The following is a 72,089-nucleotide window of genomic DNA, read 5'->3' as shown; positions in this document are numbered from 1 at the left end:
TTACCATATGACTTAGACTCAATTCACTATTTACATCTGAGGGTCACATAACCCCTCCATTCATAACACACACTCCTCGCAAGCTAATATCTTAATCTCTCGCATACATCATGTCAAGCCTACTAAATAAAATCTTAAAACTAGAACTATCACAATCATTTATTACACCTCATTACTCACCCTATAGATACTCCACTCTAGTTGTAGGCCTCGATCAACCACCATTCTTACTACTTCAGTTCTACTCCTCTAATTCCCTCTTTCTAACTCTACAATCATCCTATCAACCATAGCTCTCCATGCCTCGAATTACACTCCATCGGATGGTGACATTTATCACTTAGATACACAACTTCCCCCTCGAAAGTGACATTCGAATCAAGATGTAGGGATAAGATTATAGGATACATCTCTCTCTGACTCAATGCACGATCCATACGAATGAGAGTACATCCTTCCAAATCAATAGAGTTAAGCACAGTAATCGGCTCGTCTCAAGCCTTGTGCCGTCTCTTCCCTTCCTCAAGACTTTATCTTAACTCATCAACAAGAATCTCATATCTACCATTTCAACTACCTTGAGTATGAGGGTTACTCAAATGGATTCGAGCAACCCACAAATTAGAAGGGAACATTCATAGAGTTAAACTCTATCGCACGAACTCAGAATATGAAAGAAGGGAAACAAATTCTTAATATTCTATAGCCTCCTGATTATAAGTATGGTGCACAACACACCCATAAGCAAGACTCTACTAGACACGGCTTCATAGACTCCCTAGGACACTTGAACTATGTGCTCTGATTCCATGTTTGTCACGCTCCGGGAGAGTACCCTAGACGTAACCAGCACTCAAAAACTATTTCTGGCTCCCAAGCGAACCACATAGCCTGATCACACATCCGTTCATTCATTCAATCAGCGGAAGACAAAAAAAATAAAGATAATATTTGGTGGGCAACTCAAAACATCAATCTAACTCAAAGAATAAAGGCCATGGGCCAACAAATCAACTCTAGTATTTGTCATTAAAAATAGTTTGACAAGAATAATGTAAGGAAAGAAATACTCAATTGACCCTTCACTATCTAGTCTATGAAGCCTCTATCACTACTATCTAATTGGTGCCAATGACATGTTCATGGCTACCTTAATTCAAAATGAAAAGAACTAACTCGATGCAAGAATGATATAAGCGGTGTCCTCCGGATGTAGGGAATGACTTACCAATACGCTAAGTGTGTATAGATCCTCAATGGTGCTTCTATTAACGATCTCTTAAACCTTTCTCTGCATCATGAAACGATGCAGGTCCAATTGGACGTCAGTACATGGAATGTATGAGTATGTAATATGGCAAAATGAAACATACCTCAAGGAAGAATAACGTTGGTTCAAATATCCCCGAATCAGAAAGATAAGAAAGACTCAAATAAGGCGTCATAAGTCTAAAGTAAGAATACATTTTTTTAGGCAAAGGCCAATTACACATCATACAATCCAATACAATCATACACAATACAGTTCAATCAAATCGTATACCATCTGATTCAATCCAATCATATATAATCGGTTCAATCCGGTCATATACGATCCGATCCAATCTAATTATATACCTTTCCATCGTACACTATCCAATCACATATCATATAATCCAATCCATCACACATCACCTAATCCAATCATATAAAATCAAATCAAAATCAACTCAACAATCAACTCAAAGGACTCAACTCAATAACTATGCAAATTAAATTATGCAATGTTTTACAATTCAACTCAAAGGACTCAACTCAATAAATATGTAACAACTCACTCAAGTGTCCCCAGTTCTAATAAGAAATGGTTTAGACAGGACCAATCACATACCATTCAACTCAATCTGACTCAGAGTACTATCAAGACCTATTTGGGAGTTTCTCTTAACCGACAACCATCACTTATGAGCCAGTGAAAGAACAACAAACCGACGTTGTTGCCTCATCCGTTCATACTTTGCCAGGGTATGAATGAATCAACCAATCATGGATCTAATCCAACCAAGTCCTATAATGTCAGGACAAACATCTCGGGGAAATATCCGACTTTAACGGTTCAATCCTCCCTACGTTTGGCGACTTAGTTATTGGGTTTGAGTGTGGACTTGCCCAATTTGGTGCTCGATACTCCTCCCAAGACTCAATGCTCATAAAACTCCATCCAATTAACTCAATCAAATCACATCGACAAGTCTCATTACAACCTTGTCAACTCATCAACTATATCATGATCAACTCTCTCTCAATCATACTATCCAGTCAATCTCAATCATATCTTTCAAAAAAAATTTAAATGCACATTTATAGCAACATATGGACATAACAAATCATTCCTCCATCCATTTGAGAAATCTTTGAGACTCATCATAACTTCGAGACTTTAAATTGACACTTAATAATAGGCAACATTTTAAAGAAAATAACATCCTTTATCAAACCTATATAATTAAGAAGATCAATAAAACATATTTAACAACTCATCTTCATCAACTCATATAGAATCAAATAAATAGGGGACAAAGCTCATACAAACATAATCACATGGTTAAAGAGATCAATAAGACATATTAACAAGTAAAATGCTCAATTCATTTATAATCAAAATACTCGTGTTCAAAATAATTAAAAGACTCCTCAACTCAACTTATGCTTAAACTCTTTTCAAATCATAGACGAATATAATTACTCTTTAAACTCAAAATACTGTATAAATAGTTGATGCAAAAATGGTTTCAAAATCATTTATTTCCAAAATGCTCATAAGACTCCAATCAACTCAGATTATGCAAATCACATATCACATAATTACATTAGACTCCAATCCGCTCCATCACATAACATCCTCATCAATATACCTCTTCATCAATCATTCTACACATTTTAAATAAGCACCATTCACGTCATCACTCACATTGTCATCAAAACATCATCATCACATCACCATCATATATTATCATTTACGTCATCATCAAACATTATCATCACATCATTGTCGAGTATCATCATCACATCAATCATCAAACATCTACTCCAAAATCCTTTTTTGGTCTTATATTCATTTTATAGAAGCAAAGGGACATTCTTAACTAACCAATTAATTCTTTTCATTCCAATCAATACATATAGACACACAACTATCCATCTCAACCTCAAGACATTTATGACAAGAAATCTCATCTTGGGTTCATGTGAATGAAACATGAACCCATACTCTCAACAAAACTCAACTCATTTATATCGTCAATACCTATAAATCTATATACAAAGATACATTTGTAGTTAATAATATGAAAAATAAATATTTAGTAAATCAAGTCATTAAAATCATCAACCAACCAATAGTATTTAAAAACATTCCATAGTTTAGGGAAAACTTTTAAGAAAACCTTTTTAGAAGGTGTAACTCTTTCACAACTCCTAACCAACACATCTATGGGCATATAGAAGAACTCAATCCATATTTTAGGTTAGCCTTACATACCTTATTTAAAGACTTTGAAGGAACTTGATGTTAGGTCTTCAATGGAAGGCTTGAATTCTTGAATCTCTTGAAGGCACCCTTTGTTGGAGATGGATTTGTGGAAGAAGAAGAAGAATAGAAGGAAAATTTCTAGGGCTTTTTAGAGAGAGAGAGAGAAGATGAAAATAATGGTCCAAAATGATCAAGGATGGTGTATATATAATTTGGAAAAAGTCCAAGTTGCTCCTCTTCCAAATATCTGAAAATTTGGGCAAAAGTCTTGCTGGCGCTATAGTGGCGCGTTGCGCCACTACAGCGCCAAGCCAAAATAGGCTTAAAACCCTGCACATCTAATAGTGGCGCGTCGCGCCAAGCCCCAAACTACTGAGGCTATTTTATGGCGCTATAGTGGCGTGGGGCGCCACTGGAGCGCCAAGCCTAAATTTCGCCCAGGCCAGAATATTCCTGCAGTACTAGGCCATAGTACAATGGCCATAACTTTTGACTCCGAACTCCACAAATTGCAATCTTGGTGGATTTGGAAAGAAGAGTCAAATACCTTTAATTTGGTAGGTCGTGGTCCACCCAGTTCTTTATATCCTAGGAGATATGGTCGTTTGAAGTTGGCCCTTATACTAACTCATCCGAAAACTTAGTCGATTGGAGTTCTTTGGACTCGACTTGGTGTTAGAGATCCCTTATGACCCCTAAACACATCTAACACACTTAAAATACTTAGGAATTAATCCTAACTCATGTGTAGAATTACAAGTCCTCCGGTCCGAGTCTACCCACACGTGAAGAAATATTCGAGTCTTTGCGAAAAATTTCTGGGGTGTCACACAAATGACATGAGATTATGCTTTACCCATAGGAATTTTTCAATTATTTCTGGTCTCAAGTGTGAAGAGGATGTGTCTAGTTTTGTTTTCAACATTGCTATATCAAACAGAATTCTTAGCCAGTACTTTAAAGGTAGAAATTTTATTAGTAAACAAGATTTTATTAATAGTTTTACTAACAAGGTATGGGGTAATAACAATGATGATGCATTGAAGTTTGCATTATTGTACTACATTCATACTTTCATTATATCTACGGAGCCTACTTGTTCAACAAGAGACAAGATGGATTTTGATTTAGTCGAGTCTGGTAGATATATGGACTACCTATGGGGTGATAGAGCATTTGATGAACTAGCCAAAAACTTGTATAAGAAGATGACATCAGAAGGGAAGTATTACAAAATACATGGTTTCTCACTTGCCATGCAAATATGATTTTATGACTATTGTTCTAAGGTTGACCCAGTGATTGTTGTCAAGGTGTCTGATTACATTCCAAAAATTCTTAACTGGAAGACGAGATAAGACAAGCCTCGCCTAGATTACTTCTTGAAATGAATGTCATGTGATGAACATAATCACGTAAGTCTTTTTACATTTTTAAATTAAATCAAATATTTAAATTGTGTATGTACTATTTAAACATCTTATATAGATTTGACTCATTTATTATAATTATACAATTAAATAGATTTTTGTATGCACAATAATGTTATAGTTGTATACTATTAGGGTTATATAATTTGGAGCAACACTGTATAATGAGTTTAATTTATTTTTGCAGATCACTTTTCACAATATAAGTCCTTCTCATATGGAAATTCAAATCCTCCAATTGCCACCTGAGTACATTGTGTTAGAGTCTCATGTTGATATAGGTGTGCCCAGTAACTCCGTTGATCCCGTTGATGATTTTGAAGATTCTCCAAGTTTAAGGAAGATAAAAGTCAAAGAAAAAGTTGGTTGTGGTGCAATACCTGCGCTGAAGAAGTCGAAGCATTTTGTTGTTGCACCTGTCCCTCCCGAATGTAAGAATAACACAAGTGTCCAAACATCAAACAGTCCCACCTACTGTTAATCCTTCACCTTCAAAGAAGTGGGGTAAACATCCTCATCAATCCATTGATAAACCAGAAATAAAACAACATGTGCAGCGGAGAAAGATAGATAACCCTACTTAAAAACCATCAGCTAGTAGGTCGCCTGATTTAAGAATATCTCGCGATGAGTTTGAGTCATTCAAACAAATCGGTAAGCTCATTTTTTTTAATATATATATATATATTTCTTATATATCATAGTTAATTCTTATTTTTATTCTATCATCTTAATATAGGTAAAGAAGGAGTTCAAAGGCTTGCAAAAGTTGATACAAGAAAACTTTACGGTCGTGTTGGAGACCATAAATAAGAAGAACACAGATCCTAATAAACAAAATGAGGTAGCTGAGCAAGAAGTTACAACATATTCACCATCCAATAGCTATCACCAGTCTTCTCTTTTTGATCTACCATCCGATCCCGGAATAAAGCACCCAGGACAATCAAGTAACATAAATCTCCACAGGTAAAGTCTTTTTTACTTATTATATATACTATTTATACAAAATATATGTATATAGTGTTATACATACATGGCTCATGCCCAATATTTTATGACTCGAATGAAACCAAAGTTTCATGTTCGGTTTTGAATTAGAGACGTTAAAAATAATGAATCGACGTCGAATATAACCCCTAGCCTACCAAGCTAACGATGCGGGTTTGATTCCCGCAACCCGCTCTATATCTATTTATTCTAAATATTTGAATCTATTTATTAAATCAAATTTAGATTATTAGTATTAGTATAATCCACATATGTCTCTCTCCCATCAATCGGTACTAGTTGAAGTAATAAAAAAATCCCCTTTCCTTACAGTCAAGTGGCTTTCAGCTCCTTTGATGAGAAATGCGAAAGAAAAAAGAAAAAAAAAGATCCCCCATTGGGAATTTCTCTCATTCAAACCCGTGCATGAGACTTTCATCTCACACGGCTCCTAAGTGATAAAAAAAAGAACCCATTTTCTTTCCTTTTTGATTACCTTCCTCGCGTATGTATAAGACCGAATCCATTCACTGTATAATCCACAACTCATTTATACATTTCAGCATTTGTATAAATAATTGTAGATATATATATTGACTTGTCATCTTGATTTTATTTATTTGCTTCTATATGTAAGAATTCCAATAATGAGGATTTGTTGCTTGATCAGATCATTTCAGAGGTTTGAATAGTCATATATTATTTATACATTATCTATAAGTTATATTTGTATACATGTTATTTTAACCTTTTTTTAAGGTTGTTTGTCCAAATTTCCAAAATGAAACAAATGAGGAGCTACAGTTCATGGTTGAACAATCAGACGCCAGTAAAACTCCAACTATATGTATATATTTATATGTTGGTAATTTAGATCATAGTTTTATACATATATATTTTATTGTATTAACCTTCATCTTTCTTAGTTATATAGTTATATATGTAGTTTATATAATTTCACATTTTATACAAATTTCAATGTTAATTAATATTATACAAAACTCTCAAATTCACATTTATACATGATTAAATTGTACATATACACATACATTTGTTATTTCAATTTTGTTCACTATTATTCATTAAAGGCTTCCGACTTGGATGATCTTTTGCTTGATAAAATTATTTCAAAGGTATGATTATATATTAGTACTACAATTTCAATTATCTTTAAAATCTGTATAAATTAAATTTGTATACACATTACCTACTATTTTGTTATTATAAGGTTGTTTCTCAAAATTTGAATAAGGATTCTCATGAGCAACTAGAACTCGTCGATGATCAAATAGATGTGAACAAGCCTCCACTAGTATGTATTTAAAAGTTTATTAGTTATTAGTTTTTATTTGATTTCTCAAGATGTTCATGTGTACCTTCATTAGAACGTGTCGACTAATATTGATATTGAACACCCAAAATCATTGTCACATCTATATGATGGTGACAAAGACCCATCTCCGGCTGTTTGTCCCAAAAAAACAATACCGTCAGCCTCAACTGAGCCTCAGACGACTGATATGGAAGAAAGCCCAAATCTGGATGATTGTCTTAAAGAAACAACTATGCCATCTTCATCGACAAAGGAGTCTATTGTATATCCTATACCACTTTCACTTTCAATGCCCAATGCAGACATACCCAAATCTTAATTTTTATTGGCTGATCAATTTCTCTCAAGCCTTAATCCAGAAAGAAGCATTGTAATTCATGAACAGTTCATAGTGGACGACTATATACCTTTACAGATTCAAATATTTAGGCACCTGGGTCCATATAACACATCACCGTACAATATATCATTTGGATCAGATACAGGTATAAACCATTTTTTTCAACAATAATTTTATATATTGTGTTAAAACTGAAATGGACCATGTGTACATTTCAGGGTGTTCTTCAAAGTCTCCTTCAATTTTTTTTGAAACATCCATTCATTGTTTTGCCAGAAGATGAGGACAAATCTACCATTGTCAAGTTTTGAAAATGGTTAAGGGGAGGTTTATTGGCCAGACATCATACCAAGTAAGAATTAGATACAAAAGGTATGAATAATTTATGTACACACCAAAAAATGTATAATTTACACCTCTGAGTTAAATTTTTGATTTACTTGTCATATCCCATATTTTTTGTACGTTGGATTATTCGTAAGCTGAGGTGGGGTCTACATGTCAAGATTTTTTTAGGACATATGACAAGTTATATAGATAATATATGTGAAGTTAAACACAACTCAAGAAGGACCCTTGAGCCAAATCAAGGTGGAAGCCATCTAAAAAATATTTTTTAAGTTACGTTTTTGGGTGATCTGACTTCGAGAAGCCATAACCCCTTCAGAATTTGGGAATTTGGGAAAACTCTCAAAATTAAAGTTATAGATAATTGAAATAGATTTCCAAATATAGGTCGTATAACTATATGTGACATAGGGCTAAGGAGATATGAAAGTTTTAAAGCAGAAAGATTGAGTTGAATAGTGGATTCGGCCCAACCCAATTTCAAGTCGAGTCAGGCCCAATACCCAAGCCATATAAGAAAATTTTTCAGCTTTCTCCTTCATTTTTCAGATCAAAATATCTAGAAATTTCCATAGAGAGAGAAAGAAGAGGATCTTAAAAAGAAACACCAATTTTAACCAAAATCTGAGCCCCGAATCCCGAAGCTCATAAACAGAAAAGTGTTATATGTTGCGTTGCCTTCAATTTGAGCTAAAAATCAGCAAAATATGGTTCTTGCATACTTAAGGTAATATTAAAGTCCCTTTTTTCATTGTTAACAAGTTTATTTAGAGTTTTAACGAATTAGAACGGAGAAAATGACGTTATAAACTCGTTTGTTGTTTTGTTGAGATTTATGGATTAAGGGATTATTTTAGGTGGATTAAATGGATGAAAAGATGAGTTATGATGTATAATAATTGTTGATATTTTTTTTGATGTTTTTGATAAGTTGTTGTTCTTGAATTTGGAAGAATAAATTATATGAAGATATTGTATACAAAGCATATACCAGACTATTTTGTGACAATATTTAGGCTGTTTTACATGATTTTCATGACTGCATTGTGACGATATTTTGGAACTGTTTGATATGATATTTGTGGCTTTTTTGCGATGATATTTTGGGAATGTTTTTGTGGTTGTTGATATTTTAATTGGTTTTTGGCTAAATTGGAATTTCAAGGATTATTAAGTTTGTAGGGGAAATGCTGCCCAAATTTTGTTAAGTTTCATTCGTACTTGGATTAGTTAGTAAGTGATGTGATATATAATTGTGGCCTATGTCATCTTAATTTTAGACCCACGAGCTCGAGAATTATACATTGGACATTTAGATAGAGTTCAAGGTATGTAAAGCTAAACTTTCTTTCTTTTGGCATGATCCATATGAAACAAACGGAAGATGAATGTATAAATTCCAAAGAAGATCCTTTTCTTAGAGACACTAGGATGGCTAATATTCTTGATTCCCAGAACTTATATCATTATGTCTTGATACATGTATATGATTTCATCCGTCATATTTTGCCATAATTTATATTTTGATATAATTTATATTTTGGTATAATTCATATTTGGTATAATTCATAATGACATTCGAAGGGTACTTGAGATGACTACGGGTCTTGATTTTCAAATGATGGTTCATTTTGATTATTCTATTGAATCTCAGATGATAATCTAATTATATATGGTTTGCTAATGATATTCCACTCGTGCATACTATTATTGTACAATTCATTGAGTCTCGAGCCGGGTATGTTATTGTGCACAGTGTCAATGCATTATTTATCTAGTCCCCTGATGGGCAGGGTACGGTATACGTGTACACGACTTTATTTATCGAGTCCCTTGCTAGAGGGTCAGGTATGGTATATGATGATATGATTATGGCACAGAGCCATGTTGTTATATCTACTAGCTATGCTTAGCTAAATCATCTTTGCCTAGATTATACTTATGATTGATAAGTTGATAGTAATACATAGTTTTTAGTATTGTTATGTTCCAATTATAACATATATGTCTCTTAGTCTTATCTTCATAAGTATGGAAATCATTTCTGGTAGTTAAGGTGAGGTGTTGAGATCTTGTCAGATAGTTCCGATGCCGACAGACAGTCTTCTAGCCAAAAAATAGGCGTTTTCAGACTGTAAGGTAGTTTATTTGACAAACTCTTATAAAATCCAAAACCCTTAGCTTAATATCTGAAGGAACTTAAACTCCTTCTGGTATCTATTGATATCAGCAGCAATTAACAACTTGATAGTTTCAAGGCAATTATTGATAGCAATAGTAGACTCACATGTCTTGATATTATATTTTTTAAAAAGTGAAAAATTACCTAACTGGTAAATCTTTTCAAAAGGTTTAAATATCCCTATTTGTCTACTGCTTAGAGATGATAGACTTCTAAACTTTGATGACTCTCTGTTAGGAGTTTTAGAAAGTAACCTAGCTAATGGCCCGGTATACTTTAACTGTTACCCCAACTTCTCGGTCGATATCCATGATCCAAACATTATGGATACATTGACACTTAATGTCAAAACCAAGAATATGAACAGTAAGGCTGATACTAGAGAAATAACTGTAATATATCGGGTATATTACAAGCTAATGAAAACCACTATAGCCCCCAAAGCTATATCTACTAGCGTCAAAGGAGTTACTATGCTCATGGAAGCAAACCAAGAGCACAGTACTACCTTTTGTCCCAAGGCTTCTTAAATGGGACGATATCTTGACTGACGAAGAATGGAAATTCAATTCCATTACCCATCCCTTACCTATACAACCCGACCGATCTCAAATCGACAGAGTTATCCAATTCCTAGATGGATCTATTAACCTTAAGTTTCTACGATCCAACTCCTACAGTCAAGCTTCTTCAAGTAGAAGAATGTCTTCGGCTAGACCTTCTTCTTTTTTCCCCCGGGAGGAAGACGATTCTTCCAATGAACCTACTGATCAGGGAAAAATCCATGGAGTAGACTTCTCAGGAACTATCCCAAAAGTCTATTACGAAACTGCTACCCCTGCTAGTCCCACTCTTAGCGATATGAAACCAGAGCATAAGAAAAAAGACTTTATAGGTGCCCTAACCTCCGATGATATCTTTGTTCCTGACAAAAGAAAGCTTAACAAATGGTGGAAACTTCTTGAACACCAAAAGAAAGTCGACTGGTACAAAGCCATTTATTCCTTAGAACAAAGAACCTCTTTTAGAGATAAATGGTTTAGAGACATGGAAAGATTCAAAACTGAAATTGAATTCTTCAAATGGTTCGAACACTCAGGACAAATAGATGACACCAAATCATCCCTTCAAGTCCTTGTCAACAAAAGGTACACTAGGGAACAAGTGATTGAAAGTGTTACTCCCCCTCTAGAAGGACTTAGTATTCACTATAGGAAAGCAATCCTTAAAGCTTCCCCTTTCAAAAAACCTCTTGAAAAAGAATCTTCTCTTCCTACAGTTGCTGATATTAACAGCATTTTTGAACAAAATAACTACACCAATCAGGTTCTTCATGTAGTTTCAAAACAGATAGAAGAATCCAAAAGCAGCAGTTACAAAGGAATTACCCAGATTAGAGACAAACCCAAAGGAAGGTTCAAGAAAAGATCCTCAAAAGGATCCTCTGAAGATACTTGTTGGACATGTGGAAAGAAGCGACACAGATCTAATGAATGTCCCAGAAAAAAAAAGAAGAAATAAGGTAAATCTACTAGAAGTAGATGAAGAAACTAAGAAAAAACTCTTCTCCATCATTAAGGAAGAAGAGTCTGAAACCAACTCAGACTGCTCCTCAGAAGACGAAAGTGATGATAAATTCTTAAAAGTAGCTCACAACATTCAGTCTGAAGAAGAATCAGAATGCAATTGCAATGGAGCCTTTTGCATATGTGATAGCAAATCTATCAATGTTATATCTAAAACCTCGATAAAAACTTTATTCTCTATTATCGAGCATATTCAAGACGAAGATGCTAGGAGAAAGTATCTCATTGAATTACAAAAACTAGTTACCAGGCAAAAGGAAGAAAGGCCTGAAGTAACTCCTTTTAGCATGAAGAAGATCATGGGAAGATTTGACTCCAAGAAAGAAGAACCTTTTATTGAGTTACTAAGAGGAGAAGTTAAAACTCTCAAAAATGACATCAGAGAAGTCAAAGCATGACTTCACAAGATTGAGATAGAAAACCTCACTAACCAACTTCAAAAGGAAAACACCGATCTTGAGAAAAATCCTTCAAAGGCCATTCTCACCGAAGAAACTGAAGAAGAAGATACTGACACAGAATCTTCTCATAGGTTTGAAACTGACGCAGGTATAAAAACCATTACAAAAATAAGACCTCAGAGTTCTCATATTTTAATAAAGCTTGTCATTAACAATGATTTTGTCCTTAACAAAATTGCTTTACTAGACAGTGGTGCAGATAAAAATTATATTATTCAAGGACTAATTCCTACAAAATACCTTACTAAGGGAACTACAAAGTTATACAGCGCCACAGGTGAGCGTATTTTGATAAATTATAAACTTTCATATGCCCATATTTGCAATAATGGTATTTGTCTTTCTAATAATTTTGTTATTACAAAAAACATTAATGAAGAAATTATTTTAGGTATACCCTTTATTACTCAAATCAAACCTTATCTTTCAGATTTTGATACTATACGCACAAATATTTTAGGAAAAGAAATTGCATTTCCTTTTATTAAAACTCTTTCTCAAGAAGAAAGTAAACTTCTTCATAAACAGACTGCTTTTAAATTAAATCTTATTTCTCAGCAGATTTGTTTTCTTAAAGACGACATAAAAACTAAGCAAATTGAGCAAATTTTAAAAATCCCGGGAATGGTAACTAAGATTGCCAATCTCCAAAAAACTTTTGAAAAAGAAATTTGCTCTGATTTTCCTAATACCTTTTGGGATAGAAAATCCCACATGATTGAACTTCCATATATTGACGGATTCAATGAAAAAGCCATTTCTACGAAAGCTAGGCCAATTCAAATGAACCATGAATTAATGGAAATTTCTAAAAAAGAAATTAATACTCTGTTGGCTAGTAAAATTATTAGACCTTCAAAATCTCCTTGGAGCTGTTCAGCCTTTTATGTTAATAATGAAGCAGAAAAGGAAAGAGGGTCTCCTAGACTTGTTATCAACTACAAACCCCTTAATACGGCTTTGAAGTGGATTAGGTACCCGATTCCTAAAAAAAGAGATCTTTTAAAGAGAACTTACAAAGCAAAAATTTATAGCAAATTTGATATGAAATCTGGATTTTGGCAGATACAAATTTCTGAAAAGGATAAATACAAAACTGCTTTCAATGTCCCGTTTGGACAATATGAATGGAATGTTATGCCTTTTGGATTAAAAAATGCCCCATCAGAATTTCAAAATATCATGAATTCTATTTTTAACCATATCAGCCATATATCTATTGTTTATATAGATGATGTGTTAATATTCTCTGAGGACATCGATTCTTATTTTAAACATCTTAACACTTTTTATAACATTGTCAAAAAAAATGGTCTTGTAGTCAGTGCTAGAAAAATTAAATTATTTCAAACAAAAATTAGATTTCTTGGTCATGATTTATACCAAGGCACGTGTAAACTAATTTGTAGAGCCATCGAGTTCTCTGACAAGTTCCCTGATATTATCACAGATAAAACTCAGTTACAAAGATTCCTTGGAAGTCTTAATTATATTGTTGACTTTATTCCTAAAGTTAGGCAAATTTGTAAGCCTTTGTATGACAGGTTGAAAAAGGATCCAGTTCCTTGGAGCAAAGATCAGACTACTACTGTTGTTAAAATCAAAGGAATTGTAAAAACCCTTCCATGCCTAGGAATCCCCAACCCTAGTTATTTTATGATTGTTGAAACTGATGCTTCTGATCATGGTTATGGAGGAATTCTTAAACAAAGAAAATCCCCAGAATCATCAGAACAATTAGTACGATACACATCTGGAATTCTGCACAGAAAAATTATAGTACTGTTAAAAAGGAAGTCCTAGCCATAGTTCTATGTATTACTAAATTTCAAGATGATCTTATTAATAAAGAATTCCTTCTTACAGTAGATTGTAAATCTGCTAAAGATATTATGCCAAAAGAATGTTAAAAATCTTGTTTCAAAACAAATATTTGCTAGATGACAAGCCTTACTCTCTAGCTTTGATTTTCAAATTGAGTATCTCAAGGGAGAAGATAATTCTCTCCCAGATTTTTTAACCAGAGAATTTTTGCAGGGAAAACTATGAGGCCTGGAGCACCAGTAACAAAAGGACCCTTCAAAGGGAAAGAGATAGCTGCTAAAACTACTTTGGTTAAACCCTCTATCATTAGGCCAGAATTCACAGGGTCTTCCAACTGTTACTCAGCTTTAGCCCAACTACCACCCATAAATCCTTCGGTATTTCCTCCATTACCACCAAGCACATCTTCAAACATGCTTGTCATGAAAAAACCTTTTGCTCAAACCCCAGAGCCAAGTTCCCTCTCTCCTTCAGGAAAACAAAGATTTTTCCAGACTCAGACAAAAGACAGTTACACCATGAAAGCTCCTGAAAGCTTTGCCGAAGTAGTAACTCCAACCGCTTCTCCTTCTAAACCCAAAGAAAAGGAAAAATTTGATCTAATTTCTTTGTAGGTTATCCCAATCTTAGCTCTGGACAAGGAGTATGAAAATTACGAGATTAAACATCTCCTTAAACCTCTGTATACAAACAGGAATTACGTGGATACAGAAAATCCCTTAAAACCAGATTATTTTATGAGTTCATTTTAGTAGTTACAGGATCTATTGACATAGAACATGAACTTGCTGATAAAAACAATCCGGATAGCATTGCCTATTCTAAATTTACTATCAAAAAGATTCTAACCCCTTTTGAATGGCAGGTTGACCATTTACATACCCCCATCAATTTCTCTAGAGAACATAGACCCCAAACATACAACTGGTGGGACTATAAGTAAGCCTGGTTTAATTTCATGTACTTACGACCTTCGTCTTATACCTGGTTCGTAAAGTATAGTCCTGAGTTAGCAAGATCCATCATTCCTAGATGGTTTTATGAATGATGGCAATGTTTTGGGGAAAATCACCAAACCATGCCAAAATTATTTTTAGAAAAATTTAGTCAATTTCAAATTGACCAAGGCATCTCTGCTTTACCAGAGCACATTCAATTGTGTAAATATTTTATTTAAAAAAGAATTTCTTATATCTTAAGCTGGACTTTTAAAATTGGTGAATTTGAAAGAATCAAGTATTTTTCCAAAGAAATCCTTATCAAAGGTTGGTCCCCTGCCCCTAAAGAAACTCAGCCAACTTCCTTGAAAAGTTCTCCTGCTATTCATAAGTCACCAAAGAGTGATCTAAAGAAAAGACTCGAAAAGGCCTTGTCAGATTTGGAAAACAATAATAATGAAGAAGAAGTCCTTCAGCTTCTAGAAGAAGCCTCCTCTCAAAGCGATGACAATGGAGACATGCTAAATCCTAAAGAAATGGCCAGAGCTTACCTAAATCCATTTGACTAAAATCCTAATTGAGTGTTTTAAAACACGGAATAATTAGTCTTCCAAATAGAGATACAAAGTATTGGAATTATTATGGAAGAAAAAGATGAGTCTCTAAAAGAGATGAAATATCTTTTGATTTAATTAAAATGGACCCCACTCCACCAAAAGTTCTTTAATTTATTCGGAAAAGAAGACAAGTTCCCGATAGGCTTCTCTTGTACTCAAAAGAAGTGGACCTCTAAAAGCAGACGTCCATCAACTAATGGACCCCTCCAAGATAAGGTAATCCTCAACAGCCAATCAGAAGAAGGGCTCTTGGATTCTCATTATCTTTTTCAGTCTATATAGAGACTTGTATAACTTCATTAGAAGGCATCAGAAAATGTACCACAATTTCTCTTAGTCTTACTCATCTGTAATCATGTTTGTAATGCTTCCGCTTTATCAATAAATCATTCAGCTTTGTTATTCCTGTAAGTTTACTCTGTTTTTACTTAATATTCATTTGCAGTATTTACAATCCGATGAGGCTGCCATAACACGATAACATTTATAACACGACATACAGGCATAACTGAAACAAACTCATCAATAACCCACATACATGTGTCTATAGACCTCTAAGAGTATTACCTTTATCATATGGCAGGACAGAGCCCCCACCGTACCCCTGAATAAATAAATATATACATAAGAGGTTTGGTACCAAACTTGGCTCCAAATCAATAGAGCTTCTTCTAAACTTGTTGAGTGGAATCCTAAGCTGGCGGACTCCCAAAACCTGTGTCTGTACCTGCAGGCATGAAACGCAGTCCCCCGGAGAACAAGGGGTCAGTACGATATATGTACTGAGTATATAAGCATAATATAACTGAGATAACAACTGAAATAGGGATGTAGGAAACCAAGTATAACATTTAATAGGGTACTTTACCTGTACCTCACAAAATAAAGTCATGTATACCATTATCACGTACCCTATACAGCCCGCTCGAGGACTCAGTCTTACAAATACATTATCTATCATGATAGGCATATGCATATTATTAGTGCTGTGGAAAGTACAGCCCGATCCATATATAGCAAGCACATGCCGAGGAACGATGGCCCAATCCACATATCGTGTAATAATACCGAGGAATAATGGCCCGATCTGTATATTGCATGATAATGTTGAGGTACGATGGCCCAATACGTATATCATATCATAATGTCGAGGTACGATGTCCCGATCCATATCTCATATATTAGTGCCGAGAAACGATGGCCCAATCCATATACATGCATATCATATAATAATGTCGAGGAACGACGAACCAATCCGCATATCACATAACAAAGCATATACATGCATGTAAGACTTGGTAACATGTCAAACATCTCTCAGGTATCACCATAAAGTATGTTCAAGAACCCCTATGTATAGGAGCTTACACATTCCATCACTATTCAGCCTATAGAAGGCTCGAGGGTCGTAATTAAACTACTTTAAGACCCTTATCATTCAAAAGTGAGTACAAGTCATGTTCGGGGTTCTAATAATAGAACTACCTCCATATTACACATACCAACCACTTATGGCTAAGACATGCCACCGAAAAAGAAGAGTTAAGCTTTACATACATTCCTTTTCAGCATATAGAAGATTTGAGGAATAGGAGCTTAGCTACTTTAAGAGTCTTATCATTCAGAAGTGAACATGAATTTTGAATCATGAATCATGTTTAGAGCTCTTAAATAGATTTACCCCAAGCTTCATACACATATCATTTGTCACTTAAATCTAAGACATGCCCCAAACGAAAGAAATGATAGGCTTTACATACTTATGCCAAAAACATGCCAAAAGAAGGAAACATCAGCTTTATATACCTCTTACGGCTTACTCTTTATCACGTTTGCCTCGTCGTCCTCGCTTGCCTTCTCGACTAGCTCTTTAGTTAGTTAAGGCGTTACCGGAAATTGGGCAGCACCTTCTTTATAGCATGCCCTATCCGAATTTCCAATAACATCCTTAATCACTACACCCAATAAACAAAAATAACCTGCAGCATATATATAAGCAATTCACATCAACATTGCACAATACAAACTCCAAATGACTCACTCAAAGTTACGATATCCAAAATAGAGTTTCTAGTTTCTATTTTGTAAAACCTTTAACCATACGAAGCGGAGGGTCATGTGGCTGCAACCAGAAGCTACCAAAACTATTTTAAAATACTTTTAGTCTCTGCAACACACAACCATACACCTGCAGCAGCACCCCACACACACAACGCCTCATTTCGGCTACAATTTAACTATAACGACTTCAATTTTAGATAGTTACCAACATCAAGTATTTCTATGATATTTTCATATTTCCAGCCACTTACACAACATATAATACACTTCATAACAACACCATAACCTCCAAATTGAAAGTAAAGACCTTACCTTACTCAAAATTGGCCAAAACTCGCCAAAACTATTAAAACGTGAATTCTGGACAGCTGAGTGTCTTGTATTATCGCTTAGTTTCGAAGGGATAATTGAGGGAAAAAGTACTTGTGGCCTAATGAAATTATAGAAATGTATCTTAGGGTCACATAAAATTTTGAATCATCCCTATAACAATTTTGTACAAAAAGATATGCCCAAAATACCAACAGCAGTCCATGTAGGATTTCCAAAACAAAATCTGGGCATCACCTCCCCTATACTTTATCACCTTTTTTCGAGTAGATAAAAGCAAAACTGGATTTTAGAGTCTAAATAAAAGTTATATAACTATGAAATAGATTTCCAAACCATCTTGAATCACTCAAAATAAAGCTTTAACACAAGTAGTTATACTAGTATTACTAACAACAGTCCCATTTAAAAATGGGTTTGTTAACAAGAACAAAAACCTCCTCGTTGCCCCAATGATAAATTTTATGTTGTTAAACACCGTTGCTTATCTGAAGAATACCTTAGACACTTAACTTACGGAATGAAATCGGAGGACTTACCTCTTCTTGTCAAAATTCGTGGCTGCCTCTAGCCTTCTCTCTAGTTTCTCTAAGTTTTCCAAAGTGAAAGGATGAAGAAATGAAACATTTTTAGCATATTACACATGTATATATCCCTCCTTTAGAAGGTGACATATGGCATCCCCCTAGGGGTGACACATAGCAACCCCTAAGGTGCCAACTCATCCATGCCTCAAACTCAAAGCTGCCATGTGGCAGCGTGGGGTCCACCCCAAGTAGGTGAGTCACCTACTTGCTTCAAGTAGGTGTGTTGTCTCCTTATTTCTCTTTCGTAGTTTCGTAATCTCATCTCACTTTAAGAGACTATGTATTCCTTGCTACTTAAGTTCGACGTGTACTCAAGTAGCTTAGTTATATAAGATGTCTAAGCTGGTAGCTTATGCAAGTAAGTCGAGTTACATGATTTGTTAGTTGGCCTCCAAATCCTTTCAACTACTTATAACTCTATTTCCAACCTTTACTATCATGGGGCATCACATCCTCCCTTCCTTAGAGTTATTTGGTAAGGTGATAGATAGTAGGGATCACATGGAGATTTTATAGAAGCTTACGAACACATCTCAAGGTACAGAAGTACGGGATATAACATCCTCTCCCCATTTAGAACATTCGTCCTCAAATGCTAACTTGTCTTATAGGGTTTCAGGGAGATTTTGGGCGTTCTCTATAACAGTCGTCATCCGCTCCATTTAGGAGTTCAAATTACCCTTGGATATAGGGAACAAGTATGAGTATCTTTTCTCGATCTCTTTTTCTACTTCTTAGGTCATCCCCTATCTTTGTTTTTGTTTTTCCACACTTCTTTAATGGAAGTCACGTCCTCAGTTTGTAACCTTCTAATTTGCCAATCCAAGATGGCGATAAGTTGCTCTTCGTAGGATAACTCTTCCATTTCATGGACATCATTTATGCGACATACTCTGGGTGGATCACCAGTATATTTGTGAAGCATCCATATCTGATGGAATGGGCGTATGGTTTCCAAATTAGGTGGTAAGTTCAATTTACAAGTAACTTTGTCTATATTATGAGCAACTTGATAAGTTCTAATGTAGTTTGGGCTAAGTTTCCTTTTCTTACCGAATTTTATTATTCCTTTCCTGGGTGACATTTTTAAGAATACCCAATCATCGACTTGAATGCTAAATATCAACATTGATTATCCACTTGTAATTTCTGCCGACTCTAGGCTATTAGTTAATAGCTTGGTCAATTAGGTCTGGGTCTGCTAGTTTAGCCTTCCCAACATTAACCCGATCAATAGGGGACTTACACGTCCTGTCATATAAAGCCTTGTACGGGGCCTTCTGGATGTTGGGATGGTAGCTATTATTGTAGGCAAACTCGATAGGTGGTAGGTGACCATCCCAACTACCTTCAAAGTTTACAACACCAACTCACGACATATCTCCCAGCGTTTAAGTAGTATGCTTAGTCTGCTCATTAGTTATGAGGGTGAAAGGCGGTACTAAGACCTACCTATGTTCCTTACTTCTTCTTGGACTTATATCCAAATGCTAGCTGTAAATTAAGCTCCTTTATTTAAGAAAATAGCGGTGGGGACCTCATGTATTACTTCTCAACTTCTTAGAGAAGACTTTAACTGGTACTCTACCCTTTGGGTTTCTTCTTGTTTTCCCAATCCTTAGGGTTGGCTACTGAGTAGTACTAAAGTTCGTTCATACAATGACCTTCATAGCCGCTTTGAGCTCTATCTATCATTAACTGGTATAATTCGGAAGGAATTTGGGATATAAGTTCATCATCTTTTAGTAACCAGTTTATTCTGCTTGTCTTGGTTAAACTATTTCACAATTTTCTTATCCAGCCTATAACCCTCTAAATATGTTATCTCGTGTCATCCCTTACCTTTACGAGAATATGAGAAGGTGCTCAACTTAACCTGAGAAATATCTTAGCATCGTCTTGCTAGGTCTCATGTGTTACCTTGCCTTTTCCTCCCTTATTCTACAATTGATATTGGGATAGCTCTTTGGTCCAACTATGGCCATGTCATACTTGCCCTTAACTCTAATCCCATTTCGGTAGTTTGGCTGAACCCATCTTAGCATCTCTCATCTCCTATCATAGGGGGTTTTCTGCTCCCCTTCCTTGGTTATTCATCTATTGTAACATCAGTCACGACTAATTCCATAGCCAACATCTTGGCTTTTAATACAATATTGTATCCTTATCCTTTATAGTATCTCCTGAGTTAATCGATACCATTCCCTAGTCGTACCTTTTCCTTTCCATGCACATTTATCTTCTAACGTTGTGTCATTCAGGGTCTTGTCAAAATCTTCTTAACACTGCCTTAGCTACTATTCTAACTTCTATCCAATCATTGGTGGCTTTCAGACCTTACTAACTTATTTCAGCAAGGGATCTTGTTGAGTTTAAGCATCCATGTCCAATATATTATAGTGTCCACTGTTTCCATCTCACCCTTGCATTCCTCTTATCCGCTTCCCCCCTTTGATGGGGTACTTATACCTTTATCCTCTTATACCTTGCTCTATGTCTCTGTGTCTAGTCTCAAAATCATCCAATTTCTTTTCCCAACTTACTTAGTACTGTATCCTGTCCCCGTATTGTTATACCACACCTTTAAATTCATACTTACATATTCAGTTCATGACATCTATCTGGGGTGCTTCTGTTAGAATTTTGTCTCATAGACTCCATCTTCAATTAGTTGGTGAAGGGCTAATAAAGTGTTATCCTGGGACATATTCCAATTACCACCAAAAGGGAACTAGAATCCAATGAGCATCACTGTGCTCCTTAATGCTTGACTCACATGGTCTTTCTATAGATTTATTCTTAAGTTATGAACAACTTATCTAGTCCTCTAATAATAGTTGAGGGTTCAGTACTTTTCAACCAAAAATAAAACTTTATCATTGGGCATCTTGCTCTTCAACATGAGCTTTTGCCAAAGGCAAACTATGACTGAAGATACCTTAGGCTGAACTTTACTGCTCAAATAGGCTTTTGCTTTCCCGAAATAAAATTCTCTAAGTAAAAAGGGTGCCTCTTATCGACGACCTGGAGGGTACCTACTTTAATTCAACATACTAGGGGTACTTGGTATCAACTTCCGAGACATATTAAGAATCTCTGTTTCATTCCTTTTTCTTGTTCAAGAAATTTCAACAGAGTTTCCTTTATATTTCTTAACTATCCCCAAAACCTGCACGCAGGAAATACCAACAATGCCTCATAGGGCCAACATATATATTCATATCACATCACAGCCACACAGGGCTTTCAATATCTTCTCATATCGCAGCCATACAGGGCTTTCAATATCAATAATAGTACAAAAATAATGGACTTACCTCGTATGTCCAACTTTGAACTGCATCTATTACACTTCTCTGTCTACTTTCCTTTCAGTTTTCAACTTTATATTTCAATCATACTTCAATACCGTACCTAACATATATCCTTTATACCTTTTCTTACCTACGTGCTTTGTTACTTCCAATATCATCAGTCACTTTTTTCCATTGATGTCGTCCTTCTATTAAGATCCAAGGTTAGTATAAGGAGTTTTCCTATAACTCGGATCAATAGAACGATCTTAGATATGAAAGAAAGTAACATTCTAAATATCCTGTAGCCTCCTGTTTATAGATGTGGCATGCAACACCCCGATAAACAAGACTCCACTAGATACGGTCTGTAGACATTCCAAAAACAAACTGCTCTGATACCACTTCTGTCATGACCCAACCCCGAGGCCGCAACTGGGGTCCGACCTGGACCCCCGTATATGTATCTATCAGCTATAGTCAAGTTGAACTATGTGTGATGTGATACTATACACAATAAACCCAATGGGTCAAAACTTTTTTTTATATACCTATAGCATCTTCCACCTGTATCATAACATGAAAGGGAACGCAAGCCAATGAGGCTACCATAACACAATAACATTTATAATACGACATATAGGTATAACTGAAAAAAACTCATCAACAATCCACATACATGTGTCTACAGACCTCTAAGAGTATTAACTATATCATATGGCGGGACATGACCCTCGCTGTACCCCTGAATAAATAAATATATACATAAGAGGTTTGGTACCAAACTCGGCTCCAAATCAATGGAGCTTCTTCCAAAATTGTTGAGTGGAATCCTAAGCTGGCGGACTCCCAAAAACCTGTGTCTGTACCTGCGGGCATGAAACGCAGTCCCCCTGAGAATAGGGGGTGAGTACGATATATGTACTGAGTATATAAGCATAATATAACTGAGATAACAACTGAAATAGAGATGTAGGAAAGCAAGTATAACATTTAATAGGGTATTGTACCTGCACCCCACAAAATAAAGTAATGTATACCATTATCACATACCCTATCTGGCCCGCTCGGGGACTCGGTCTTACAAATACATTATCTATCATGATAGGCATATGCATATTATTAGCGCTGTGGAAAGTACAACCCAATCCATATATAGCAAGCACATGTCGAGGAACGATGGCCCGATCCACATATCATGTAATAATGCCGAGGAACGATGGCCCGATCTATATATCGCATGATAATGTTGAGGTACGATGGCCCAATCTATATATTGTATCATAATGTCGAGGTATGATAGCCCGATCCGTATCACATATATTAGTGTCGAGAAACGACGGCCCAATCCGTATACATGCATATCATATAATAATGTCGAGGAACGACGAACCGATCCACATATCACATAACAATGCATATACGTAAATGTAAGACTTAGTAACATGTCAAACATCTCTCAGGTATTACCATACAGTATGTTCAAGAGCCCCTATATATAGGAGCTTACACATTCTATCACTATTCAGCCTATAGAAGGCTCGAGGGTCGTAGTTCAACTACTTTAAGACCCTTATCATTCAAAAGTGAGTACAAGTCATGTTTGGGGTTCTAAGAATAGAACTACCTCTATATTACACATACCAACCACTTATGGCTAAGACATGCCACCGGAAAATAAGAGTTAAGCTTTACATACACTACTTTTCAGCATATAGAAGACTTGAGGAATAGGAGCTTAGCTACTTTAAGAATCTTAACATTCGGAAGTGAATAGGAATTCTGAATCAAGAATCATGTTCAGAGCTCATGAATAGAGTTACCCCAAGATTCATACACATATCATTTGTCACTTAAATCTAAGACATGCCCCAAATGAAAGAAAAGATAGGCTTTACATACTTATGCCAAAAACATGCCAAAAGAAGGAAACGTTAGCTTTATATACCTCTTATAACTTACTCTTTATCACGTTCGCCTCATCGTCCCTGCCCCTATTTAACATGAAAGAAATATGAGTATCAACAACACTTGACATTTCAGCATCTTAAGTTGCACACGAGTATTTATAGAACTCATTTCCTCGCTTGCCTTCTCGACTAGCTCTTTAGTTAGTTAAGGCGTTACCGGAAATCGGGCAGCACCTCCTCTATAGCATGCCCTATCCAAATTTCCAATAACATCCTTAATCACTAAAGTCAACAAACAAAAACAACCTGCAGCATATATATAAGCAATTCACATCAACATTGCACAATACAAACTCCAAATGACTTGCTCAAAGTTATGATATCAAAAATAGAGTTTCTAGTTTCTATTTTGTAAAACCTTTAACCATACGAAGCGGAGGGTCATGTGGATGCAACCAGAAGCTCCCAAAACTATTTTAAAATACTTTTAGTCTCTGCAACACACCACCATACACCTGCAGAAGCACTCCACACGCACAACGCCTCATTTCGACTATAATTTAACTATAACGACTTCAATTTTAGATTGTTACCAACATCAAGTATTTCTATGATATTTTTATATTTCCATCCACTTACACAACATACAATACACTTCATACCAACACCATAACCTCTAAATTGAAAGTAAAGACCTTACCTTACTCAAAATTTGCCAAAACTCGCCAAAACTATCAAAACGTGAATTCTGGACAGCCTACTGTCTTGTATTGTCGCTTAGTTTCGAAGGGGTAATTGAGGGAAAAAGGACTTGTGGCCTAATGAAAGTTATATAAATGTGTCTTAGGGTCGCATAAAATTTTGAATCACCCGTACAACAATTTTGTACAAAAGGATATGCCCAAAATACCAACAGTAGTCCGTGTAGGATTTCCAAAATAAAATCTGGGCAGCACCTCCCCTATACTTCATCACCCTTTTTTGAGCAGATAAAAGCAAAACTGGGTTTTAGAGTCTAAATAAAAGTTATAGAACTATGAAATAGATTTCCAAACCATCTTGAATCACTTAAAATGAAGCTTTAACACAAGGAGTTATACTAGTATTACTAACAACAGTCCCATTAAAAATGGGTTTGTTAACAAGAACAAAAACCTCCTCGTTGCCCCAATGATAAATTTTATGTTGTTAAACACCGTTGCTTATCTGAAGAATAAATTAGACACTTAACTTATGGAATGAAATCAGAGGACTTACCTCTTCTTGGCAAAATCCGTGGCTGCCTTTAGCCTTCTCTCTAGTTTCTCTAAGTTTTCCAAAGTGAAAGGATGAAGAAATGAAACATTTTCAGCATATTACACATGTATATATCCCTCCTTTAGAAGCTGACACATGGCATCCCCCTAGGGGTGACACATGGCAGCCCCTAGGGTGCCACATCATCCATACCTCCAACCCAAAGCTGCCCATGGGGTCCACCCTAAGTAGTTGAGTCACCTACTTGCTTTAAGTAGGTGCGTCGTCTCCTTATTTCTCTTCCGTAGTTTCATAATCTCGTCTCACTTTAAGAGCCTATGTATTATTTGCTACTTAAGCTCGACATGTACTCAAGTAGCTTAGTTATATAAGACGTCCAAGCTGGTATCTTATGCAAGCAAGTCAAGTTCCATGATTTTTTAGTTGGCCTCCAACTCCTTTCAACTACTTATAACTCTATTTCCAACCTTCACTATCACAGGGCATCACATCCTCCCTTCCTTAGAGTTATTTGGTAAAATGATAGATAATAGGGATTACATGGCAATATTCAAGAAGCTTAAGAACATATCTCAAGGTACAGAAGTACAGGATATAACAGAAGTGACGATTGAAATTGATTGAGTTTTAAAAAAAGGTCCAATGAGACCAAATTGATTGAGTTTTGAAAAGAGTCCAATGAGACTAAATGAATTGATTTGAAACTAAGTACAAAGAGACTTAATGAGTATTTTGAGTATTTTACTCACCTGATAAATATGAGCATATTGAGTCTTGGGAGGAGTATTGAGCACCGAATTGGGTAAGAGTATGGTCCATACTCAAATTCCATGAACTACGTAGCCAACGTAGGAAGGGATTGGACTGTTAAAGTCGGATGTGTCCCTATTTCATTTTATTAAAATGATAGGACTTGATTGATGGATGGATCCATGATTGGTTGATTCGTTCATACCCTGGCAAACTATGGACGGACGTGGCAACAACGTCGGCTTGTTGTACATCACTGGCTCATAGGTGATGTTTGTCAGTTAGAGAAACTCCCAAATTGAGTGGATTGTTCATGATATGATTAGTTTCATTATGATTGTTGATGATTGAGTCGAATTGTAAAACATTGCTAAATTCTAATCTGCATATATATTGAGTTGATTCCTTTGACTTTATTGTTGAGTTGATTGTATATGATTGGATTGGATTGGATGGTATGTAATCAGATTGTATATGATTGGATTGGATCAAATTGTAAATGATTAGATTGAATTAGATTGTACATTATTAGATTAAATTGTATATGATTGGTCTCTGTCTACACTGTATTCTTACTTTAGACTTATGACACCTTGATTGAGTCTCTCTTATCTTTCTGAATTGAGATATTTGAACCGATATTATTCTATCTTGACGCATGTTTCATTCTGCTATTTTACATACTCATACATTTCACGTACTGGCGCCATTTGGCCTGCATCATTTCATGATGTAGAGATAGGTTTAAGAGATCATCAATAGGTACACCATTGTCACGACCCAAGCCTAGGTCCTAGACGTGACATGGCAAATGAGGAAACTGAAAGTACCTCAATCAAGCCTCTCTACATCGTCTTCCATACAAAGCCTCAAACGACGCCATCTCAATACTTGAGTGGTAACTATTATTATAGGAAAACTCGATGAGAGGTAGATGATCATCCCAATTCCCTTTAAACTCCAACACACAAGCCCTTAACATATCCTCTAGTGTTTGAATCATACTTTCGGCTTGCCCATCCGTTTGAGGATGGAATGTTGTGCTCAACTTTACCATAGTACAGAGGCCTTTTTGAAATGATCTCAAGAAGGGAGAAGTGAATTGGGTACCACGATCCGAAATAATGGATAATGGCACACCATGCAACCTCACCAACTCCCGAATATACAACTTGACATAGTCTTCAGCACTATAGGAAGTTTTAACCGGTAGGAAGTGCGCTGACTTAGTCATTCTATCAACAATTATCCAAATCGAGTCATGACACTTCCGGGTATGAGGAAAACCCACTATAAAATCCATATTCACATCTTCCCACTTCCAAGTTGGGATTTCAATGTCTTTGGCTAGGCCACCCGGCCTTTGATGTTCGGCCTTCACTTGTTGGCATTTCGTACATTCGGACACAAACCTTGCTATGTCCTTCTTCATGCCACCCCACCAATACAACTCCTTTAAGTCTCGATACATTTTCGTTGAACCGGGATGAATGGAATATGTAGAATTATGAGCCTCCATCATGATCAAACTCCTTAGGCCATCAACATTTGGAACACATATCTGACCTTGATAGTATAGTACCCCATCTCCCCCTCGGGAAAAGACCTCTATCTTCTTTTCCTTTACAAACTTTTTTAACTCGATAAACTTTGGGTCAAAATCTTGCTTGGATTTAACATTCACCACCAAAGAGGATTCATACCTATTTTGAACAACCATACCCCCATTATTAGTACCACACAACTTCACCCCTAATCTAGCCAATCGGTGAACATCTTTAACCAACTCCCTCTTACTTTCATCCACATGGGCCACACTCCCCATAGACACTCTACTAAATGCATCAGCAACCACATTAGCTTTACCCGGATGATAGTGCACACTCATGTCATAGTCCTTAAGGAGTTCTAGCCACCTCTTTTGCCTTAGATTAAGGTCCTTTTGGGTGAACACATATTGAATACTCTTATGATCAGTATACACATCCACATGCACCCCATAGAGGTAATGCCTCCAAATCTTCAGAGCAAAAACAATGGCCGCCAATTCAAGGTCATGGGTAGGGTAGTTACGCTCATGCACCTTTAATTGCCTAGAAGCATAGGATATGACCTTGCCATTTTGCATTAAGACATAACCTAAACCAATCTTTGAAGCATCACAATAAACTACAAACCCCTCTAATCCTTCTGGGAGAGTCAAAATAGGAGCATAGGTAAGTCGATCTTTTAAGGTCTGGAAACTCTTCTCACACTCATCTGTCCATATGAATTTGGATTTCTTTTGGGTCAATTTTGTCATAGGAGATGAGATGGAAGAAAAGCCTTTGACGAACCTTCTATAGTACCCGGCTAGACCTAAGAAGCTCCTAATGTCTGAAGGAGATAATGCTCTAGGCCAATTTTTAACTGCCTCTATTTTCTTAGGATCAACCTTGATCCCATCACCGGACACTACGTGACCAAGAAATGCTACCTCTTTGAACCAAAATTCACACTTACTAAATTTTGCAAATAATTGTCTATCCCTCAAAGTTTGAAGCACAACTCTTAAGTGATTTTTATGTTCTTTCTCACCCCGAGAGTAAATCAAAATATCATCAATGAAAACCACCACAAAAGTATCAAGGTAAGGTTTGAACACCTTATTCATCAAGTCCATGAACACCGTCGGTGCATTCGTTAACCCAAAACTCATCACCACAAAATCTAAGTGACCATACCTTGTTTGGAAGGCCGTTTTGGGAATGTCATATTCCCTCACCCGTAGTTGGTGATAGCCAGACCAAAGGTATATCTTTGAGAAGTGACTTTCTCCTTGCATTTGATCAAACAAGTCATCTATTCTAGGGAGTGGGTACTTGTTCTTAATGGTTATCTTATTTAATTGACGGTAGTCTATGCACATTCGAAGCGATCCATCCTCCTTTCTCACAAATTACACAGGAGCACCCCATGGTGAAATACTTAGTCTTATGAACCCCTTCTCTAACAAGTCCTTTAACTGTTCCTTCAACTTTTTTAATTCTGCCGGGGCTATATGGTAAGGAGGAATAGAGATAGGTTGGGTATCAAGGAGGAGATCGATACCAAAATCAACTTCTCTTTCAGGACGGACACCAGGAAGGTCTTCGGGAAAGACATCGGGGAATTCATTGACTATAGAAACCAACTCAAGAGAAGGACTTTTGGAGTTGACATCCCTAACCCTCACAATGTGGTAAATACATCCCTTAGAAATCATTTTGCGGGTCTTAAGATAATTAATAAACTGACCCTTCACCACCGAATCATGACCCTGCCATTCAATAATAGGCTCATTTGGAAATTGGAATTTGACTCGATGATTCCTACAATCTATGGAAGCATAAGATGTATGTAACCAATCCATCCTAAGAATGACATCGAAATCTATCATGTCAAGCTCAATGAGATCACAAGGAATAACTTTATGCAAGATAGACACAAGGCAACCCCTATAGACCTTTCTAGCAATAACTGACTCACCAATGGAGGTAGAGACCAAATAGGGCTCTAATAACATTTTAGGTAAAACATCAAATCTATTAGCAAGGAATGGAGTAACAAAAGATAAATTTGCACCCGGATCTAATAGTGCATACACATCAAAATAAAAGACCTTTAACATACCGATAATGACATTGGGTGCATCTTCAACCTCTTGTCTCCCATGTAAGGCATAAAAGTGGTTGGTGCGTTGGACACCTCCTTGGACTTGTTGACCATGAGCAATTTGCCCTTGAGTCCTACCACCACCATCTCTACAATCCTTAGCATGGTGGCCCAGCTTGCCACACTTAAAGCATGCATTGGAGCCAGCTAAGCATTCCCCTTTGTGAGTCCTTCCACACTTCTTGCAAGCGGGGAAAGTTTAAGTAGCAACATTATCTCTTGGAATCATTGGTTTACCACTCTTGTCCTTGTTGAACCTTGGAGGAGGAGTATTGGTGGAACCTTGTCCCATAAATTGTTGCTCACCTTGTCCTTTGCCATTGTTACCATAATCGGACCTTTGAGGGTTAAACCCTCCACCATCCACTCTAGCCTTTTTGAACCCACTTGATCTCTCTCTAAGCTTCTCTTCTTCAATTTGTTCTGTGTAAGTCATTAACCGAGAGATATCCATCTCCTTGACCAACATGGCCGTTTTGCACTCCTTGGACACAAAGCTTGACACACCAGAAATAAACTTGCTCATCCTAGCTCTTGGATCGGAGACCATGAAGGAAGCATAGTTGGACAACTTAGTGAATTTGAGAGCATACTCTCTCACGCTCATACTCCCTTGAAGGAGGTTGATGAACTCTTGGATTTTTTCCTCTCTTAGCTCCAATAGGAAGAAGCGGTCTAGGAAGGCACCTTTGAACTCTTCCCATCCTATCGACCCTATTTCTTCATCCCTCTCAACAACCCATTGTTCATACCACACTCGAGCCACACCTTTGAGTTGATAGGCTACTAGCTCAGCCTTCTCATTTGGTGGCACACCCATGATAGCCACAATCCGATACACCACATTAATGAACTCCATAGGGTCCTCATCTAGTTTAGAACCATCGAACTCGGGTGGATTCATCCTTTGGAAATCCCGAATCCTAGAGGCTGGATTTTTCATTTGGAGAGAAGGAACACCTAGATTCCCTTGGTTATCTACGACTTGGGCTAACAAAGTAATAACACTGTGAAACTCGGCATGGGTTACCCCATCTTCATGATGTTGGGTATTAGGAATCGGAGGAGTTTGGTCCTCATCGTCAACCCTTGCTCTTCAAGGTGGTCTTCCACGAGTCATTATCTAAAGAACACAAAATGGGTCGTTAGTTAAAGGAAAGCTTAGGACACTCTAAGGCATGACATGAATTTGAAAGAAGTGAAAATTTTCCTAAACGTCTCATAGTCTCTTATTCATAATTGTGGCGCGCTTCACAACCATGAACAAGAACCTATTCGACGCGGTATGTTGGACTTCCAATGATCATTCAAAACCTCGAGCTCTGATACCAAGTTTGTCACGACCCAAGCCTAGGGCCTATACGTGACATGGCAAATGAGGAACCCAAAAGTACCTCAATCAAGCCTCTTAGCATTTTTTTAGCCTTTCATAGGTAATGATAATAGATAAATAAGCGGAAATCGTAATAGTAAATCTTCAACTTACATATGTCCAATAATACCTCTAACTATTAGATTTAATGGGGCTAAGACAAGTCCCTAACTCACCCTCAATTATAATAGAACAAATGCCATAGTAAAATATCTTAACATATCATAAGCTAGAAAGATAAAGGAGTATTGTTCCCAGAACATGGGAACTCACCAAAAGTAGTCTTCAATGGAATATCAACTAGCCATGTGGAGGAGAACGAGGAGGAGCACTGATCCCTACATGGTGATATCATGTAGGCAAAAGAGTATGCGTTAGTACTTTGAATGTACTAAGTATGTAAGGATGCATGAACATTGAGGAAATATTAAAACATTTATGTAATATGGAACATAATTTAATGCATGCATAATAAATCATATATATATCCTTTAAAACATTCATTTTGTGGGAAATTAACTATAACCGACATTTAAGACCATGCGAGCTATTACATGGAATCCAACATAACCCCCTACGTTGGCCGGGGAGACTACTTGCCGGATAGAACTCCGTCAACTTCATTCATTTCTTTAACTTTAACTTTAAGGGCTATTTATGGATCCATTAGCCTAAGCCTACAAGGGCTCATATGTTGGCACATAGTTAATGAGACAAGGGGTTGCTACTAGGATTCCCTTACCGAATCCCACCTCAATGCCTCATTCGATGCTAAGTCAATCCCACGGAATAGTTTAATACTTCAAAATATTCATAGCATATAACTTGAGAATTCAAACATCATATTCGGTAGAATAGCTCATTAAATCATTTGATAATTCAAATATGCAAGAATTGTCCTTATTGCATAAAGAATCCATCATTCATATCATTTCATAAGACTCCCTTTTTGATTATAGATATTGCTTTCATAAATATTTATTTGGAGTCAAAGCTTTCAAGTCAAACTTTATTAAAAACATAGTAAAACTAGGTGGGTTCAAATTAATTCAACTTGCAAATATGTATGTAAATAAATATACATAAATACTTTGAAATCCATTAATTAAAAATCATGCATTAAACAACCCACCATGAATTTCAAGAAACTTTAAATAGATAAATAGAGGAATTACTTGTAAACCATCAATTCATATATATAAAATTATGTTGCATCAAAATAGACCAATAATCATTAGTTTAACCATGATTCATACTATTAAGTAAAAATAAGAATTACCATAAAAAAATATTACTTGAAATCACAAGACTTAATTGAAAGAGTTTTTGGACTACATGGGTGAAAGAACCCATGGATAAACACCCACATAACATAGAGTAGAGCTTAAAAAAAATATAATTTATCATATAATTAAAATAATTTAGACATGAGAGTGGAAGGAATACTCTCGTTGAAGCCTTACATACCTGGAATCCGAAGCTTTAGTCAGAACCGAAAGACTTAATGAACACTCTTGAGTCCTAATTTTTCTCCCCGCCGGAACATTTTATGTACTATCCGGAGTATATGAATCACCGGAATAGTATTTCTTTACTACTAAGAACTAAAACTATATTTGAGAATGTGTAAAGAAGTGTATAGAGAGAAGACTTGCTTGAGAAAGCTTGATAAATAAAATGAGGAAATAAGGTGGGTATTTATAAGTGGGAAAGATAGACCTAACAATAAATAAAATAATTATAAAGAAAAATCTGAAAATTTAATGGGATATATTGATGTCATGGATGATGTTAAATGGAGGACAATTTATGTCATGAGTTATGTCAAATGTATCTAGATCTTTCCATGGTAGGTGAAATGAGTTATCTTTGACAGAATACTCCTTTTCGGAGCTGCGTTTGAACAGGATAAATTCCTTATTAGGATTTGGTGTCTTCATAAGAATTGTAGATATAGAAGTCTAGTTTAATGTCGTTTAAGAATCAACCAATTTGGATAATCCTACAGTAAGATATGATTTTTCTTCTATAAATACTCCTTTCCATCACAACATTCTGTCTTACAACAATTAATTTATTTGACCTACTTAACCTCTGAAACTTAAAATATGGTCTTCACAAGAGTTGTAGGTAAAGATCTTATGGTTACTCAGAATTTGAATCACCCAATTTGGATATTCCTATGAAAAGTTATGCCCAAAATACAGAGGCTATATCATATTTAGGCGATAATTGAAATATCGTACACAACGTTTTTAGGGGATGTTACATTATCTCCCCCTTGGGAATATTCGTCCTCGAATGAGGAAAGACTTAGCTTGAGTAGAGTAGAGTGTAAACCAACAACCTATCATTAATATAATAGTGTAATTTAAAACATCGTTTAAAATATATTTTATAATTTTGCAAGCATATGACAAGAAACGTTGAGATGCAAAGATTTCAAGTAATTGAGCAAGGACAACTTAATACCTTAGGTTTGGCTAGAGGGGAAAAGATGAGGGTATCTTTTAATCATATCCGCTTCCGCTTCCCATGTTGCACTTTCTATTTGTTGATTCCTCCAAAGGACTTTAACAGATGCAACTTCTTCGTTCCTCAATCTCTTAACTTGCCGATCCAAAATTTCCACAGGAACTTCTTCATAGGTCAAGTTTTCTTCAATATTCACTACTTCCATAGGTACAATGGAACTAGGATCACCCACACTTTTTTTCAACATAGACACGTGAAACACCGGATGAACCATGGCCATTTCCAATGGTAATTCCAACTCATATGCAACCTTACCAACACGTCTCACGATTCTATAAGGCCCTACATACCTAGGGATTAATTTCCCTTCCTTACCAAATTGAACCACACCTTTCATGGGTGAAACCTTCAGATACACCCAATCATCCACATTAAACTTAAGATCCCTTCTTCTAGTGTCAGAATAGGACTTTTGACGACTTTGAGCCGTCTTCAACCTTTCTCTAATGATCTTCACCTTCTCTAAAGCATCAAGTACCAAATTGGGGCCCAACAAGGTCATCTCACCTACTTCGAACCAACCAACCGGTGATCTACATCATCTCCCATACAAAGCCTCAAACGGCGCCATCTCAATACTTGAGTGGTAACTATTATTATAGGCAAACTTGATGAGAGGTAGATGATCATCCCAATTCCCTTTAAACTCCAACACACAATCCCTTAACATATCCTCTAGTGTTTGAATCGTCCTTTCGGCTTGCCCATCCATTTGAGGATGGAATGCTGTGCTCAACTTTACCTTAGTACCGAGGCCTTTTTGAAATAATCTCCAGAAGTGAGAAGTGAATTGGGTATCACGATCCAAAATAATAGATAATGGCACACCATGCAACCTCACCAACTCCCGAATATACAACTTGACATAGTCTTCGGCACTATAGGAAGTTTTAACCGGTAAGAAGTGAGCTGACTTAGTCATTCTATCAACAATTATCCAAATTGAGTAATGACGCTTCCAGGTATGAGGCAAACCCACTACAAAATCCATATTCACATCTTCCTACTTCCAAGTTGGGATTTTAATGTCTTGGGCTAGGCCACCCGGCCTTTGATGTTCGGCTTTCACTTATTGGCAATTCGTACATTCGGACATAAACCTTGCTATGTACTTCTTCATGCCACCCCACCAATACAACTCCTTTAAGTCTCGATACATTTTCATTGAACCAGGATGAATGGAGTATGTAGAATTATGAGCCTCCATCATGATCAAACTCCTTAGGCCATCAACATTTGGAACACATATCCGACCTTGATAGTATAGTACCCCATCTCCCCCTTGAGAAAAGACCTCTATCTTCTTTTCCTTTACCAACTTCTTTAACTTGATAAACTTTGGGTCAAGATCTTGCTTGGATTTAATATCCACCACCAAAGAGGATTCAGACCTATTTTGAACAACCATACCCCCATCATTAGTACCACACAACTTCACCCCTAATCTAGCTAATCGGTAAACATCTTTCACCAACTCCCTCTTACTTTCATCCACATGGACCATACTCCCCATAGATACTCTACTAAGTGCATCAGCAACCACATTAGCCTTACCCGGATAATAGTGCACACTCATATCATAGTCCTTAAGGAGTTCTAGCCACCTCCTTTGCCTTAGATTAAGGTCCTTTTTGGTGAACACATATTGAATACTCTTATGATCAGTATACACATCCACATGCACCCCATAGAGGTAATGCCTCCAAATCTTCAGAGCAAAAACAACGGCCGCCAATTCAAGGTCATGGGTAGGATAGTTACGCTCATGCACCTTTAATTGCCTAGAAGCATAGGATATGACCTTGCCATTTTGCATTAAGAAACAACCTAAACCAATCTTTGAAGCATCACAATAAACTACAAACCCCTCTAATCCTTTTGGGAGAGTCAAAATAGGAGCATAGGTAAGTCCATCTTTTAAGGTCTGGAAACTCTTCTCACACTCATCTGTCCATATGAATTTGAATTTCTTTTGGGTCAATTTTGTCATAGGAGATGAGATGGAAGAAAAGCCTTTGACGAACCTTCTATAGTACCCGGCTAGACCTAAGAAGCTCCTAATGTTTGAAGGAGATAATGGTCTAGGCTAATTTTTGCCTGCCTCTATTTTCTTAGGATCAACCTTGATCCCATCACCGGATACTACGTGACCAAGAAATGCTACCTCCTTCAACCAAAATTCACACTTACTAAATTTTGCAAATAATTGTCTATCTCTCAAAGTTTGAAGCACAACTCTTAAGTAATTTTTATGTTCTTCCTCACCCCGAGAGTAAATCAAAATATCATCAATGAAAACCACCACAAAAGTATCAAGGTAAGGTTTGAACACCCTATTCATCAAGTCCATGAACACCGCCGGTGCATTCGTTAACCCAAAACTCATCACCACAAACTCATAGTGACCATACCTTGTTCGGTAGGCCGTTTTGGGAATGTCACATTCCCTCACCTGTATTTGGTGATAGCCAGACTGAAGGTCAATCTTGTAGAAGTGACTTTCCCCTTGCAATTGATCAAACAAGTCATCTATTCTAGGGAGTGGGTACTTATTCTTAATGGTCATCTTATTTAATTGACGGTAGTCTATGCACATTCGAAGCGATCCATTCTCCTTTCTCACAAATAACACAGGAGCACCCCTTGGCAAAATACTTGGTCTTATGAACCCCTTCTTTAACAAGTCCTTTAACTATTCCTTCAACTTTTTTAATTCTGTTGGGGCCATACGGTAAGGAGGAATAGAGATAGGTTGGGTATCACGTAGGAGATCGATACCAAAATCAACTTTCCTTTCAGGAGGGACACCAGGAAGGTCTTCGGGAAAGACATCGGGGAATTCATTGACTATAGGAACCAACTCAAGAGGAGGACTTTTGGAGTTGACATCCCTAACCCTCACAATGTGGTAAATACATCCCTTAGAAATCATTTTGCGGGTCTTAAGATAAGAAATAAACTGACCCTTCACCACCGAATCATGACCCTGCCATTCAATAATAGGCTCATTTGGAAATTGGAATTTGACTCGATGATTCCTACAATCTATGGAAGCATAAGATACATGTAACCAATCCATCCCAAGAATGACATCGAAATCTATCATGTCAAGCTCAATGATATCACAACGAATAACTTTATGCAAGATAGACACAAAGCAACCCCTATAGACCTTTTTAGCAATAACTGACTCACCAACGGGGGTAGACGCCAAATAGGGCTCTAATAACATTTCAGGTAAAACATCAAATCTATTAGCAAGGATTGGAGTAACAAAAGATAAATTTGCACCCGGATCTAATAGTGCATACACATCAAAAGAAAAGACCTTTAACATACCGATAATGACATTGAGTGCATCCTCAACCTCTTGTCTCCCATGCAAGCCGTAAAAGCGGTTGGTGCATTGGACACCTCCTTGGACTTGTTGACCATGAGCAATTTGCCCTTGAGTCCTACCACCACCATCTCTACAATCCTTAGCATGGTGGCCCAGCTTGCCACACTTAAAGCATGCATTGGAGCCAGCTAAGCATTCCCCTTTGTGAGTCCTTCCACACTTCTTGCAAGCGGGGAAAGTTTGAGTAGCAACATTCTCTCTTGGAATCATTAGTTTACCACTCTTGTCCTTGTTGAACCTTGGAGGAGGAGTATTGGTGGAACCTTGTCCCATAAATCGTTGCTCACTTTGGCCTTTGCCATTGTTACCATAATCGGACCTTTGAGGGTTAAACCCTCAACCATCCACTCTAGCCTTTTTGAACCCACTTGATCTCTCTCTAAGCTTCTCTTCTTCAATTTATTCTGTGTAAGTCATTAACCGAGAGATATCCATCTCCTTGACCAACATGGCCGTTTTGCACTCCTTGGACACAAAGCTTGACACACCAGAAATAAACTTGCTCATCCTAGCTCTTAGATCGGAGACCATGAAGGAAGTATAGTTGGACAACTTAGTGAATTTGAGAGCATACTCTCTCACGCTCATACTCCCTTGAAGGAGGTTGATGAACTCTTGGATTTTGTCCTCTCTTAGCTCCAATAGGAAGAAGCGGTCTAGGAAGGCACCTTTGAACTCTTCCCATCCTATCGACCCTATTTCTTCATCCCTCTCAACAACCCATTGTTCATACCACACTCGAGCCACACCTTTTAGTTGATAGGCTACTAGCTCAGCCTTCTCATTTTGTGGCACACCCATGATAGCCACAATCCGATACACCACATTAATGAACTCCATAGGGTCCTCATCTAGTTTAGAACCATCGAACTCGGGTGGATTCATCCTTTGGAAATCCCGAATCCTAGAGGCTGGATTTTTCATTTGGAGAGAAGGAACACCTAGATTCCCTTGGTTATCTACGACTTGGGCTAACAAAGTAATAATACTGTGAAACTCGGCATGGGTTACCCCATCTTCATGATGTTGGGTATTAGGAATCGGAGGAGTTTGGTCCTCATCGTCAACCCTTGCTCTTCAAGGTAGTCTTCCACGAGTCATTATCTAAAGAACACAAAATGGGTCGTTAGTTAAAGGAAAGCTTAGGACACTCTAAGGCATGACATGAATTTGAAAGAAGTGAAAATTTTCCTAAATGTCTCATAGTCTCTTATTCATAATTGTGGCGCGCTTCACAACCATGAACAAGAACCTATTCGACGCGGTATGTTGGACTTCCAATGATCATTCAAAACCTCGAGCTCTGATACCAAGTTTGTCACGACCCAAGCCTAGGGCCTAGACGTGACATGGCAAATGAGGAACCCAAAAGTACCTCAATCAAGCCTCTTAGCATTTTTTTAGCCTTTCATAGGTAATGATGATAGATAAATAAGCGGAAATCGTAATAGTAAATCTTCAACTTACATATGTCCAATAATACCTCTAACTATTAGATTTAATGGGGCTAAGACAAGTCCCTAACTCACCCTCAATTATAATAGAACAAATGCCATAGTAAAATATCTTAACATATCATAAGCTAGAAAGATAAAGGAGTATTGTTCCCAGAACATGGGAACTCACCAAAAGTAGTCTTCAATGGAATATCAACTAGCCATGTGGAGGAGAACGAGGAGGAGCACTGATCCCTACATGGTGATATCATGTAGGCAAAAGAGTATGCGTTAGTACTTTGAATGTACTAAGTATGTAGGGATGCATGAACATTGAGGAAATATTAAAACATTTATGTAATATGGAACATAATTTAATGCATGCATAATAAATCATATATATATCCTTTAAAACATTCATTTTGTGGGAAATTAACTATAACCGACATTTAAGACCATGCGAGCTATTACATGGAATCCAACATAACCCCCTACGTTGGCCGGGGAGACTACTTGCCGGATAGAACTCTGTCAACTTCATTCATTTCTTTAACTTTAACTTTAAGGGCTATTTATGAATCCATTAGCCTAAGCCTACAAGGGCTCCTATGTTGGCACATAGTTAATGAGACAAGGGGTTGCTACTAGGATTCCCTTATCGAATCCCACTTCAATGCCTCATTCGGTGCTAAGTCAATCCCACAGAATAGTTTAATACTTCAAAATATTCATAGCATATAACTTGAAAATTCAAACATCATATTCGGTAGAATAGCTCATTAAAACATTTGATAATTCAAATATGCAAGAATTGTCCTTATTGCATAAAGAATCCATCATTCATATCATTTCATAAGACTCCCTTTTTGATTATAGATATTGCTTTCATAAACATTTATTTGGAGTCAAAGCTTTCAAGTCAAACTTTATTAAAAACATAGTAAAACTAGATGGGTTCAAATTACTTCAACTTGCAAATATGTATGTAAATAAATATACATAAATACTTTGAAATCCATTAATTAAAAATCATGCATTAAATAACCCACCATGAATTTCAAGAACCTTTAAATAGATAAATAGAGAAATTACTTGTAAACCATCAATTCATACATATAAAATTATGTTGCATCAAAATAGACCAATAATCATTAGTTTAACCATTATTCATACTATTAAGTAAAAATAAGAATTACCATAGAAAATATTACTTGAAATCACAAGACTTAATTGAAAGAGTTTTTGGACTACATGGGTGAAAGAATCCATGGATAAACACCCACATAGCATAGAGTAGAGCTTAAAAAAATATAATTTATCATATAATCAAAATAATTTAGAATGAGAGTGGAAGGAATACTCTCGTTGAAGCCTTACATACCTGGAATCCGAAGCTTTAGTCAGAACCGAAAGACTTAATGAACACTCTTGAGTCCTAATTTTTCTCCCCGCCGGAACATTTTATGTACTATCCGGAGTATATGAATCACCGGAATAGTATTTCTTTACTACTAAGAACTAAAACTATATTTGAGAATGTGTAAAGAAGTGTATAGAGAGAAGACTTGCTTGAGAAAGCTTGATAAATAAAATGAGGAAATAAGGTGGGTATTTATAAGTGGGAAAGATAGACCTAACAATAAATAAAATAATTATAAAGAAAAATCTGAAAATTTAATGGGATATATTGATGTCATGGATGATGTTAAATGGAGGACAATTTATGTCATGAGTGATGTCAAATGTATCTAGATCTTTCCATGGTAGGTGAAATGAGTTATCTTTGACAGAATACTCCTTTTCGGAGCTGCGTTTGAACAGGATAAATTCCTTATTAGGATTTGGTGTCTTTATAAGAATTGTAGATATAGAAGTCTAGTTTAATGTCGTTTAAGAATCAACCAATTTGGATAATCCTACAGCAAGATATGATTTTTCTTCTATAAACACTCCTTTCCGTCACAAAATTCTGTCTTACAACAATTAATTTATTTTACCTACTTAACCTCCGAAACTTAAAATATAGTCTTCACAAGAGTTGTAGGTAAAGATCTTATGGTTACTCAAAAAGTTGAATCATCCAATTTGGATATTCCTATGAAAAGTTATGCCCAAAATACAGAGTCTATATCATATTTAGGCGAGAATTGAAACATCGTATACAACGTTTTTAGGGGATGTTACAACCATTGAGGATCTGTTCACACTCATCTTATTGGTGAATCCTCCCCTACATTCGGAGGATACCACTTGTGTTATTCTTGCGATGAGGTTAGTCTTTTTATTTTGATTTGAGGTATCCATGAACCTGTCATTACACCAATTAGATAGTAGTGATAGAGGCTTCATAGATTAGATAGTGATGGGTCGATTGAGTATTTTATTTCCTTGAATTGTTCCTGTCAAACTATTTAATGACAAAGATTAGAGCTAGACTTGTTGGTCCATGACCTTTCTTCCTTGAGCTAGATTGTTAATTTGAGTTGCCCACTTAATCACCTCTTTATTTTAAGTCTTCCACTGATTGAATAAATGAATGGATGTGTGATCAAGTCAAGTGGTTCGCTTGGGAGCCAGTAATAGTTTCTGAGTGTCTATCACGTCTAGGGTACCCTCTCGGGGTGTGACACAAATAATTCATGGGTATAGCATTTGTATAATTCGCTATAAATTTTGTATATTTTGCTACAAAATTTATATAATGACAAATTTATATTTGCCATTATAACTAATTAGGGAAACTATACACATATGGTGTAATTATGCTTAAAAGTTTAAAACAATTACGCGATATGACAAACATTACTACTTTATTACTCCATATGGGTATTATTTTATTTTATTACCCCATGTGGGTATATTTTGATAAAATTTTCTATGCACGACGGGCCTCACTTTCTTATTTGTATCAGAATCAAAAACATTTCCACTTCCTCTTTTTATTTCTGTTATACAGTTCTCTTCCTTTCTCTCTCTACTCAACTCAAAATTCACTCCTAAAATTTAACCGTGTATCAATTTTGAATTTTCACCAATCTCACTCTCCATCCTAATTGATAATCTCCATTGAGGTAACCTCTAAATTGTGTATTAGTTCTTCATTGTGTGTTTTCTCTTCATTTTGTTTTCAAATTTGAAAAATTCTATGTTCTTCTGTGCTTTCATCTTTTTCTTTTTCAGTTTGAAACTTCAGTATTAGTTTTCCCCAATCGATTGATAGAGTTGATTCTCAAACAATGGATTACCAAATTCCATCTATGAGAGTCACACAAGGTATACCATTGCATGCCTATTCCCCTCAAAATTTTCCATCATTTTATATCGGCCTAACACAATTATTGGAAGAAAATACAAGATCAATTGCAAGAAGTAAAGAGATCGATAATGCCAGATCTATTGAAGACTATGAGATCAGGTCCAAATTTAGAAACGACTACTAAAGGTTCAACAAATCACACAATAAATAATAGAAAAAGCTGCAAAATCGGTTGAGGCAAAACAAAAGGGCTTAGTAGATTTAGGGTCTAAAAAAAAGAGGAAAGCAAAAGAAATTGATCCTACTAATAATGAATCAGTTACTGGAGAGGATGTTGATGAAGCTTTAATTAATAATAGTGAAACTGAAAGACCTCAGGTATTTTGTATAAACCTAATTGTATAATATGTATTTTTATACATTTGGGGGTAAACTAACATGTATAAGTGTTATATGTTTCATTTAGTTGTATACAAATAATTTGACATGCCAAAACATATTAATTCTTATATATTGTATAAGTCTAATTTTTGCTAAATCATAGTTGTATAAAAGAAGCTATATACATTAGTTGTTTATTTTTATATAATTCAACCTGTTTTGATACATGTCAAGTACGTTTATTATTATACAGTAATAACAATAGTATATGATGACATATATACAGTTATAAAGTTTATTTATACATATACAATCAATTATACATTATCTGAGCATTTATGTATAAGAATTGTTATTCCACATTATATGAAAATTTGTATTTAAGATTAGTATTGCTTATATATATTAGTGCAGACTATGACATCTAAAAGATATATACTATACATTAATTTGTAGTTAGTAGTAGTTTCAATCCTTTTTATATGTTCTTTAAAAGTCAATTTAATTAAGCTCATTTATTTTTGGTAGGTTGTTAAATTCATTCTCAGTAAAAATTCTAAGCACACTCCACACATGCAATGTTATACAAATATTGACATTATGGATCATTTAGCAGAGTATTTATCTGAATCTCAGTTGAAGCTTTTCTATGGTACTACATGTTTTGCTCAGTTGACTATCCTGAAAAGATGTCATATTCAAGCACAATTATTTAGGTGCTTTATGTTGCGTGAATTAGAAGATAGTTCAAAAGATAATATCCTCATCTATGCAAATGACACAAGATTATGCTTTACCCATAGGAAATTTTCAATTATTTCTGGTCTCAAGTGTGAAGAGGATGTGTCTAGTTTTGTTTTCAACATTGCTATATCAAACAGAATTCTTAGCCAGTACTTTGAAGGTAGAAATTTTATTAGTAAACAAGATTTTATTGATAGTTTTACTGACAAGGTATGGGATAATAATGATGATGATGCATTGAAGTTTGCATTATTGTACTACATTCATACTTTCATTATATCTACGGAGCCTACTTGTTCAACAAGAGACAGGATGGATTTTGATTTAGTCGAGTCTGGTAGATATATGGACTACCCATGGGGTGATAGAGCATTTGATGCACTAGCCAAAAACTTGTATAAGAAAATGGCATCAGAAGGGAAGTATTACAAAATACATGGTTTCTCACTTGCCATGCAAATATGATTTTATGACTATTGTTCTAAGGTTGACCTAGTGATTGTTGTCAAGGTGTCTGATTACATTCCAAAAATTCTCAATTGGAAGACGAGAAAAGACAAGCCTCGCCTAGATTACTTCTTGAAATGAATGTCACATGATGAACATAATCACGTAAGTCTTTTTAGATTTTTAAATTAAATCAAATATTTAAATTGTGTATGTACTATTTAAACATCTTATACAGATTTGACTCATTTATTATAATTATACAATTAAATAGATTTTTGTATGCACAATATAGTTAGTTATACTAATGTTATAGTTGTATACTATTAGGGTTATATAATTTGGAGCAACACTGTATAATGAGTTTAATTTAATTTTACAGATCACTTTTCACAATATAAGTCCTTCTCATATGGAAATTCAAATCCTCCAATTGCCACCTGAGTACATTGTGTTAGAGTCTCATGTTAATGTAGGTGTGCCCAGTAACTCCGTTGATCCCGTTGATGATTTTGAAGATTCTCCAAGTTTAAGGAAGATAAAAGTCAAAGATAAAGTTGGTTGTGGTGCAATACTTGCGCTGAAGAAGTCGAAGCATTTTGTTGTTGCACCTGTCCCTCCCGAATGTAAGAATAACACAAGTGTCCAAACATCAAACTGTTCCACCTAGTAGGTCGCCTGATTTAAGAATATCTCGCGATGAATTTGAGTCATTCAAAAAAATCGATAAGCTCATTTTTTAAAATATATATATATTTTTTTTTATATATCATAGTTAATTCTTATTTTTATTATATCATTTTAATATAGGTAAAGAAGGAGTTCAAAGGCTTGCAAAAGTTGATACAAGAAAACTTTACGGTCGTGTTGGAGACCATAAATAAGAAGAACACAGATCCTAATAAACAAAATGAGGTAGCTGAGCAAGAATTTACAACATATTCACCATCCAATAGCCAACACCAGTCTTCTCTTTTTGATCTACCATCTGATCCCAGAATAAAGCACCCAAGACAATCAAGTAACATAAATCTCCACAGGTAAAGTCTTTTTTACTTATTATATATACTATTTATACAAAATATATGTATATAGTGTTATACATACATGGCTCATGCCCAATATTTTATGACTCAAATGAAACCAAAGTTTCATGTTCGATTTTGAATTAGAGACGTTAAAAATAATGAATTGACGTCGACTATAACCCCTAGCCTTCCAAGCTAATGATGCGGGTTCGATTCCCGCTACCCGCTCTATATCTATTTATTCTAAATATTTGAATCTATTCATTAAATCAAATTTAGATTATTAGTATTAGTACATTCCACATATGTCTCTCTCCCATCAATCGGTACTAGTTGAAGTAATGAAAAAATCTCCTTTCCTTACAGTCAAGTGGCTTTCAGCTCCTTTGATGAGAAATGCGAAAGAAAAAAGAAAAAGAAAGATCCCCCGTTGGGAATTTCTCTCATTCAAAACCGTGCATGAGACTTTCATCTCACACGGCTCCTAAGTGGTAAAAAAAAAGAACCCATTTTCTTTCCTTTTTGATTACCTTCCTCGCGTATGTATAAGACCTAATCCATTCACTGTATAATCCACAACTCATTTATACATTTCAGCATTTGTATAAATAATTGTAGATATACATATTGACTTGTCATCTTGATTTTATTTATTTGCTTCTATATGTAAGAATTCCAATAATGAGGATTTGTTGCTTGATCAGATCATTTCAGAGGTTTGAATAGTCATATATTATTTATACATTATCTATAAGTTATATTTGTATACATGTTATTTTAACCTTTTTTTAAAGGTTGTTTGTCCAAATTTCCATAATGAAACAAATGAAAAGCTACAGTTCATGGTTGAACAATCAGACGCCAGTAAAACTCCAACTATATGTATATATTTATATGTTGGTAATTTAGATCATAGTTTTATACATATATATTTTATTGTATTAACCTTCATCTTTCTTAATTATATAGTTATATATGCAGTTTATATAATTCCACATTTTATACAAGTTTCAGTGTTAATTAATATTATACAAAACTCTCAAATTCACATTTATACATGATTAAATTGTACATATACACATACATTTGTTATTTCAATTTTTTTCACTATTATTCATTAAAGGCTTTTGACTTGGATGATCTTTTGCTCGATAAAATTATTTCAGAGGTATGATTATATATTAGTACTACAATTTCAATTATCTTTAAAATTGTATAAATTAAATTTGTATACACATTACCTACTATTTTGTTATTATAAGGTTATTTCTCAAAATTTGAATAAGGATTCTCATGAGCAACCAGAACTTGTCGATGATCAAATAGATGTGAACAAGCCTCCACTAGTATGTATTTAAAAGTTTATTAGTTATTAGTTTTTATTTGATTTCTCAAGATGTTCATGTGTACCTTCATTAGAACGTGTCGACTACTATTGATATTGAACACCCAAAATCATTGTCACATCTATATGATGGTGACAAAGACCCATCTCCGGTTGTTTGTCCCAAAAAAACAACACTGTCAGCCTCAACTGAGCCTCAATCGTCTGATATGGAAGAAAGCCCAAATCTGGATGATTGTCTTAAAGAAACAACTATGCCATCTTCATCGACCAAGGAGTCTGTTGTATATCCTATACCACTTTCACTTTCAATGCCCAATGCTGACGTACCCAAATCTTAATTTTTGTTGGCTGATCAATTTCTCTCAAGCCTTAATCCAGAAAGAAGCATTGTAATTCATGAACAATTCATAGTGGACGACTATATACCTTTACAAATTCAAATATTTAGGCACCCGGGTCCATATAACACATCACCGTACAATATTTCATTTGGATCAGATACAGGTATAAACCATTTTTTTCAACAATAATTTTATATATTGTGTTAAAACTAAAATGGACCATGTGTACATTTCAGGGTGTTCTTCAAAGTCTCCTTCAATTTTTTTTTGAAACATCCATTCATTGTTTTGCCAGAAGATGAGGACAAATCTATCATTGTCAAGTTTTGAAAATGGTTAAGGGGAGGTTTATTGGCCAGGCATCATACCAAGTAAGAATTAGATACAAAAGGTATGAATAATTTATGTACACACAAAAAAATGTATAATTTACACCTCTGAGTTAAATTTTTGATTTACTTGTCATATCCCATATTTTTTGTACGTTGGATTATTCGTAAACTGAGGTGGGGTCCACATGTCAAGATTTTTTAGGACCCTTGAGCCAAATCAAGTTATATAGATAATATATGTGAAGTTAAACACAACTCAAGAAGGACCCTTGAGCCAAATCAAGGTGGAAGCCATCTAAAAAATATTTTTTAAGTTACATTTTTGGGTGATCTGACTTCGAGAAGCCATAACCCCTTCAGAATTTGGGAATTTGGGAAAACTCTCAAAATGAAAGTTATAGATAATTGAAATACATTTCCAAACATAGGTCGTGGAACTAGATGTGATATAGGAATAAGGAGATATGGATGTTTTAAGGAAGAAAGATTGAGTTGAATAATGGATTCGACCCAACCTGATTGCAAGTTGGGTCAGGCCCAATACCCACGCCATTTAAGGAAATTTTTCACCTTCCTCCTTCATTTTTCAGACTAAAACATCCAGAAATTTCCATAGAGAGAGAAAGAGGAGGATCTTAGAAAGAAACACCAATTTTAACCAAAATCTGAGCCTCGAATCCCGAAGCTCATGAAGAGAAAAGTGCTATACGTCGCATTGCCTTCAATTTGAGCTAAAAATCATCCAAATATGGTTTTTGCATACTTAATTTAATATTAAAGTTCCTTTTTTCATTGTTAACAAGTTTATTTAGAGTTTTAACGGATTAGAATGGAGAAAATGATATTATAAACTCGTTTGTTGTTTTGTTGAGATTTATGGATTAAGGGGTTATTTTAGGTAGATTAAATGGATGGAAAGCTGAGTTATGATGTATAATAATTGTTGATATATTTTTTGATATTTTTTATAAGTTGTTGTTCTTGAATTTGGAAGAATAAATTGTATGAAGATATTGTATACAAAGCGTATACCGGACTGTTTTATGACAATATTTGAGGCTATTTTACATGATTTTTGTGGCTATTTTGTGATGATATTTTGGAGCTGTTTGGTATGATATTTGTGGTTATTTTGATGATATTTTGGGAACTGTTTTGTGGTTTTTTATATTTTAATTAGTTTTTGGCTAAATTGGAATTTCAAGGATTATTAAGTTTGTAGGGAAAATGCTGCCCGAATTTTGTTAAGTTTCATTCGTACTTCGATTAGTTAGTAAGTGATGTGGATATCAAACTGTGGACTATGTCATCTTAATTTTAGACCCACGAGCTCGAGAAGTAGACGTTGGACATTTAGATAGAGTTCAAGATATGTAAAGCTACCTTTCTTTCTTTTGGCATAATCAATATAAAACAAATAGATGACGAATGTATAAATTCCAAAGAAGTTCCTATTTTTAGAGATACTAGGATGGCTAATGTTCTTGATTCCCAGAACTTATATCATTATGTCTTGATACATGTATATGATTTCAGTCGTCATATTTTTCCATAATTTATATTTTGATATAATTTATATTTTTGTATAATTCATATTTGGTATAATTCATAATGACATTCAAAGGGAACTTGAGATGACTACGGGTCTTGATTTTCAAATGATGGTTCATTTTGATTATTCTATTGAATCTCAGATGATAATCTAATTATATATGGTTTGATAATCATATTCCACCCGTGCATACTGTTATTGTACAATTCACTGAGTCTCGAGTCGGGTATGTTATCGTGCACAGTGTCACTGCATTATTTATCTAGTCCCCTGATGGGCAGGGTACGGTATACATGTACACGACTTTATTTACCGAGTCCCTTGCTAGAGGGTCAGGTATGGTATATGATGATATGATTATGGCACCGAGTCCCATAATGGGTCGGGTATGGTATATGATAATGATATGCATGATTTTGTTTCGTAAGGCACAGGTACAATGATTCCTTGATTATCACACTTATCTCCTAGAGTCCCTACTTCAGTTATGATCTTTCTTAATGTATTTCTTGCTTTATATCTCAGTACATATCTCGTACTGACCCTCTTTATTTGGGGGGGCTGAGTTACATACCCATAGGTACATATATTTCATTTGGTGGCCCTCTAGTTTAGGACTTCTCCTGACCTTTTTGGAGTTCTCTATTATTCCAGAGCCTACGTTATTTTGGTACTGACCTTTTGATGTAAACTTATGTATGTATATCCAGGGGTACAACGGGCCCCTATTCCATTATGTTTCGCTATGATATTCTCAGAGGTTTATGGATACATATGTGTGGGTTGCATATATAAATTTTTCTCAGCTGTGTCTGTATGATTTGATATGGATATCCCCATATTTAATAGCAGCATTGTCATCTTGCATACTGCATTGGTATACATAATAGCAGCCTTGTCGGCTTGCATATTATATGATAATTTGGTTAACTATGACTCCTCAGGAGACAAATTCATGATATGTGTCATTGTAAATCCTTAATGGCTTATTAAGCCTCCTATAGTTCCTGGTTTCAGTCTGACAATATGTAATGGGTATGTGTACATATGTCCAGCTCGGGCACTAATCACAGCCTACGGAGTTGGGTCGTGATAAAAGTGGTATTAGAGCAGTTCATTCTCGGAGTGTCTATAGACTGTGTCTAGTAGAGTCTTGTTTATGGTGTGTTGTGCGCTATATTTTTAAATAGGAAGCTACAGTACATATGGGATGCTACCTTTCCTTCTTACTCTAGATCGTGTGATAGAGCTAAAAGATAGAAAATGATATCCCTCATATATTGATCTTTGATTTTAGCAGAAGAATGGTGTCAATGAGAGGGGGAAAATGGATTGAATGCATATATATAGATTGTTGATAAATTCAGTTATAACGTGCGCACAGAGGAAGCTGAAGGAATTAGAACAGTAAGCAGAAGGCATGTTAGATATGGTGCGAATGTTGTATGTATGATTGAAATGTTGCTAAAGGTTTAAAATGGAAAAGTAAACAGAACAGTATAACAGGTACTGTTTGGATTGGACATACGAAGTAAGTTCATCATTTCCATATAATTGTTGATATTTGGAGCCCTGTGTGGCTATGATATGTTCTATATATGTATATATGTTTTTCCTATGAGGCATTGTTGGTATTTCCTGCGTGCAGGTTTTGGGATAGAAAGAAATACAGAGGAAACTCTGCCAAAATTTTTCTAAAAATAAAAGGAGAATGAGATATAAGTTCATAGTATTTTTGAAAGGTCAAGTCAACAGTAATGAAAAGAAAATAACAGTGTGGGACTATATGGAAGTCACACGTATCAAATAATATTTGATGACAAATAAAAAGGATTCTAATAAGTGACACATGGATATAGGGGAGGATTAGGGTGTTAATTGTAATTTAGGTGGATAAGTCTTATGGGAGCTCCTTTACACGTGGAAATTTGATATGGAATAGAGGAGCTGACTAATATAAATATGCGTACAGGTGTAGTGGTAGTTTTTTTTGTAATCATTATTAATTTGCCTAGCAGACCATATTTTATTTAAGGTGGGGTTCTTTGAAAATATTCGATCTTTTTTCAAAGGGAAGTAAAGTGGGAGAAGATTATTTCTTGGTATATGAGATAAGAATTATCCTTTTCTAAGCATATTTAAATCAATAGAAGTCATAACTAAGTCATGGGACGAGAAATATAAAAATTATATTGTAAATTATATTTGATTTTGTTATTGGCTCATGGGCTGTTTGTTGCACTGTTTTGTGGGTTATGTGAATATAGTTGTGGATGGAAATTATGTATGTAATTGATTAAATATTTGATTGTAAGCGGAGATAAAATAATTAAATAAATTAATAAGCAAATAAAGGTAGAAGAAGCGCGGTGGAAATGAGTAAATAATTGGGATTATTGGATGACTTTTGGGGGACACTCTAATATGAACAACAAGGTCTAGATGGCAGCACGATAAACATTGAACAAAAAGAAAGTGTTGGATGAAGGGATATATTTTTTAACTGGGAATAAGGTATTAATTGTCAATGTTAGTAGGGAACATGTCAATAATTAAGGGTGCTAGTGGAAGGCAAGTTGCCTAATGATGAATAATTGTCGATTCCACGTGGGGGGTTGCTACAAAAAGCAACAGATGGCTCCTTATATATGACATGTGTATACATTGGTGTATTCTCCACATCCAATACTTTCTTAATTAGATGATGACTATGTGAGCCCTAAAACCTATTAAGTACAAGCAAAATATATCATTTCATATATGCAGCAAGCTAAGAACGTGAGATTTTATTTAAGTATATATCATTTCCTATGGGAAACAAAGTGCACAATAAGGCCATGGAAGTAGAAGTGTTAACTATAAGAGTGAGTACGAACAGGATATTATGTGAATATAATAAGGATTGTTATGAAAATAAGTAAAGCCTAGCGAGAAAGTGACTAAAAGGTATGACGTGATCTACATGACTAAAGTATAAAAGTGAGCTATAGAACGAATAAGAAAGATTTATAAAGTTCTTCTATAGGGAAAGTTCAGAATAAAGACTATGTGATAACGGAAATGATTGCGAGCACAAAAGAAGAAGGGGTTAATTGGAAGAAGGAAATAAGAAAAAAGAGAAATAATAGTGTAGTAACAGACAATGACATGTTTCGCCGAGAACACGAGCAATATAAGTGACAGAACTGTGAAAGAAAGTTATAAATTATAAAGAAAAGACATGGATATGATACAGTATACCAAGTGAGTTGGGAAAGAAAAATCAGATGAATTTGAGATTGGAAATAGGGACATAGAATGGAATATAAATATATAATGGTATAAGTACACCCTTAAGGGGGAAGCGGGTGAGAGAAATGCGAGTGTAAGATGGAAACAATTGACACTATATTATATTTGATATGATACTTAGACTTTAAGTGAGATCCCTTGCTGAAACAAGTTAGTAAGATCTGAAAGCCAGCAGTAAATGGATAGAAGTCAGGATGGTATTGAAGACAAAGCCGAGAATTATTTTTAAAGATCTTGAATGATATGATGCTAAAAGGTGGGTGCTTATAAACAGAAAGAGCACGACAAAGGAATGGTAACGAGTAACTTAAGAGGTATTATAAAGGACATCAATGATGTACTAGATTAGAGGTTAAGATTGGTCAATAGGGTTGTGCGTTAATGATATAGAGACTTATAAGTGACAAAGTGAAAGGATAGAAAATTTCCTATAACAGGATGTGAGGAAGTCAAAGGGGTGAACAAAGGAGGGAAAGGAGTATGACAAGATAGGTTACGAGCGAGCTCAAGTATGGATAAGTTATGCAAAGCATAATGAACCAGGAGAAGGAAGGACTATGACCAAGATTGTATATAGTTTATACAAGTTATACAAGAATAGTCATGCAAACTACGAATACGTGTATTCTAAGAATGAAACCAAGTGAGTACTTGAGAAGAAGAGTAAGGATTCAGTAAGAACAATGCGGTTGGGATATTTTAGATACATTAAGGGAACATGTAAGATTGTTTTAGCCAAATTACTGAGATAGAATTAATACTGGGGGAAAGTAGGACCTGGCCATAGTTGAGCCCCGATACCAATTGAAAGATACAATAGGAGGATGTAAGGTAAAGCACAAAGACTACTGAAACGATGCTAAGGTATTTGAGCACCTTCGCATATTCTTGTAAGGATTGCAACGTAATGTGTGGAAAAAATATGAACAAATATCTGAGTAAAGAGGAAGTAGAAGAGTTAATTAAAGGTAAAGAAATGATATGAGGTAATATGCCTAAAGTATTACAAGTTGGATTAAGGGAAATTGTGAAGTGGTTTAAGCTAGATGATCAGAATAAGCTGGTTACTGGACGACAGTGAATTTATATGTCTAGTCAAAAAAATAATTCTTTTAGAATAATGATAGACAGGGCATAGAGTAGCTATGTAAAGTTATTATATGAGGTAAATCTAGCGCTACTTGATAGCCAACTCTAAAGATTGAGATTAAGAGCTAAAAAGCAAAGTGGTAGTTAAAAATCTTTTAAAAAGAAAGTCGAGAGGGGACACATGATGCTGAAGAGAGGTACCACATTAATGTGAGGTTATTGAAGTAAAATAATGTCACACCTTGGGAAATTTTGTTTTACTCGTCGAACCTGCAAAGGGTCTACAGGTTACCAGAGGCATGAAATACTCTAGGGATTGTAAAGTCTAAGAAATCGATGAGGAATAACGCATTATAGAATCTTATGTAAAGATTAAGAGGTAAGATACAGTGAACGATACCTCTTATGGGAGTAACTTATAGAAGAGAGGTACTACATTAATGTGAGGATAGGGTTACTATAGGGAAAACTACCTATACAAGTGTTCACTCATGATGTGAGATAACTATTTACCTCAGAAGGAGTGCTCTCAAGAGATTCATTATGGGACATGACTAACACGAGATTTAAAACCCCTTATGATTATCATGTGTTTTAATCTTTATCCAGATATAAGTTAAGTGAGAAGAAACACCCGAAAAGGATTCTAAAGATAAGAAGAAGGTTCCTGATTATTAAGTAATCGCGAAAAGTTAAGAGATGACCTGGTATCAGTATGTCACGGATGATTCACATAGTTGACTTAATAATGTGGGTATGGAGGTGATGACTATGCGATTAAGATTATGGGAAGGAGTAATATAAGGACAAAAGGTTCCTATACTAGTTGGGGAAAAAATCGACGAGTACAAAAAGGAACAATCCAAAATAGCACCAAGAAGCAAACAAGGAAGAGTGCCATAACTGAACAAGGGAATTTGTCTAATCCCAAAAAATTATTAAGGAGTACATAGCATATTAGCATGGAAATCAGTAACAAAAGGGGACAACCATTTCAAGAAACTAATAAAAGCATCATAAGCTCACAAGGTATAACATTCGAGGACGAATGTTCCAAAGGGGGGGAAGGATGTCATATCCCGTATATTTTGTACGTTGGATTATTCGTAAGCTGAGGTGGGGTCCACATGTCAAGATTTTTTTAGAAAATATGACTGTTGTATAGATAAGATATGTGAAGTTAAGCACAACTCAAGAAGGACCCTTGATCCAAATCAAGGTGGAAGCCATCTAAAAAATATTTTTTAAGTTATGTTTTCGGGTGATCTAACTTCGGAAGGCCATAACCACTTCAGAATTTAGGAATTTGGGAAAACTTTCAAAATGAAAGTTATATAGAATTGAAATAGATTTCCAAACATAGGTCGTGGAACTATATGTGACATAGAGCTAAGGAGATATGGATGTTTTAAAGCAGAAAGATTGAGTTGAACAGTGGATTCGGCCCAACCCAATTTCAAGTCGGGTCAGGCCCAATACCCAAGCCATATAAGAAAATTTTTCAACTTTCTCCTTCATTTTTCAGAACAAAATATCTAGAAATTTCCATAGAGAGAGAAAGAAGAGGATCTTAGAAAGAAACACCAATTTTAACCAAAATCTGAGCCCCGAATCCCGAAGCTCATGAAGAAAAAAGTGTTATATGTTGCGTTGCCTTCAATTTGAGCTAACAATCAGCCAAATATGGTTCTTGCATACTTAAGGTAATATTAAAGTCCCTTTTTTCATTGTTAACAAGTTTATTTAGAGTTTTAACGAATTAGAACGGAGAAAATGACGTTATAAACTCGATTGTTGTTTTGTTGAGATTTATGGATTAAGGGGCTGTTTTAGGTGGATTAAATGGATGAAAAGCTGAGTTATGATGTATAATAATTGTTGATATTTTTTTGATGTTTTTTATAAGTTGTTGTTCTTGAATTTGGAAGAATAAATTATATGAAGATATTGTCTACAAAGCGTATACCGGACTATTTTGTGACAATATTTAGGCTGTTTTACATGATTTTCATGGCTGTATTGTGATGATATTTTGGAACTGTTTGATATGATATTTGTGGCTTTTTTGCGATGATATTTTGGGAATGTTTTTGTGGTTGTTGATATTTTAATTGGTTTTTGGCTAAATTGGAATTTCAAGGATTATTAAGTTTGTAGGGGAAATGCTGCCCAAATTTTGTTAAGTTTCATTCGTACTTGGATTAGTTAGTAAGTGATGTGATATATAATTGTGGCCTATGTCATCTTAATTTTAGACCCACGAGCTCGAGAATTATACATTGGACATTTAGATAGAGTTCAAGGTATGTAAAGCTAAACTTTCTTTCTTTTGGCATGATCCATATGAAACAAACGGAAGATGAATGTATAAATTCCAAAGAAGATCCTTTTCTTAGAGACACTAGGATGGCTAATATTCTTGATTCCCAGAACTTATATCATTATGTCTTGATACATGTGTATGATTCCAGCTGTCCTATTTTGGCATAATTCATATTTTGGTATAATTCATATTTTGGTATAATTCATATTTGGTATAATTCATAATGACATTTGAAGGGTACTTGAGATGACTACGGTCTTGATTTTCAAATGATGGTTCATTTTCATTATTTTATTGAATCTCAGATGATAATCTAATTATATATGGTTGCTCATGATATTTCACTCATGCATACTGTTATTGTATTATTCATCGAGTTCCGGGCCGGGTATGTTATCATGTACAATGTCACTGCATTATTTATCTAGTCTCCTAATGGGTCGGGTACGGTATATGTGTACACGACTTTATTCACCAAGTCCCTTGCTAGAGGGACGAGTATGGTATATGATGATATGATTATGACATCGAGTCCCATAATGGGCCGGGTACGGTATATGATAATGATATGCATGATTTTATTTCGTAAGGCACAGGTACAGTGATTCCTTGATTATCACACTTATCTGTTGGAGTCCCTACTTCAGTTATGATCTTCCTTAATGTATTGCATACTTTATATACTTAGTACATATCTCGTCTTGACCCTCTTTCTTTGGGGGGGCTGCATTTTATTCCCGCAGGTACAGATACTTGGTTTGGTGGCCCTCTAGTCTAGGACTTCTACTAAGCTATTTGGAGTGCTTCATTATTCCGGAGCCTACATTATTTTGGTACTGACCTTTTGATATAAACTTATGTATGTATATCCAGGGGTACAGTGGGGCCCTTTTTCATTATGTTTCGCTATGATATTCTTAGAGGTCTGTGGATACATACGTGTGGGTTGCATATATAAGTTTTGCTCAGCTGTATCTATATGATTTGATATGGATATCCCCGTATTTAATAGCAGCCTTGTTGTCTTGCATACTGCATTGGTATACGTAATGGCAGTCTTGTCGTCTTGCATATTATATGATGATTTGGTTAACTGTGACTCCTTAGGAGACAGATTCATGATATGTGTCATTGTAAATCCTTAATGGCTTATTAAGCTTTCTATAGTTCCTGGTTTCAGTCTGACAATATGTAACGGGTATGAGTACAGGTGTTCAGCTCGGGCACTAATCACGGCCTATGGGGTTGGATCGTGACATTACTTTAGTGGAATAACAATGAGGACAAATACAAAAAGCATAAAGTAGTGTTAAAACAGTGCTTTGATTATGGAGTTATTAAAATTGACAACAAGAATTGGTTCTACAAAATTGCTAACGTAGGCAGTTGCTAGATGACTCGGTATGATTTTCTATTTATTGTTTTTAATATACTTTTAGTTTATAAATTTGTGTGAATGGTATAATATTAATTTATTAATTTTAACATTATTATCTTTCAGCACATAAATGTGCTCTTCTACTATTTGAGGAAAAAAACAAAATATTCTAATAGCTCAACCTATAAGTTCAGCACAGTTCATTTCAATTTCAACAACTTAATAAGTTGCATCTGGAAAGCATATAACAATACTGAAAATGTAGCTTCTAAGGTGAGTTTATAAGAGACCATCCTCAAGTATATAAAAGGATACAGGATGCACTATACTATACCATGGCATTCGGTAGACCAGATTTTCATTCCAGTCAATGTGAATGAGAGGTTTCTTGATTGTTGTTTCTTTCGATAAACGTTGTATAATGGTGTAAGAATTCAATCAGTAATGCGCTGCACCATTCGTATATTGACAAGATGTCAAGAAATATGTCCAGCTCATTTCCATGAATCTATCTATGTTTGATTTTTATACGAAGAAAAGGTTGGATGTGGCCTCCCACAAAAAGTATAGCGCGCACTCTATTTTTGATTCATTTCATATTCTTTATGTCAACGATATACCACAGCAAACTGAAGGAAGCTTGTAAGTATATTCAGTTTTTCGTCTTTTATACTATATTGCGAAATATTCTAACTCATTGTAAATTTATAATTTTTAGGGATTATGGACTATATGTGGCAGCTTATGCATTACATCTCAGTTCTGGCAATGGAATCCCAGATTCATTCAATCCAAAGTTGACACTTATGGAATACGCGCAGCTGGTATGGTATTGGAATGCAGAAGATTGAATGTGAAGCAATTAGTGACAGTGAGGCACCCCCGAAATCTGATAGGAGTAGGACTGATTGTGATATTGGCAAAAGAATCACAATTCAGTAGAATTTAAGTTTCCATTTCAGTTACTGAATGTACGCATGACTTTTATGCGCTTTTGTATTTTTGCATACATTGCTTGACAATATACTTTTGTCGCTGTTAAATATGTTGACAATTCATGTCTTCTTTAAATTTAATGATATTTTTATTTATGTTGTATAATTATATAAAGACACTATGTCTCGAATCAACTTTTGATCAAACTTATCATTAATAAATTTGAAAACAACCAGGCAAACCAAAAACTTATACAAAAAATATGAGTATAAAAATTTATACATGTACAAAAAATAAACGATTCAATTGTATACAATGAAAAATATACTATATATATTTATACATATTAGATAGGCATAACAAACAAGTGTATAAAATATTAAGTTCTACATATTTATATGGAATATTACTAAATAAATTATACCTATAAATAGCATGCATCATAAAATAATTTGTATAAACAGTTTTGACTTCTTATACAATTATATATATATATATTACATTTATAATATGTATAAATATACAAACGAACTTCGTCACCAACATCATCATATTCATTTATACATTTTTGGTTTAACCTATATACTTATATAAACATAGCTATTCCAAGTTTCAAATTAGATTTATACATTTATCCTTAATTAAACATCTTAATAGAAAAACAACATTTAAACGTTAAGCATTATTACTGTTTAGCTATTCAAAGAATTCATAAATTCGTAATGTATCAAACAATTTATTTCAAGAGAACTATTCAAAATAGAAATGCATAGCATTTTCAATACAAAAGAAGTTTAAATTATAAAACCAATCTATCACTCGTCAACTATCTCGAGGATTTTTTCTACATGAACGCCTGTTATGACCTACAACTGCACATGTACTACACGAATTCTTCCACACACTCCCAAGCAACTCTCTTGAACCCTCTCCCATCCCAGGAATAATTGAAGAGAGTTATCTCCAGTCACCAATATTGGAATACAAGTCTTCTTCCTCGACCTCTAAGGGTCATATCTTGAAAGGTGGAGGCAGAACTACATCATCTAAGATGTATTCCGGTACCATCCACTCTTTAATATTTGGTAAGGAATATATTGACATCTCATAAATCTTCAGGACAATTTCTGATTTGTATAAATCAGAGCAATATTCATCTACTATTAGATTTTTTTATTTCAATACAGCCCAAGCATGTTCACATGGTATTTCTTCATATTGGAACCTACCATAAGAACATATTTTTTTCTGAAGACACATTGCAAAATTTCTGCCATCGTCATTCACATTGTGCATGTATTTAGTCGATGGTATAATCTGTTATCGCATTAATAAATAATAAAATAAAGATCTGTATGTATAGTTTTAATAAATATTTGAAGAACAATATATAAAAAAATAAAATACATACCATCATTCTTGTGCACATAGCTTCATTCTCTATAAGTATATCTTGATACTTTTCAATCAATGGAGTAAAAGTCCTAGTGGCTTCCATTTTATAATCATGGTTCCATCTTCCAAACATAAGTCTAACCTGCTCCAAAAATTCAAACATTAGCAACTCTCTAGCTGATACTAATGCAGCATTTATACTCTCTGTAATATTAGATGGCATAGCCCATCCTCGATTAACTTCTTTATAACACCTAGCCCAATTTTCATATCCATCCAACTCTAAGTATTCTTTCACTCTTATATCTACCTTCCCCACAATCTTCATTAGACTATGAATTCAATTTTTTTACACATCTTTGCCATTTTGTAGAATATAGCAATCAATTTTTCATGTGACTTTCTGTATTTTTTTGCACATTACCCCACAAATGCCACATGCAAGAGTAATGAGGTACATCAATATACACTATCGCGACAACCTTTATAATGCTCTCATTTCTATCAGACACAACACACATATTATTACGTTCTCCATACGCCTCTTTTAGTTGTTCAAAGAACCACGTCCAAGATGCATTATTTTCAGAATCAATCATACCGTACACAAGTGGAAAGATATAACCTACAAATCAATCCATATACAAATTAGTGAGCACATATATACACATATACAAAAAAGTTATATATACAAACATAAATATTCAACATAAAATGCACCATACCTGCTCCATCTTTAGTATTTGCTACAACAAAAGTTTCATTATATGGTCCTCTTAGAAAACTTTCATCCACAACAACAATAGGTCGGCAATGTCTAAATCCTTGTATAAAAGTTCCCAAAAGAACAAACACGTACAAGAATTGATCATTAATAGTTTTCTTCAATTGTATATGAGATCCTGGATAAGTGATAGACATCATATACAAATAAGCAGGCAGCTTGTTGTAGGATCTTGCAAATGTACCCCTCAAAGATATCAATGCCTTTTCCTTAGCCCTCCAAGCACATATGTAATTAACATTAACTCCGAGATTTAATCTCACATTATTTTTAATATCCGCAGCCGTATACTTTCATTTGTGATCTACTAGCTTAGGTTTGATAATCCCTCCATTTACATTACTTGTTATTTGTTTCTCCGAATAAACTTTGTCCTTCAAATGACATGTATGCTCCTTGTTGGAGGTCCTTAGTTTGAACATTCCAGACTTGTTAATATTCGACGGCTTCATTTTCCATTCACACATATCAGAAAAGCATTCTAGTGTATAACTACAGGTGAAATTCAATTCAAGATATCAGTCCACATATATTATATTCAAATATATACAAATACAACAAAACATGTGCTTATTCAGTTCAAACATTACCTGATCGCATTTGACCTCTCATTTCTATATTAAAATTGGTGTGAAATTGCATATTGCTCCATAATAGATTTGAGAGTTGCTTTATCCCTATAAACTTGGTCTTTTTTGACCTACTTAAAACATGGATCTGAAATAACCTCACCACAATACGCTGCTTCAAGACCCCCAAGTGTATCCACCAAATCAAAAATTGCTAATTGATTTGTCTCAAAATTGTCAACTAAATTTGTACAAGTTGACTCTATCATATCATTGATTTTAGTTATACAAATTGGATATTTGTTAAAATTATTAATAGCCTTCTTGAGTATTACATACACTCTTACATTCATATCGTTGTGTATCCACATAGGTGTATTGCTTTGTTCTACCTTGTACTCAATCTTCATTCTCTTGCTAGTCACATCAACAGCGAACTGATTTGCAATTACATTATACAACTCTGAATATGATGCATTCTCTTTGAAAACAATCCCCTCAATAGTATAATCAATATATCAATTTCCATCATCCCATTTACCAGAATGCATTACCAATATAGCTAAGGAACCCATTTCTGTGTATTGCTAAGTGCAATAAAAGAGAATACATTATACAAATCAACAAATCACATGTTGACACTGAATATACAATATCTAATCTTATATACAAACCAACATAAACAACAACTATATTTCAACTACAATCCATATAACTATATATGTTTACAAAGTTGATTAATACACAATTTAATTGTACATATATATTAAACATCACACAACTTTTCTAATACACGTACGAGTACTATACAAATATTCAAGTGCTTCATGCTTAGTCCATATTTATACATTTTTTACACATCTATAGTTGTATAAATATAGTCATACTAATATATATTAAAATTGTATATTGACACCTTTTTAACAAACTGATTTGATCATTTATACATATACACTTAAGGAAGGTTTACACAACTTTATGTTACTCCACATATACAATCATAACTCCATCATAGCACAAAACTAGAATTATACAAGTAATATCAATATACGATATATAGTCGTACTAACATGAACTACAAGGTTTTATATTCCGATAAATAAATTTTTTAATTTACAGTAAAAATTGAAACATAGATCTCGTGTACGTGTTTCTATATAAATCAACAATAGCTTTTACTCCGTAATTATTCAGAAAACTCAATCTAATTTGAAATCTGATTGAAAATATATGCACATTCATGGCGCAATTATTGCACGCAATTCATTTAATATACAAAAATAATTTTTGAAATAAGATGATGAATTAATGTTATTTACAATGAATGAATGACATGATTCGCTGATTGGGATTACAATTGTTGACTATCGCGAGCTTCAAAACCTCTTTGAAATGGCGAATTTGCTGAAGAAGAAGAAGGAAGAACGTGGAAAAGATTATATTGAAATACAAATTGCGTGTAGTCAGGGATTCATTCCATATACGTAACTGATGTTCAGTGCCTTTTCAGTCGTTTTAAAAGGAAAGAAATTTTGTATAATTTTTTACTTAAAATTCAGTTTATACAAATTTAAATGTATCATAGCAAACATAAATTTTTCATTCTAAGTAGTTTGCAAACTATACCCATATGGAATAATTAGGTTTAAAATGTTTACCATATATGAAATTTTTTCTAAAATGTTTTCATATCTGAAAATTCTCCTTAAGTAAATAACAAATACACACAAATGGGCCAACTAATTTTTGTCTACTTAGCGACAATTGCTCATTTGAGAGTAAGAAAGGTCCAAGCACAAATACATATCAAAAGCCCAAAATGCATATTAAATAGAAAAAGGAGTGAGAAACTTTTAAAAACTTTTAAAAAAGAAGACTTGAGAGAGAATCGAACTCACGACCTTATCTATGAATTAAACCCCATTGACTGTTGAGCCATTCTTTTCAATTGTATTAAGGGGGTTCATTAAAGTATATATATCCATAATATTCAAATTTAACCTTCTATATACAACGTAATTTTTCGATTGAGGTGGTTTAGATGAATCCCCTCACTCCCACGTAGCTCCGCCCCTACCTACAGTGCACAGTCCGAATTTAATTTGAACTCCAACACAAGCATCGACATCGAGTGAGAAATCCAAAAAAAACTGAGTCATAACGTGTCCACTATTTTTTATTGTGCTAAACAATATCTTAATATATTTTAAATTATATATATAAGATGTCAAAAATTAGTGCAAATGAGTAGAAAACTTAATTTTTACTCAGTATCTGAAGCTCACTAGAATGATCAGTCAAAAATTATGTCAGATATAGATAAAAAGGGGATTATCGTTCATTTAAAATAGCTGATTAAGGGTGTGTTTGGTATGGATGAAATATATTTTTTTATGTTTGATTGGTCTAATTTGTTTTGAAATCATTATCTCTAGAAATAAGTTCCTTTCAACTATTCGAATTGGTATAAAACTACCATTCATCCACCTTTCGGTCCTCAAATACCTCCGACGTCACCTTTTTGCTCAAAAACATCCTTGATATTAACCATTTGGCTCATATTTTCCCTTATTTTTAAGGACTCTCCCAAAAGTAAAATTATTAAATATTTATTATGTTGCTTAATCTTATTGGTGCAAATTTAAACCCTTCTCAAATAAATAACAAAAATCAAATATAATTCATATTTTGACCTGAAACGCTTGAAAATAATATTCAAAAAAATATTAATTTATGATATCTTTCTATTGGCCTATTGTAGATTAATTAATACCCAATTTATTATAACCCAACTCACAATTGAGGATCAATCTAAAATCCTCCTTAATGTCCATTTAAAAAAAGATTATTATTTTTTATTAACATAAAATTTTCTATCAATTATCCAATTGTCTTTTTCATTCCTACTTTTTATTCTTTGTTTAATCTCTTATTCTTAATTAGGATATCAGAGACTCAAACTTGAAATGAACTTACATGTTCACATTCTTTTAATTTATATTATTATCTTGCTGGGGTAGGGGTGAGATAGGAGAAAAGATTATTCTTTATTCATTTATTTTAAATCTGCCAAGTGGTAATTAGCTTTGTTATTGAAAATATTGGCTATCTGTGATAGCTTCAAATAAGAATCGGAAATATCAGTTGACAAGTCCTGTTCTTGCTGCTTATTCTTTGCAAACGAAAAAGGAACAAATATAAGTAACTAATGACTAATAAGAAAGCATAAAAAATGCAAGGAAATCCTATAAAATTATGTGTATTTAAAATATTGTAATATCATGTAATTATAAATATTTATTTATTAAAGAAAGATGGAGGTATGTGATTTATTAATATGATATCTTAGGATATGTATGAGGGTGCCAAAACCAGGGTGAGGACAGTAGGAGGGGACTCAGAGCACTTCCTAGTTGTGATGGGGTTGCATAAAGGATCAGCCCTTAGTCTATTTTTATTTGCCTTGGTGATGGATATATTGACGCGATAAATTCAATGTGAGGTGCCGTGGTGTATGCTTTTTGCGGACGATATAGTCCTGATCGATGAGACTCATAGCGGATTTAACGTTAAACTAGAGGATTGGAGACACACCCTGGAGTCTAAAGGGTTTAAGCTGAGTAGGACCAAGACAGAGTACTTAGAGTGCAAGTTCAGTAAGACACCTCAGGAGGTTGGCGCAGAAGTTAGGCTTGGTGACCAGGCCATCCAAAAGAAAAGTAGTTTCAAGTACCTTGGGTCTATCATGCAAGGCAGCCGGGAGATTGACAATGATGTCACACATCATATTGGGGCAGAGTGGATGAAATGGAGGATCGCTTTTGGTGTGCTTTGTGACAAAAAGGTGCCACCACAACTTAAGGGCAATTTCTACAAAGTAGTGGTTAGACCAGCTATGTTATATAGGGCCTAGTGTTGGCCAGTTAAGGTCTCCCACGTTCAAAAGATGAAATTTTCCGAGATGAGAATATTGAGATGGATGTGTGGGCATACCAAGAGCGACAAGATTAGAAATGAGGATATTAGGGACAAGGTAGGAGTGGCCTCGGTGGAAGACAAGATGCGGTAAATGCAACTAAGATGGTTTGGGCATGTGAAGAGGAGATACACAGATGCCCCAGTGAGGAGGTGTGAGAGGTTGTCCATGGATGGTTCCAGAAAAGGCAGGGGTAGGCCGAAGAAATATTGAGAAGAGGTGATTAGACAGGACATGGCGCAGTTACAGCTTACCGAGGACATGACCTTAGATAGGAGGGTGTGGAGGACCCACATTGGGGTAGAAGGCTAGTACATAGTCTCGTTATTCTGCCCTATTAGTAGGCGCATTAGCGCACCCTGTGTGGAGGACTGAGATTAGGATAAAAGGCTAGATGACTCATCCTTTACACCGTAGTTGTAGTTCTGCTCATTATTTTTTGCCATTTGATTTCTACATTGTATTGTTGTCTATAGTTGTGGCGTCATTGTGCTTTGATTATCTTATTTATTTATTTATAGTAGTTAATGCCTCTTTCTCTCCGTACCATTCTACCATGACTTTCTCACTTTTGCTATTCCTTGTTTTCATCTTGTTTTCGATATGATTGTCCTTATCTGACCTTTTATCATGTTGTAACACCCCTCAAAATTTTTCCTAAGATTCGGGCCTTCTTTGTACACATGTGGGGCCCATCGCATTTATTTCGAAGTACGTGCTTGATTTAAGATGAGTCCCTGAGGAGTTTAAGAGCGTTGGAGGTGATGTGGGGTTATTGAGGACCCCTAGGACCGAGCTAAGTCCAAAAGATCCGTCGTGGCTAAGTCTAGGACGAGTTCACGTAAGGGTCGACTTTCAATGACCCTATCATTTGAAAGACGTCAATCTGGGTGGCCCACGACCTATCAAATTAAAGGTCGTCGAGTCTTCTTTCCAACGCCACCAAGAACGTAGATTTTGGAGTTTGGGGCCAAAAGATATAACGGTCCGAAGACGAACTAGCACGACAGGGATTTCATTTTGGCCTGGGTTACCATTGCTGGGGAAATGGCCCTAGCGCCATAAGGGCGCGATGCGCCACTATCGCGCCGAAACATGCCTCAGTAGTTTGGTCCCTGGCGCAACGCGCCACTAAAAGTGTGCAGGGTTTTTCAGGCCAAATCCCCAGAATTTGGAGCAATAGGCTTGGCGCTGTAAGGGCGCGATGCGCCACTATCGCGCCAGAAACATGCCTCAGTAGTTTGGTCCCTGGCGCGACGCACCACTAAAAGTTGTGTAGGTTTTAGGCGTAATTGGCCTTGGCGCTGTAAGGGCGCGACGCGCCACTATCGCGCCAAGAGCATTTTTGCCTAATTTTCAGAATTTGGAGGAAGGGCAATTTGGGAAATTTCCCAAATTATATATACACAAACCTTGTATATTTTGGGACCATTTTCTTCAGCCCCATTCTCTCTCTAGAAAAAAGCCCTAGCTCCTCTCCTTTCTCTCTTCTCTTCTTCTCCATTTCCAACCAAAAAGGAGTCCAAGAGCTTCAAGACCTCAAGCTCCCATTGAAGACCCAACATCAAGGTTTCTTCAAAGTCTTCACTAAGGTATATAAGGCTAACCAAAACATGGGTTGAGTCCACCCATGTGCCCTATTCTTGTTTTGAGGTTAGATATCCATGAAAATAGAGTTTCTTGGTATGGTACATGTTTGAATGAGTATTGTTCCCATTTTATTTAATTATTGATGTGTTAATGTTGTTGAGCTAAGAGGTTCCTAAAACGAGCCCTTATATGAGTATGAGATGATGAAGAAATGAGTTGATAAATATATTTTTTGGTCTTATTAATTATGTAGAGTTGATAGAGTATACTATCTTCTTAAGCATGTTGCCTATTATAAGAATGTCGATTTGAAGTCTTGAAGATGTGATGAGTCATAAAGATTTTTCTCAAATGGATGGAGGTAATGATTGATTTTATATCTAGATGATGTTATATATATGCATTTAAAGCTTACTTGAAGATATGATTGAGATTGAGCATTGAGATTGATATTTGATTGTGATAGAGTTGATGAGTCGATAAGGTTGTAATGAGACTTGTTGATATGAGTTGATTGAGTTGAGTTGATGGAGTTTTATGAGCATTGAGTCTTGGGAGGAGTATCGAGCACCGAATTGGGCAAGAGTATAGTCCATACTCGAACCCAATACCTGTGTTGCCAAACGTAGGGGGGATTGAACCGTTAAAGTCGGATGCTTCCCCGAGAGCTTTTGTCCTGACATTATAGGACCTGGTTGGATTGGATCCATGAGTGTTCGTCGTTCATGCCCTGGCAAGGTATGAACGGGCGTGGCAACGACGTCGTTTCGTTGTACCTTCACTGGCTCATAAGTGTTGGTTGTCGGTTAAGAGAAACTCCCAAGTAAGTTTTGATAGCACTCTAAGTCAGATTGAGTTGAATCGTATATGATTGGTCTTGTCTAAATCATACCCTTGTTTAGACTTAGGACATTTGATTGAGTTGTCATTCATTTTGAGTTGAGCTCCCGAGTTGGTTGATTTATTCTTCCTTGATGTTCGTTGTATTCGGCCATTTTACATACTCGTATATTCCATGTACTGACGCCATTTGGCCTGCATCGTTTCATGATGCAGAGACAGGTACTAGAGATCATCAACCGGCGCTCCGTTGAAGATCCACTTACACTTTCAGCCAGTTGGTGAGTCCTCCTAGTTCCCGGAGGATATTGGGCCTTCCTGTACAGTTTTTGATTGTCTCTTCTTTATTTAGATTGTCGGTAGCCATGGGCTTGTCATTGGCACCTTTTAGACTTGAATAGAGGCTTCATAGACTGAGATGTGAGGAGGTCGAGCGGTCATCTTAAGGATTCCTATTTTGATTATCGTCTTGATTGTAAATGTTTGGCCTTCGGCCCTTATGATATGAGAAGTCTTTCTTAAATTGAGTTTTCTGCTGATAGAATGTGTTTGAATGAGTGAGTGACTGTACCAAGTAGTTCGCTCAGAGGTCAGAGATGGCCTTCGGGTGCCGGTTACATCTAGGGTACCCTCCCGAGGTGTGACAAACATGGTATCAGAGCCCAGAGTTCAAGTGTCCTAGGGAGTCTATGAAGCCGTGTCTAGTAGAGTCTTGCTTATGGGTGTGTTGTGCACCACACTTATGAGCAGGAGGCTATAGGAAATTAGGAATTGTTTCACTTCTTTCATACTCTGAATTCGTGCGATGGAGTTGAACTCCATGAAACTTCCTTTCTAATTCGTGCGTTCATACATTACAGATAATGCTTCCTAAACGTACCGCTAGCCAGAGGAATGTTGATAATGCAGGGATGCCACAGTCAGAGGCACGCCCAACAAGGGCTAGAGGCTGACCCGCGAGATATGCGGAGGCACCTTAAGTGCCATCTACTCCACCTGCACCCACATCAGAAGCTGAATTTCGAAGGGCAATTTCCATGCTCACTCAACTAATGGCCGCCCAAAGCGGCAATCAAAGTTCGTCGACTCTCAGCTCTAGTTCCCAGGAGCCATCTGCTGCCACTAGAATTAGAGACTTTCTGAGGATGAACCCACCGGCATTTACGGGTTCTAAGGTTGATGAAGATCCCCAGAATTTCATTGATGAAATGTGGAAGATTCTAAAAGCTATGCACGCTACAGAAATCGAGGGGGTCGAGTTGGTGTCTTATCAACTCAAAGATGTGGCAAATATTTGGTATAACCAATGGGAGCAGAGTAGGGGTGAAGATGCTGAACCTGCTAGATGGGATGAATTCGAGGGGGCTTTTCTTGATCACTTCTTTCCCCGAGAATTGAGGGAAGCGAAGGTGGAGGAATTTGTTAATCTGAAGCAGGAAGGTATGTCGGTTAAGGAGTATGGCCTAAGGTTCATCCAGCTGTCTAGGTATGCTCCAGAAATGATTCCTGATGTGAGATCGAAGATGAGGAAGTTCGTCTCCGGATTAGGGAGGCATGTGAAGAAGGAATGCAAGGCAGCATTGTTGATCTCGGATATGGACCTTTCCAGATTAATGGTGTATGCTCAACAGGTAGAGGAGGAGAAGAGGAAAGACAGAGAAGAGCACCTGAGCAAAAAGGCAAGGTCATCTGGGCATGAGAATGAGCAGAGGCAAAGCAAGGGCAACAGGTCCTTCTTCCAGAAGAGGCCTTCTACCTATGCCTCATCTACCGCCAGCGCACCGATGCCGCAGGACAGGTATGATCGGCAGGGACAAAGTCGCCAGAATTTCAGACCCCAGGCTTCTCAATCCCCGGCCAGTATAAGTCAGGGTTCGAAGGGAAAGCCACCATGCGGCAAGTGTGGTAGGCTCCACTTGGGAGAATGCAGAGCAGGAAGGGGTGGTTGCTATAGATGCGGCCAAATGGGCCATCTTCTGAGGGAGTATCCAACATGGGGGAACAGGGCCCAGTCCTCTGCCATCGCACCACCAGCTAGAGGAAATCAGAGGGGCGCTACTCCAGGTACGAGTAGAGGTACAAACCGCCTATATGCCATGGGTAGTCGCCAAGATCAGGAGAACTCTCTAAACGTCGTGACGGGTATGATTCGAGTCTCTTCCTTTGATTGTTATGTATTGATGGATCCAGGTGCCACCTTATCTTTTGTAACTCCCTATGTGGTTAGTAAGTTCAATAAAATCCCTGAACGTCTTCTTGAGCCCTTTTGTGTGGCCACTCCTGTCGGTGATTCTGTCTTAGCTGAGAGAGTCTATAGAGATTGCACTGTGTTAATTCATCACAGGGACACCTTGGCTGACTTGGTTGAGTTATACATGGTTGATTTTGATGTGATCCTTGGTATGGACTGGCTTTATGTCTGCTATGCCTCTATTGATTGTAGAACTCAAATTGTCACATTCAGATTCCCGAATGAGGCTGTCATAGAATGGAGGGGTAGTCCTATTGCGCCTAAGGGTAAGTTTATTTCATACCTTAGGGCTAGGAAGCTAATCTCAAAAGGGTGTATCTATCACCTTCTCCGAGTGAAAGATGACAGCATTGAGTCTCCATCCCTTGAGTCGGTTCCGATTGTCAACGAGTTTCTGGATGTCTTTCCTGAAGATCTGCCTGGAGTCCCTCCTGATAGGGAGATCGACTTCGGGATTGATGTTCTTCCTGATACCCAGCCTATCTCAATTCCCCCATATAGAATGGCTCCGGCCGAGTTGAAAGAGTTGAAGGAGCAGCTGAAGGACTTGTTAGATAAGGGATTTATTAGGCCGAGTGTCTCACCATGAGGTGCTCCGGTCCTATTTGTGCGGAAGAAGGATGGCTCCCTTAGAATGTGTATCGACTACAGGCAGTTGAATAGAGTCACTGTGAAGAACAAATACCCTCTCCCCAGAATAGATGACTTATTCGACCAACTTCAAGGTGCCACTTGTTTCTCAAAGATAGACTTGAGATCTGGCTACCACCAGTTGAAGGTGAGAGAATGCGATGTTCCGAAGACTGCTTTCCGGACTCATTATGGCCACTTTGAATTTTTGGTCATGTCTTTTGGGTTGACTAATGCTCCCGCCGCTTTTATGGATCTCATGAACTGAGTATTCAAACCGTACCTTGATATGTTTGTGATTGTATTCATAGATGATATTCTGGTTTACTCCATGAATGAAGAGGAGCACGCCTATCATCTTAGAGTCGTTCTACAAACTTTGAGGGACCAGGTATTGTATGCAAAGTTCTCTAAATGTGAATTTTGGCTTGCATCGGTGGCCTTCTTAGGCCACATTATATCTGGAGATGGTATTCAGGTGGATGCTCAGAAAATAGAAGTTGTGAAGAATTGGCCTAGACCCATATCCCCAACAGAGATAAGGAGCTTTCTGGGCTTGGTCGGGTACTATCGAAGGTTTGTAGAGGGATTTTCATCCATATCATCACCATTGACTAAGTTGACCCAAAAGAAGGCTAAGTTCCAATGGTCTGATGCTTGTGAGGAGAGTTTCCAGAAATTGAAGACCAAGCTAACCACTGCTCCTATTCTAACCTTGCCTGATGGAACAGAAGGTTTTGTGATTTATTGTGATGCCTCCAGAATTGGTTTGGGTTGTGTGTTGATGCAAAGGGGGAAGGTGATAGCCTATGCTTCAAGACAGCTTAAGCTCCATGAGAGGAATTACCCAACTCATGACCTCGAGCTGGCAGCTATGGTGTTTGCACTTAAAATCTGGCGCCACTACCTGTATGGAGTGCATATCGATGTATTCACCGATCACAAGAGCTTGCAATACGTCTTTAGCCAAAAGGAACTCAACCTTAGGCAAAGGAGATGGCTTGAGCTACTCAAGGATTATGATATGAGCATTCTCTACCATCCAGGTAAAGCTAATGTTGTTGCTGATGCTCTTAGCAGGTTGTCTATGGGTAGCACTAGCCACGTGGAGGAAGGAAGGAGGGAATTGGCGAAGGAGGTACACAGATTAGCCCGATTGGGAGTTCATCTGGAAGAGAATAATGAAGGCGGAGTTACCATTCAGGATGGGTCTACGTCCTCACTTGTGGCAGAGGTGAAGGAGAAGCAAGACCAAGATCCCGTCCTTCTCCAATTGAAGGGAGGAGTTCACAAACAAGAGGTAATGGTTTTTACCCAAGAGGGAGATGGTGTGTTAAGGTACCAAAATAGATTGTGCGTGCCGGATGTCGATGATGTTCGAGAGAGGATTATGGCCGAAGCGCATAGTTCTAGGTACTCTATTCATCCGGGTTCCACAAAAATGTACCATGACTTGAGGGAGATCTATTGGTGGAGCGGGATGAAGAAGGATATTGCGGAATTCGTTTCCAAATGCCCAAATTGTCAACAAGTGAAGGTTGAGCATCAGAGACCATGTGGTCTAGCCCAAAACATAGAAATTCCAGAATGGAAGTAGGAGATGATCAACATGGACTTTATTACAGGCTTGCCGAAGTCCCGAAAGCAACATGATTCCATTTGGGTAATTATGGATAGAATGACGAAATCAGCTCACTTCTTGGCGGTTAAGACTACTGACACCGCAGAAGATTATGCGAAGTTGTACATACAGGAGATCGTTAGATTGCATGGGGTCCCTTTGTCTATCATCTCAGACAGAGGAGCCCAATTCACTTTCCAATTTTGGAAATCCTTCCAGAAGGGATTAGGTTCGAGGGTGAACTTGAGTACAGCCTTCCACCCCCAGACAGACGGCCAAGCAGAGCGCATAATTCAAACATTAGAGGATATGTTGAGGGTGTGTGTGCTTGACTTCAAGGGAAATTGGGATGATCACTTGCCTCTCATAGAGTTTGCGTATAACAATAGCTACTATGCAAGCATTCAAATGGCTCCTTATAAAGCCTTGTATGGGAGGAGGTGTAGATCGCCCATTGGGTGGTTTGAAGTTGGTGAAGCCGAGTTGATTGGGCCTGACCTCGTCCATCAAGCCATGGAGAAGGTATGAGTTATCCGAGAGAGGCTAAAGATAGCCCAAAGTCGCCAAAAATCGTACACCGATGTGAGGAGGAAAGACTTAGAGTTTGAGGTGGATGATTGGGTGTATTTGAAAGTGTCACCCATGAAGGGGGTCATGAGGTTTGGAAAGAAGGGGAAACTTAGTCCTCGATACATTGGCCCGTACCAAATTTTGAGGCGGATTAGGAGTGTCGCTTATGAGCTGGACCTACCCTCAAAACTAGCTTCTATTCATCCAGTGTTCCATGTGTCAATGTTGAAAAAGTGCTTGGGCGATCCCTCGTTGGTAGTCCCTATTGAAAGAGTTGGAATTAAGGATGGCTTATCCTATGAGGAGATCCCAATCCAAATCCTTGATCGCCAAATCCGCAAATTGAGGAACAAGGAGGTCGCCTCAGTCAAAGTCCTATGGAGGAATCAATTTGTTGAGGAAGCCACGTGGGAAGCGGAGGAAGCCATGAAGTCTAAATACCCACATCTATTCGTGCCTACAGAGGAGAGCATTGAAGGTAATGACTACTTCCTTGACTCGAATTCATTCGTACCTTTTTGAGTTTTGATTGATATTTGATTGAGAATTTGATTGATTGAATGACTGAATTTTGATTGTGATTTGTACAACGAGTCTATTCTTGGTTGCTCGTCATTCGAGGACGAATGATCCCAAGGGGGAGATAATGTAACACCCCTCAAAAATTTTCCTAAGATTCGGGCCTTCTTTATACACGTGTGGGGCCCATCGCATTTATTTCGAAGTACGTGCTTGAGTTAAGATGAGTCCCTGAGGAGTTTAAGAGCGTTGGAGGTGATGTGGGGTCATTGAGGACCCCTAGGACCGAGCTAAGTCCAAAAGATCCGTCGTGGCTATGTCTAGGACGAGTTCACGTAAGGGTCGACTTTCAATGACCCTATTGTTTGAAAGACGTCAATTTGGGTGGCCCACGACCTATCAAATTAAAGGTCGTCGAGTCTTCTTTCCAACGCCACCAAGAACATAGATTTTGGAGTTCGGGGCCAAAAGATATGACGGTCCGAAGACGAACTAGCACGACAGGGATTTCATTTTGGCCTGGGTTACCATTGCTGGGGAAATGGCCCTGGCGCCGTAAGGGCGCGACGCGCCACTATCGCGCCAGAAACATGCCTCAGTAGTTTGGTCCCTGGCGCGACGCGCCACTAAAAGTGTGCAGGGTTTTTCAGGTCAAATCCCCAGAATTTGGAGCAATAGGCTTGGCACTGTAAGGGCGCGATGCGCCACTATAGC

General features: G+C 36.2%; 2 pseudogenes; both read right to left on the bottom strand.

Moving 5' to 3' along the window:
* Window positions 1-57,452: 57,452 nt before the first annotated feature.
* Window positions 57,453-58,248, bottom strand: LOC129894788 (uncharacterized; annotated as a pseudogene).
* Window positions 58,249-58,408: 160 nt separating this feature from the next.
* Window positions 58,409-59,261, bottom strand: LOC129894787 (uncharacterized; annotated as a pseudogene).
* Window positions 59,262-72,089: the final 12,828 nt, after the last annotated feature.

Source organism: Solanum dulcamara, chromosome 7 (genome assembly GCF_947179165.1).
Source record: "Solanum dulcamara chromosome 7, daSolDulc1.2, whole genome shotgun sequence".
Classification (NCBI taxonomy): Eukaryota; Viridiplantae; Streptophyta; class Magnoliopsida; order Solanales; family Solanaceae; genus Solanum; species Solanum dulcamara.
The sequence above is the reverse complement of the archived record's forward strand: the minus strand, read 5'-3'. Positions and strand labels throughout refer to the sequence as shown.